Source organism: Cinclus cinclus, chromosome 1 (genome assembly GCF_963662255.1).
Source record: "Cinclus cinclus chromosome 1, bCinCin1.1, whole genome shotgun sequence".
Taxonomy (NCBI): domain Eukaryota; kingdom Metazoa; phylum Chordata; class Aves; order Passeriformes; family Cinclidae; genus Cinclus; species Cinclus cinclus.
Genome location: NC_085046.1, coordinates 67,267,271 through 67,339,359, shown reverse-complemented (window position 1 = coordinate 67,339,359; position 72,089 = coordinate 67,267,271). Strand labels below are relative to the sequence as shown.

Sequence of the window (72,089 nt, the reverse complement as noted above, 5' to 3'; positions counted from 1 at the left end):
TGTGCCTGCTGCCTCTTATCCTTCCTCTGCTACACTGAAATCTAAACTATATTTGATGGTTTGCACAGTCCAAGCTTCCTTAAGAGATGGACAAGCAAAGACATCAGCTGGCAGAACATACAGTAACCATGTCTGGTAACAAAAGTGACTAATGGGTGACACAGAGAGGTGCAGCATCTACTTTTTAAGTAAAAAAGTTAAATCTGCTATATTTACTCTTTCATGCAAAGTCTGAACTTACTTAACTCATGGCTGAAGTACTGTAAAATCATAGTGTGAAATACTGGGAAATGTCAGCTATGCTGCTGAGAAAACCTCCCCTGAACCAAAATTTAGACACTGCCTTAAATAGCAATTTCCATTGTAATTGCCCTCCCTTCACCAAGCTGCTCTAGAACTGCAATCATTCTTCTTTGTTCTCCTAGATCCTAATACAAGTTCATTAATTTGGTTTCCACTTTGGACACTAACCAAGTGTTACTAAAAATGACCATTCAGGTACAATTTCTGTCATCTGCATTTGTAACAAGTCATGTTTTGCCCGATGACTAGTTCTGTTTATTTCTGGGTTGACAGAAGTGGCAAATTCTGGCCCATAATATCTGTGTGCCTCAAAAATAGAGAATGGAAGAGAGACAGTGAGAAGAGATTAGAGTACCATGCATGCTCAGTAACCACCCACACGTGTGCACCCCCACAGAAAAGAAGTCTCACTCTACAAAAAGTTATTAACTGCATTTTAAAGATCGACAGGTTAATTGAGCTGTTTTGGAAAAACTGACTACAGAATCAGTTTCATTCTGTCATTACATTTTGTCAAATTAAAAACCCAAATATATTTTTAAAAAATCTACTAGGAAGACCAATAAAAATTATGATGGAGTCTAGGACACCCTCACATTCTTTTCCACATTGACTGCTTTCATTGCATATCATGAATATTGGCTGCAAGTTCCCAAACATCTAACTTCCAGACATTATCCTCCTTTTACAAGCTGGCTTTCACTGAATACTTTGTATTGTAGAGTATGAGCCTGAAAAAATGTGAAGAGATAAGTTAAGTTTAAAGATAATAAAACACAAACAAAAACCTTCTAAAACATACTCATAAAAAGTAGAGATGAAGCACAGAGGAGACAAAAATATTTATTTTCCCAGACATATTAGGGAAGCGTCTGGAAGAATGGTGATTAAAGTTTGCAGTCACAAAAAGTACATCCCACCTAACCCTATTTTTTCAGCAAATGCCTTCACTGTGTTTGGGCCCCTTTGAGGGGAATGAACCAAAGGGTAGCTATGACACTGTACCTAGGAGAACCAGACCTGTCTGGGGGTTCTTCCAAAAAATAGAATGCAAAAATAGAAGGCATACTGTACATCTATACATACACAAGCAGATGGGAATAGCACAGTGGTGGGCTCTCCATACTCTACAGACTTCCAGTCTCTACAGACTTCACAAAATCTTAAAAAGAACAAAAAAGAAACACTAAAGCAAAAACCCTACAGATCATTAAAATTAAACCTAGTTCCAGGTAGTTTGGTGCTGTGGGCTAGTTTATATAGGAAGAGTAGACCTCTTTGAATAGCAGAGTCTAGACAGTGTCACCAGCACAAAACTTGCTCAGACTCAAAAATTTCCCACCTCTGTTCTGCAGTGTATGGCAAGAGCTTCTCCCAAAGCAGAGCATTCAGGTTTGCAGGACCTGGCTGCTGCAGTGCAGCATCGGGTGGCCTGTTGCACAGGCACACACTGTGCCAGGCAAACTGCAGTATAGACATGTTAACATCAATATTGATATATTAAGACTGACAAGCTGAGATGAAAGAGTGAAAAGATGAGGAGTCTATCTCATTTTTCACTGAGGAATTGTGGAGCTTAGTTCCAAACTACCAACTTTTCTCCTCTGCATATGTCAAGATGACCCTCTACTTCCCACACAACTATCAAATTTTGTCTATTCACAAGGAGCTTCTCTCCTTCACTCTAGCTCAGAAGCATCAGAAAACCATCCAGCGTTAAATAAAGAGCAGGCAGATTTTGCAGCACACCCCTGGGGTCTGGGCAGCAAAGAGAGGTTTCTGAGTGTACAGGGATGGACACAGCTTCCAGGTACACATGGCCTCCCTTTCTCCTGCTGTGTCTGACACAGTCACAGTAACCTTTGTTCCTTCAGCCCCCCAGAGTCCCCACCCACAGCACCAAAGGAGAGGGCTAAAGAAGCATGGATGTTGACAGGATTATTTTCTCACTAATGAAACACAGTGCTCTACAGCCCTGGTTTTCAGTGTGAGACTTCAACCACAACGAAAGCCACATAATCCAGAAAATCCAGGAGTGCAATACTGGTTTACACTGGTTTAAACACCACCATTAAAAAGGACAACTTCCCACTGGCTTTTCCTCAGTAAGTAGGTGAGGAGGGAGGCGCTGCCACCAGCACATGTGCATCATGCAGCTGGGACATTCTGCTGCCGCTCCACCATCAACAGAGCAACATCCTCCCTCTCAGCTGCAGCGTAAACTACCTTTAAAGATCCCGCTGACAACCTTGGTACTCGATCCCAGACTCTGACTTTTTCAGTTGGTTCAGCAATAAAACACTTAATGATGCTGGTGCCTGAATCATCACTGGTCTCTGAGACAAATAGCTTGAGTATCCCTCTGCAGAACGATTGCCCCAGGCTCTTTGCAGTCTCAAGCAGGCATTAACATGAGAATGTGCCCCCTGCACACCGTGCCCTGCTTCTATTAGAATGTTTTGCAGCAAGATAAATTGGTCTCACCACCTCCTCTGCTGCAAGTGCCTATTCTAAAGAGGGAGTCTCTAACTCCAGCAGAGCCTCCTTCCCGGAGGTGTGGCACTGCGGGAAGGAAAGGAAGACTGGATACTGCACTTAGAGTGAATGGGATTAGATGGCTGCTCTCGCTATTCCGTTGGAAGAGCCCCTTCCCCAAGCAACACTGATTCCATGGATATTGAAGCAGAATCAAGGTGAGATCAAGAGTATTGTATTAATACATATATGTATTCCTCCCTCTTCCAAACGTCAGCAGTTAGCATGCCTGATGAGAGATGCTGCAAAGAAATGATTTCAGGTTGAGTGCATCACATACTGACTCACTGCCATGAAGCTCTACACTTCAACCGAATTCCTGGTGAACGATGATGAAATATTCATCAGTTCATATTTGTAAATGGCCCAGCAACATACTGAGTAAATGACCTCCGACGAAGTGCCTCACATTAAAATGGAACAGCAACCAGCTGAAATGAGGGAACTACAAACTATGCATGTATTTTGTCAGCACAAACAAGCAGCAAACACAAACAGAAAGAAATCTAGTTGGACTCATCATCATCCTGACAGCGAGAAACAAATGAGAAGATGGCCTGTTCGCTTCAGCAAGACTTGTTGGTGGTGCTGCCTGTGGCAGGATTGAGTAGGGCAACCTGAGCTAAGTATTAATTCCTGCCCTCTGTCACAAGCAGAAAGTGAACCAGGCAAGGCAGGAGGTTGAGCTGCTTGTTCTCCCTACATGCTGGCCCTGCTTGTTCATCACCTCAAGCACTGCTAGTCCTTAACTGCAGGTCTTGGTCCCTAAAGTGGAGAACACAAGCCTATACCCTCCAGAGAAACTGGGGAGCCTGCCCCCCCTCCCAAAATAGGTACGTGATGCTGGGCAGGAGCATCCCCACAGTTTCCATTTCTTGCCTAGCCTGCGTGTTTTGATGGGAGCCCCTGTAGAGAGCGGGCCATGTTTGTAAGGGGGGCAGGCTGTGGGAATGGGGGTGCCACCTAGCACTGCTCTTTGTCTGGGGTGCTGCTAGCCAGTGCTGATTTAAGAAGCAGAAGGGTGGATTTGCTGTCCTGCTTTCAGCAGTCATCATTATTCAGGATGCGTGTTTTCCAAGGAGGTTGCCAGAGCTGCACTGCACCGTTTGTGATGGTTAATCCTTGTACGGGAAAGCTCCACAATGGAAACTGTGAGGAGAATGCAAAATAAATTAGGAAAACCTAGCAAGCCATCATCAACCTTTACAAAATGCAGAGACAGCCAGGCCTGGCCTCCCCCAGACCTTTTCCAAGGTACTTTCTTGAAATTAAGCTTAAAAACCCATCTGTTGTTGCCCCAGGGCCGCACAGAGAGGTGACCTCCCACTGCCAGAGCTAGGTGGGCGATGTAACCCTTTTTATATCATTTATTTATTAATTAAACGCCCTGTGATAAGGCAGATCTACATGCAGGTCCGCACACAGCTCTGCAGGCTCGGAGAGGGTCTCGGTGGCCGGGAACTTGAACAAACAGCACCATCAGGTGGCTCTCCGGGAAATAGATGTGTGGAAGCAGCCAGGACATCTCCAGGCAGACCTGGCCATCCTTCCACCCTCCCAGAAGGGAGGGCCCACAGACCCTCCTGGCAAAATCCAAGTCCAAAATTGTTAGAGAAATCTAGAATGGCAGCAAGACACATCCAGAAATGTATTAAGGGAAAACTTTCTATCAGCTTCCTTTCCCCTTGGCATGCAAATATTTTACATCCTGTCCTTTCCATTGCTGTCAGCTGTGTGTATCCCAGCTCTAACTATATGGTTTAATTGACTCTTTAACAGGCCACCAGGCATCCAGAGCACCCGTCTGAGCATGGTACAAGGCTTAATTCCCTCCCTTAGCCTTTTCAGGTTTTGAGGGCACTGGCAGGTCAATGTTTTCACCTTGAAAATGATTCCTGGTGCACAACCACCCTTTGGGGCACTGCTGGCATCCAGCACCCCTGACCTGGATAGGGAAGAAGGAGGATGCCTCGTTCAGCCTCAGGCAGGTGCCCTTTCACCAAAGACTGCCTTTGAAATAACTTGGCTCCTTCAGCCTATTTGCTGCCTTCTCCTGCTGCTCACATATTTGATCAGCACAAAGTGGGAGCAGAAGCCTTTCCCACTAACTAGCCAGAGCAGCTTTGATCCCCTGAGAGTCACAGAGCAGATATAACACACATAAAGACAACAGTTTCAGCTTCTAGAATCCAGACATCAGCCATTTCACAAACTCTGCTCTCAGGCTCTTGCTTGTCACCATTACCTATCCCCCTAAAGGGAGGAGAGCACTAGATAAGACAATCTGAAGGAAAGCAAAATGCTGTTGCACCCACAGTGCTGCAGTGACTGCAGCCATATCCATTCTATTTCCATAATTACCAGGGGAGGGACCTATACCATCAGACTCAGCTGCTTTTCTCATACCTGGATTTTAAAAGATTTTTCTTCAGTTTGTTCTCCACTTCAGTGAATAATTAGATATTTCTAAATGTCACCTAGCAGAACAAAGGCAATTTAAATATAAATGCATATAAAGAATATGTTTAGTTGTCTGTATATTTATTTGCTTACACATACATGTCTTCTGTTAGAAAATATATGTATGCCTTACATTTATACAAGATACAGAAATCAATAGGCACATAAACACATACACAGTCACATTTACAAACCTAAAGGAAAATTATTCAAAAGTGTGGTTACTCAGCTCCTCCAGGAAACACCTCAGTTCACAGTTTCAGCCTTGAGTGCCCACAGTTAGACCTTACAGCAACTGCTCTGAAAATCAGGGCCTTCCATTGTTATGTTTGTGCTTATGCATACAGAAGGACTGATTTACATATCTAATTTCAGGCCTCTAATTTTCAAAAATTTTTGGCCTGAAGAGACAATCCAGTGTTTCCAGTTATACTGCCCCCAGGGGCACTTCTGTACCAAGCACATCATCCAGTCACCTTGAAGGGATGTCAAAGCATTGCAAGTTGTTGACAGCCCATCTCAAAAACCTCTGCCTTCTGTAATAAAGAGACCTCCCAATTCCCAAATATGCTCAATGCAATAAAATTTTTGAACATCCCATATAAAGTTGATAATACAGCACCTATCACAAAAGACAAAAAAAGAAGAGGAAATGAGATTATATTTCCCATCATGGCATCTACATTAAGCTCAATAGCTGCTTATTTCTACTATAATTGTGCCAAAGTCATTTTGAATTTCATTTTCTTTATGCACCTTGTTCTGAAGCTGAGATATTTTGGGAAAAGCAATGCACAAGACAGTACTTAAATGCAATGGCAACATCTCACCAGTTGCTACTCATGATGTCAGAGGAGGTCAGGTGGGTACAGAAGTATGAATTGTCCCTACATTTGTACACTTTTTGAGTGGCTAAATAGCACCCAGGAGAACAGAGGTCTTCCTAGGACAGTAGGAACATAGAATACTAAGACACAGGAATGCCTTTTTTCCTGCCACCTTAATTCTCTTTGCTTTCAAGATCTTCCTCAGTCCTTGCCTTTTATTTTTCTGTAAAAGGAGAATGCAGTGGTAGGGGAAGTCAGCTTGCAGCAGCACCGGATCATGGGAGAGCCTGCACAAGCCACCTCCAGGCACTTCCATAAGTACCTCTTTTCTACATTGGGCTGTCAGTTGTGCTGCTCTATTCTTGTAGAGCCATGGAGCAAGATGCTTGGGGTGGATTTGTTGGCAGATCAGTAGAAAATCATAATATTCCTGCCAAATTCATTTTCTCATGTGACCTGTGCTTGACTTAGAACATGGATTTCCTACAGAGACAAGTTTGAGCAGTGCCAGGAATTTGAAAGCCAGGTGGTCTGCAAAGCTTCTCCCCAGGGTCTGAGATCCTATTTCCTCACGTCATTCTTTCCAGACAGCATGAAGTGCAGGCTGGGGTGCTCACAGCGAACTTAGCCCTCAAAACCAAAGCAATTGCTCCTTCCCACCACCATAATCCTCTGGAAAAGACTGTGACAGAAGTGGGAGGAAAGATGAGCACGTTTTCTGCTAGGAAACAGATTCAGACAGGCTTTGACCAAGAATGCGAGTGAAACTTTTCTCTGCCAGAGGAAATTCTAAAAAAAAAATCCCACTTTCTCATCTTGGCAGCATCCAAATCTGGTCTAGCTAGTCCAAACTGTCCATGTCCTTGCTAACTCAGAAAGCCTGCATTTGCCTATTTGGAGGGTCAAGCTATCACACAAAGGCAGATAGGCTTTTCTGAAGAAAGCTATCCATAGGTTCACTGATCTCCTGGGACAAGAAGGTCCATATATTAATTTTAGATCTCTGGCAATCTGCATACTAGAAATATCTTATGGCTTGGATCCATACTGACTTCTATTAAGGAAACAAAAGCTAGAATGAGCTGGAAACTCTCCCAGATGATGATCTCGAATATCCATTAAGAAAAAGCACCTTGCCCCATCCCTAAGAAACTCTCATTAAAGAAAATAAGTTTGGCTCCCTGAAGAGGCACAATAGCAGTGTTACCATTGTAACAGGATATCAGACCAGGACCTGGACCAAATATCACAGTCACAGAATGGTTAAGGCTGGAAGGCACCACTGGAGTTTATCTAGTCCAACCTGCCTGGTCAAGCATGACTTCCTACAGCAAATTACTCCAGATTCTGTCCAGATGATTTTTAAATGTCTACAGAGAAAGAGACTCCTCAGCTCCTCTGGGCAATCTGTTCTAGTGCCAAGTCACTCAAAAAGTAAAGACGTTCTTACTCATGTTCAGGTGGAACTTCCTATACATCAGTTTCTGCCCATTGCCTCTGTCCTTGGCACCACTGAGAGAAGATACATTTCTCACTGTTTTGTCTCAGTAGGAACCGAAGTAATGCACAGATTACAGCTGTCGGCTTCTGGACTTCTTAATCTTCTTGTACAGAACAAGGAGTCGCAGCCTCATCCTAAAATGGCTCCTTGTCATTCTCTCTAGAAGCATTACAGAAGTGGCAATGGTCCATCACACATATAATCCCATAATCTATAATTGCTTCCTTGTTGGCAAATTCCCGTCACAGATTGCACTCAGTTCTATCCCACCCTCACATCAGATGCAATCCACAGCAACCTGTGCCTGCTGGAATGCCTGGCTGAAGTAGCAGGATGGAGAATAGCTCGCTGCACTGGCACTCTTGGGAGACAGAGAACTCAGACTTCAGCAAGTCTGAACCCTGTACCTCAGCTGAAGCCACCCCTGTATTACCTCTCTGTCCTGAGGGCCCAAGGAAGGGAGAGATGTAGCATGTCCTTCTCCTCCACTCTCTCTCACTCCCCCACTCCTTTCTGTCCTTCGATGCAGTTACAGCACCCAAGCTCTCTGTTCACAATTATAAAAATGCTCAACATGGAGGGAGTGATGTCTTCCATTGAAGAAGCATTTGAAACAGCAGAAGTCACTGAGAAAGCAACCTCCCTGTTGTCATTGTGCTGATGGCTGGGGAACATTCAGAAAACCTGTGTTTCTACAGTCAGAGAGTAGCAGGATAAACTCAGGAATAGCTTTGCTGAAAGCAACTGCAAACTCCCTTAAGCATACTTCTGGAGGAATGTAGCTGGGAGAGTGTCAGCAGAAGCTATGAAATTCATTTGCATCAGACTCACAACTTTCTGGCAGTAGGCTGACCAGTCTGAAATTCACTCCTTAAATCCATGAGAATCCATTTTCAACTTAGTCTTTCTTCAGCTGTAGTTCCTCTGCATCCTTTTTTAGTGTGCATACAAAAAAATCCAACATCCCCACCCATGAGTCAGAAAGGAAAGGAGAAGCATAGGGAACACTCAAGTACCAAAAGGGAACAAATGGCATAGTAGGTGAATGAAATCCCAAATTATTGTGTAATTTAAGCCCTGCTTTCTTGCTTGGAAGGGCCAATCTGCTTGTTCACAATGTCTGTTGCTGGTAACAGAATTCCACTTTCAATTGCTCTCCTTTTTACAGACCTCTCTCTCTGAACTGACACTTATTTACATCTCTCCCAGCACATGATTATGAGACCATTTTTAAAGATTTCATATCCGGCCTCTGTGGAATTGATCCTCAATTGGATCATTTTAGGGAAGGAAGACTATCAGTGCCAGGTGATCCAGCTGCACAAGGGCAGCTATTTTGGACAGTTATTCCTGCTTGCAGATTACTGTTCAACCCAAAACCCTGCTGAGTTGCCAAGTTCCCCAACATAATACTTGTGCGACTACAAAATTCCATACCACTGCACTGTGTACATTGGCTGTAGATACTTGATACCCATAGATATCACTTCCTGCCCTGTTGAGTCACCTGCAAACAGAATTAGTCTGCAGAGCTAGGAACTCTGCTCTTTAGATCAAACATTAACTAGTCCTTGGCTGAGTCTGCTCTGTCACAAGGTCCCAGGGCATATTATGAAAGGAGTGTCTGGACCCTGCTGAGCATTTCCTAGTCAGGAAACCGAGCTTATTCTACAGAGTCACTTCCCCATGAACACAGAGGATACTGCATTAGCCAAGATGGAGAAACATTTCCACCAGAAATGGAGAAACATTTCCACCAGAGTTGCAAAAATGGACGGATACCACATGACTCAAATCAACTGTCCTGGTATGCTGTCCCTTACTGCCTAATGTGCACTGATCTGCACTGATCCAAAATAATACTCCAGCATCTCAGTCTGTCCAGGAGGGCCACTGGGTTTTGACAGAGGCCATCGATCCACTGTGATCCTGATTAAACACCAATTTAAACATATTGTCTGGCTAAAGACCTGCTCACAAGCACTGTCATGAGGTAACACATGAGAGACTGACTTCTGACATAATGACATCTGCCAAGTTCATGCTAAAACAAAGGCTGTTTCCATACCTAATTGAAGGTGCCTCACCAAAGCCATGCACTGAGAGGCTGTTCATGGAAGGGAGAATACAACAGTGTGAAACCCCTTTTCTCACTCCTTTGAGGTTGAGGTTTCAAAGCTTCTCCCATTCTGAACTTCATCTGAACAAGATGCCACCTCCAAAGCAGGTCTGAGCTCTTGGCCCAGGAGAAGTGCCCACGTTTTGAGCTCCAGCTCTGAAGAAGCACAAATGTCCCTTAACCTATACAGGCTATTCTGGAAGTAGAGCTTTCTTCTAATTGCAGTGCTTGGTCCTGGTGCTGAGAAAACTCCTCTTCTGGTAAGGCACATTTCCAAAATATTGTACCAGCACTTTCATAAGAAGCTTTGAATTCAGTGAAGTGGTATTTTCTAAGGAGAACAGTATCCACTAGAAAATTCCCACCCACCTCAAAACCTAACAGCCATAGCAATAATTCTGCACAGCTACTGAGACTGGTTGGTGGAACTGAGGAGAGGAGAGGCAGAAGTAAATGAATACTTTTTTTCTTTGCACCAAAGCTGTTTTTGCCACTTTTTTCCTGACTATGATTTTAGAGACCACATGACTCCAAGGCCAGAATTCCTTTTCAGCCTTAGACCACATACATTTGCATCATGAACATGCAATGTAAACCCCAAATAAATGCATGAACGTGTCATTGTCCCTGCTCTGTGTTACTAAGTCTTCTTTCCTCCTTCCCATTCCCTTATGCAAAGTTGCACACTAAGGACAACTTGACAAACAAGACAACACTAGTCCAGGAATAACATCCCAAACTCTCAGTCAATCTCACTTTTCATGTGCATATATCACCTCAGGTGCATCAAAAGCAATGCTGTCCTCTCCAGACAGCACCAGAACAAACTTATCTTAAACTTATCTTACATTTTCTCCTTGCAAACAAATGGCAGAGGGATCATATATAGGACTCACCTCCCTGCTCTAGGATCACAGAATCATTCAGGGAAAGTTTAAAGTCATCCAGTCCACCCCCTTGCAATAAGCAGGTACATCTTCAACTGGATCAAGTTGCTCAGAGCAAGATCTAACCCAGCCTTGAATGCTTCCAGGCTCCAGTGTTTCACCAACCTCATCAGAAAAAAAAACTTCTTGCTTGCAACTTAATCCAAATGTACTCTTATAGTTTCAAAGCAGTAATTCTCATCTTATTCCTACAGACATAATTAAAAACCCTGCCCCCATATTTCTTGTAAGCCATCTTTAACTATTGAAAGGCTGCAATAAGATGTCCCTGGAACTTTGTTTTCTCCAGGTTGAACAATCCCAGCTCTGCCAGCCTTTCCTTATAGGAGAGGTGTTCTATCCCCCGATCATTTCTGTGGCCCTCCTCTGAACACAAGGAACATAGCTGTTTCATGATGGCAGCCTAATTTCACCATTTCTCCATGGCTGCCCACCAGTTTACTCCAGCAAAGACTAGTTTTTAACAAGAGGGAAAGGCTTTACACTGCACACATCTATTACAGCTGCACAGCCTAAGGTGTGTATGTTGGTGCAAGCACACACCCTCTCCACTTGGCAGCAGATAAGCCAGGAAACTTTAGTCTGTCACACAGGCTGCAGACTCCAGATGGAGTCCTGAAAAGCTGTAACAACACGCAAACCTAGTTTTCTGAACATTTAATATAAATGATAAAGATAATAAAGTTTTTTCCTTTTCTCCATACTACTGACTACTCTATTTTCCTGAAAGCTTTAATTTAAAAATGAGCTGTTAAAATTAAAACAATAGCTAACAGAGTAGTCTACTACTATATAAGGTGTCCAAGTGAAATTAAAACCTGTCTTGTATTAAATCATGTAGTCTTATTCTACATATTCCAAACAGCACCAGTGTTCCATGAAGAGCAGACAATTCTAAAAAGCAGTTCAGCCCCAGGTAGCCACTAAGAGCTCGTGCTGAGAGCATGTCAGGACTCAGCAAAGCTCAGCTTTACAATGGTTACAAAAATCACAGAACATCAGCCCCATCTGCAAGTCCTGCTTGCATCAAATTTTCTCATTTTGCAATTCTCTCAGCCCCTTGGTTAGGTCTTGGAGCACTTGGAAAGACAAGAGGTGAGTGAAGTAGCTGGGTTCCCACCTAGGTGCTGGGTTGGCAGCAAAGGGCTGGTGGATCCCAGAAACTTTCATGCCCTATGGAAGGAAGAAGCCTTTAGGGCATCAGGCTCCACTGGTCTCTGCTCCTGGCAGGGCTCACAAAGGTGCATGAGCCCCCATCAGGCATAGCACCTCAAGCATCCTCAGTACTGGAAATCTCAGAAAACAAAACTCATCTTCTCTCAGGTACAGCTGAAAAGGGGGGGGGGGGGGGACGGACACATCAGCTTGTATTGCCTTTCTGAGTCATGTTTTTTTTAACTAAAATATTAAATACACTATTACAGGCACAGTAGGACAATTTTACTTCTATGGAGAGAAAAGGTATCACCTTTGGAAAGTCTTGTCTGTTTGCTGAGAAATTTTCATCCATTGTCTTTGACTAGAAGGAGACCCACGGTGAGAAATATGAGGCAGAAAGCTTTTGTTCAGAGCAAATTGCAAGAGAAGGGAATATAAATCAGCAAAGATTTCAATATGAGGTTTTCCCTCTGGCAACATTTCATTGTATGATACAGGCATGCAGAGATGCCAAAGGCAAGAAAAAAAGATTTTGACTTGAAAGAAAGAACTTAAACTTTGGCTAGAACTCACCAGATACTGGACTTGCTCAATAGAAAACAAAACAAAACAAAACAAAACAAACAAAAAAAATAAACACACACTCTAGGGGAAACCCCATTGCTGAGGTTGAAGCACTATCCAGGTCTACATTTGAAAAAGTTTTGCAAACACAAGTACTTGGCTGGGAGGATATGGAAAACAACATAATTATAACTATCTTGGCAAAAGTCACAGTGTAGGTGCAGCTGTATGAGCGCAAGCAAGAGGCCCCTCTAGACCACCAAGCCCCATGACTAGCTAAAGCTCTGCAGGGAACTCAGAGAGTAATTAAACAATTCAAGGACAAGGATACTGTGTGAGCACAAACCACCCTTTTTTGGGGGAGGGGGGAGAGGGGGAGGTGGTGATTTGCTATATCAGCAATCTTGTTTAAGACAATCCAGGAAGTTACAGACATTAATGTAACATTATCTGTTTACCAGTGTGTCTTGCATCTCTTTATTCTTCCCAGTTACATTACAGATTTAATAATCTTCTTGATAGGGAACAAGAGATTTTTTCACTCTTTAATATGTCAAAAACATCTGATCAAGGTCAAGGGTCCTCTAGATATGTGAAGCCACTGCCCCTCTAGGTAAATAACTTTCTCTGAAGACATTTTTGAGCTGTTTATCTCCGTGGTCAAAATCTTCAGTCAGGCAGATAAACACACTTGTTGCCCAGATAAGCAATGTGCCAAAACAGAATTCCCTCCGCCAGAACTGATACCACTTCATTTAGATTTAGTTTCTCATCCCACAGGCTTCGGCTGTTTGAAGGGAAAGTAGTTCTCAGAACATATGGAGTTGGTAATAAAGCTCTTTCTAGGAGATACAAGGATTACACAGGGAATGAAATGGTGAAACACTGTCTGCAGTACACGCTGTAAAACCTGAACCACTCCAAGTAAAATTCCCTTCTCACTGAGAAAGAACAACATGGTGGGACAAAGTGGAAGCGACAGCATGGCTTTCCAAAACATTAGCCATATCGTGGCTGTTTCCCCTCAGAATATTGGCTACCCAAAACCTGCTTGAGACACACATCCAACCTCGCACTCACAAAAAAAAAAATCTTGTGACTTGTCATTTTGAGTCAGTGTCAGGAGTACTGCCAAAAAAAAAAAAGGAATGAAAAAGCTGTCTTAAAAGAGCAAGAGAGAGTCTATGCACCAGACGGGGAAACAGCGCCTGTGTATATCAGAGTTCCAAAGCTCAGCTACAAAGTCATGTTTGGTTTCTGCTAGATCTACCCCTGGCATCCTACTTCCAGTGAAGCAGGAAGACTTGTATCCCACAAGTCCAGCGCTGTTCCATGTTCCCAGGCTGTCTACTTGTTCTTAGACCAAAATCTCTACAAGGCAAGGCAAAGACACTGAGATATCTGCAGAGAAGCAGCCTTCTGCCAAGAGGACTGCTTGAGTCAGACTACAAAAGCCACAACCCCTGGCAACATTGTTCCAATCGGATGGGGTGGGCAGAGGGAAGGCTGGTAAAGAAAAGCCCATTGTCCTGGAAAACCATTCTAGTCCAGGTCAAAGTTCCATCTAACCCAGTAACTTGTTCCTAGCAGTATGGCCAAGCAGGCATGCAGAGAAGAGTAAAAGCAGGCCAAGCAAGTTTGCTTTTTCCCATGTATTTTTGCAACTTCCAATTGTTTTCATCTCAAGAAAAGTCCTGATCCTGATTCGGTTTGTTTATTGAATGATCCCCAGTGGGTCTCTCTTTGAAGTATTTATCCTATCTTTTCATTTGCTTTGTTCATTGCTATTGAACATTAGCATAACATTTTAAGTGAAAGACTAATGATGATGTCCTTCCTAAAAAAAAAACCAAAAAAACTGGAAGTTATGTTCTCAAGGTCCTGATCTGAAGTAATTTGTGTTTTGTAATAAATTTCTATATACAATTTTCACTATCTTTTTAGAGCTTTGTGGGAAGAGATTTTTATTTTATGTGATTTTAGGTTAAATGTATTACACTCATCCTAGACATTATCTCTCCCTACCATTCCCTTTTCAATTGTTCTTGCTTTTGTCAACTATCTGCAGGGTACAACCCAAACCAGATCTGTAATTCAGATCTCATTATGTGACTCATATATGTTCCATGCCTAAGGACAGTTGCCTGGATTCTCACTCTGGCCCTGGACATAAAATTTGCCATTATGATAGCATCCAAAAATATGAAGCAAGCTTGACCCTCATTATTTCAGGCAAGGTCTCTTGGATTGCACTGAATTGGGTTTTAAATTTAATACATTGTGGTTGAAATCTTGGCTGCCTCTTTAATCTGTGGGATTACTTTTATTACCTTCATTGATGCCAGGATTTTGCCTGAAGGATAGCTCTAGCCTTTAGCATTATTTCATAATTATCTTGTTAGGTGTTTCCCTGTTTACTAAACAACATAAGTTTTCCCCTGTTCAGCTTTACTGAGTGGCACAGCAAATGATACTTTCAGCCTTCACAGCAAGAAAGACTGAGATGGCTAAAGTGATCTTTTATGTGACTCTGCTATGCTACAGAGTCAACTTCTCCTGGTCTTGAGCTCAGAGAAGACTATTGCAGACATTTGCTTTAGGGTTGAATTCAGCTTGTAGCATTTTTCCAGTTGGTGCTCTGTCCAGAAAAAGACCTTTCTGGCAGCTGCAGTTTGAAATTCTATTCCAGCCCTGGATTTTAAACTGAATCAGAGAATTTTACTGGAGATGAAGGAACACTCCCTCCTTCCCTTACTGATCAATCCCTGCCATCTGCACCAGCCACTAATTTCTGCATAAAGCACAGCTTTAAAAGAGCTAGTGCAAATAGCAAATGCACATTTTCACTAGAAGGCCATTAAGTAACCAGGAAGACAGGAGGAAAAAAATTGAGTCTAGGTTTACCCGACTGGGTATTCTGCTAAATTGTATATTCCCAAAAACCACTGAACAAAATCAATGTAAATGGAGGATTTAGCATAGTCAAGCAGAAAGAATTCATTCCCAAAAGTTTCAAGACTTCCTTATGTGGTGTCGTCTTCATCAGACACACCTCCTTTCCCTCCAGACGACAGATTTGTTACTAGGAAAAACACAGAGACCAAACTGTTCATCTTCCAAAATTTGGGCTGACTTTGTGTGATTAAGATGGGGCAATTTGGACTGCAACTTTTTTTTCCAGTCAGAAGGCTGCAAAATAAGCCTGTCTGAAGTCTTGTCCCAAATGCTTTGACTTCAAGAGAAGAAACTGGCAGCAAGAGGAGAAATAAACACGTTGCTGCATTATTCCAGCAGGCACCAAGGCAGGACTATGCTGGGCAGTGAGTAGGTGTGATTAGCTCATTTGTCATTAGTTTAACACCAAGCAGAAAGCAGAAGTCTAAGTACACGGAAATAACACCCTCCAATTCTGATTAGCCTCTTGTTTATACCACATTGTGGGAAGCTGGGGCTGCCCTGGCTCACTTAACCCTTATGCAGGCACGAATGTTGTAAGTCCTGTGTCCCTTGGAGAAAGGAAGGAGCACCTCCCTCCAGAGTATTAGCAAGAGACAGAAGTGATCCTACAAACTACCACTACCACCATGAAGACATCAAATGCTCTTCTTTTCATCTTAGTCCTGCTTTACATCAATGCCAGCACAGAATGGCCTACGCACACAGTCTGCAAAGAGGACAACTTGGAAATATATTACAAAAGCTGTGGTGAGACTTTTTTACATTTCCATTTTCCTTTTAGCTGCTCAACAGAGTTGTTGTTATGCAGTGAGTGATGCTTATAAGCCAGGCAGTGAACAGAAGGGTAACACTCCCAAACCTGCACTGGGTTTCACATCTAAAATATTTTTCTTGTTTCAAGTGCAGCTGGTTTTGGTTCACACACACAAATCTAACTGTATTTAGAAGACAATAAAGAGGAAATAATGTAACTTAATTCAGAATAATAAACTGCTGTGGAAAACCCAGTTTAGCATGAAAGAGACTGCTAAGATTTTTATCTTGAAGTTAGGTTAAAAAAAAAAAAAGGAAGGAAGACCCTAGGTTTTTAACTTTTTTACCCCTGGGATGAAACAGGCTCTTCAATGCACTGTTCTGCTGCTTTCCTAATGTGCGATGAGACTGTGGTGATGTGCTTTCTGTCCTCCCACTTGGAATGACCAGGGACCCAGTGCGACAGTGGGAAGGATTCGTGTTCTCTGCCGTTGCCACTGTGCTTAGCGAGACTTCAGCAGCAGCCCTTAGCAGAGGCATTTCCCAGGCATCACAGGGCTTTGTTTGTTCTTTAAATGTGTAGAGAAGAAAAGGAGCAAGCGACACTGGAATTGACTGAAAATGAATTCACTGAATGGTGCCTGCTTTCCACCTCTTGCTTTGCTGGCCGTGTGCCTCGCCTATTGTGCTGATCTACTTTACAACCGGGACAAAGGGAATTAGATCCACAGACGCCTCATTCATTTTCCGCACGTGATTTGAAAAGGGATTCATGGCAAATGAGCACCCTAGAGTTTGTTTTTCCAATTCATCCAGTTACAAAAGGTTTTCCTGGGGGCTTTTCCTTGCCTGTAGCTTTCATGCGTTTTTGCACACCCATTAAAATAAAGCCAGTGAGGGACAAGGGAAGTAAATAAATATTTGTAATGCCATTCTTTACTGGCCTGCTCCCATGGGACTAAAGTCAGGCTTCACATTATTTAAATGTGTATAAATCATTAAGAAAATATTTAATTAGATATTGAATACAGACTTTGGTATTGTCTTCATTTTAGTAAGAATTTATTGCATAAGTGAATTCTGTTCCCTCAACAGGTCTCAGTCAGCATGAGATGCCTTGACAAAGAGGCACAGGCTACAGTCTGAGTGAATTCAAAGTATGATGAATTTGTCTGCTGGCATGTGCCAGTTATATGTTGCTTCTTACTGTGCACATCGCTGGCCTCACTAACAATATGCATTTCTTTAGAGTAATTTGTTTCTGTCACTTCCTTTGGTTTGCCATGAACAGAAAGATCAGAGGTATATTCATTCAGGAGGAATTCACAGCTTGAGAAGCACGAGCCAGAGATCATAAAGGTCAGGTCCCACCACTTAGTGTTCTTCTGTTCTCCTGGGCACAGCTATGGAGATGAAAAGATTACACAGATGTGGAAACAATGCAAGAATTAAATAAGATTCCATGTTTGAAGTCAGTTTCCTTTCTCCCTTACTGCTCTGTCAGATTAACGTTGAGGCAACTCACAACTGCCACCACAATGTCCCGCCTTGCCTTTTTCCAGAGACTACCACAAGTGTAGCATCAGCACAGGATATACCATCAGCATTGCTGCTGATGCTGTTCATAATCCGGCAGTTTGCAAAAGGGAGAAGAATTTAAGTGTTTGGGGTTGAGCCCCAAAATCTATAGGTCAGGAGGATCAATCCAAGTACACTAATCCACATCTGCTTCAGAGAAGACACTGTCCTTACTGAGCAAGCTCACAGTGGTGCCCAAGGTGCTGATCACCTTTTCAGAAGGGGAGCTTTGTCCCTAATTCATTTCACTGTAAACCATAACTAGATGGGTAAAACATAACTCCATTTTTCATCTGTGTCCTGCCAACTGTTCTCACCCAGGAGGACACAGACTTGTTAGTGTTTGACAAGACCCCTTCCCACCAAACCTTCTCATTACAAATTTATAATGGCAGCAAACACAGAGTTGATATTAGGCAACTGCCCATACTCTTCAGCTGTTTCAGAGGAATACTGCCCCATATGTCCCTCCAGTCTGAGAAATCCCTTTGGTATTTCCTGCTCCACTGAAGATACCAGATGATGTTCCATTTGGGAGATAACAGGAGCCACAGTGAAGTAACAAGTACAAAACCTTGGGTAAAGGATTGCCTGTTGACTTCAAGAGGGTAAGGATTTCACCTCTAATGTTGTTACTATAGACTTTAGGATGTTATCAGTGAATTAGGACTGAATCAAGTAAAATATAAGGATGTTAACGAATTGTAACCAAGTACCTCACGACTTGTTTCTGGAGCTTAATGTCCTCTCTCAACAAATTATTAGAATTCAGTTTGAGCATTTAAAGAGAAGCCAAGTATCCATTTTTGCTTTGCTGTTTATCAGATCCTCTCCTATAATGCAGTAAAAATCTGACTAAAGTAAAATTATGGGGTAATACAACTGTGATTAATGCAACAGAGAAGTTTAGGTGGATAACTGAGAAAGTGTAGCCATCTCCTGTACCCAGGAGTAAGTTGCAGTTGTTGGTCACAAGCAATTGTTCTTGATGCATCCTGCTCCTATAGCACATAAGATACAGGCATGCATCAGGCCCCCAGACTCAGCCCAAACTCTGGATCTTATAGAAAGCATCCCCATTCTCATTCAGCCACATCAGAGTAAATATTCTGTAACCAGGACTCCAAGCCATGCATCAAAAGAAAGGGCTAGACAGGATCCTAGTGATCAGTATAATGCAACTGTAAAAAAGTAATCTAAAAGAAATCAGACAAAAATTGTCAGCAGTGAGTCCATGGTAAGAAAATCAAGCTGAGAGACAGGTGGTCTAAAAGTAGAGTAAATAGACAGTGTGCTGCCTCCTTTATGTAACCGCAGGAGACATAACACCGAGACAGTCTATAAAAAGCAAGACATTTCCTATTAGGGCCACTCTTCCTTCCAGGAACAAGTGACAGAAATGAAGGAAGATCTCAAATGACCACAAATCACTTTAGAAACTTGCATAGAGGTCCTAAGATAAAAGCAGCACAGGTTAACATCTCTGGCTGAGAAGAGAGAACTGTAATTGGCAAGTCTATGCACAGACATGAAAAGAACCTGCTACATAAATGGTCAATTTCTACCCCTTTTAATTTCACTGTAATAATGCTTTTGATCTTTCCAGCTACATTTTAAAAGGCAATTGTGTGGGAAGGGAAGGGCAGGTAGGCAATGGTAAGAAAGTGCCCTGGGCAGATTCCAGTGTTATTTGAGTAATAGGCATCCACTTGAAAGTGCAAAGTGCAATGCAGTCAGAGACTACACAACATAATTCCCAAACACATCTACCAGCACCTGCTTCTAGATCATTCATGTAAAGCCTAATTGTCTTAATTAGGCATGAAAACATTCTTACCATGCAGTGTTCAAATGGAACCCCCTTTACAGGGGAAAGTAGGTGATTGCTCCCTGCAGACACATGAAAAATATTTTCCAACTATTTTTACAGCTCTTTCTTCAAATGTTAGGTGGACTTCTATTAACACTTTAGTGCTTCAGATTGCCTGTTCTTGTTTCAACCAGCAAGCTTGCTGATTATTTAATTAAATTATGTAGATCAGGACCTGAGAGATTTCAGAGCTCCCCACAGCCTGTGTAGGTTTCTTCACAGTGCAGAAACACTGATAAGGCAGAAGGTTCTAAAAAAGGGTATGGCCACCATCAACCACTAAGGACTTTGTTATTTGTACACTGGAGTAAATAATGGGGAATTTCAGGTAGATCTTCAGAGGAGTCAAAGATGATATCTTCAGAAATACTCCCAAGACTATATAAAACACTGCTCAGACCACATGAGATTTTTAAATATAGAGAAACATATTTTCCCAATTTATATCTGATTTTGTTTTATTTTTCTTCTGTTTTTCATCTGAAGCAAGGTTAATAACCATTAAAGTTTTAGAAGAAGGAGCAAACAATCAGTATTCATTTCAACCTTCTGAATTAAATGTGAAATTGGCTGCACCCTTCATAAGTTTTATATCTGTATATCTACAAATTTTAAAATAATAAAACATATATAGGGCTATGGGCAAACATTTGCTATAATTCATGTCCTCTGCTAGACAAAGAACCAGGGCAATCTGGTCATCTAGAAAATTATTTTTACATGACAATACCTCTTCCAAAACAGAGGAAAGTCATGCTGAACTTATGTCCAATGAGTTCCATGTTTGCTTGCATAGTTCTATGTCACACATGAAGGAGTGTCATTTCTATAAACCTTTTTCCTGGCCTCCAGTGGCACAATAGGAGAGAGTAGCACTGCCCAATTCAATACACAGTTGCATTAAATTGTATTCATAGATAGATAAACTCTCATTTGTAAGGCTTTTCTTTAAAAGTGTGAGCTCAGGTTTGGATCTCTGTTAAAATGGCCCCTTGGACTCAACAGGGTATGGAATCCACTCTGGTCAGATAGTGCACTATAGACATGCTCCTGTTAAACAGTATTGAGGGAACTTTTAGTGCTTACAATACAAGTGGAGACAGAGACCAGTTAGCTCATAATTTTGTGATGATTTGTCTGTTGTTTCTGAAGATTTTCAGGCTTACTGGGTCCCCCTCACACACTCATAATACTTTCTCCTGCATACTGAGAGATCAAATATACTATTTTCCTTAAATTCCACTTGTTCCCTTATTTGAAATACACCTGTAGCATGCAGCCCTGCTCCATCAGCAATACCAACTTGTAAACAGTGCTGTTAAACTGGCATCACTGCAGCACTAATTTTACAGCATACCACCTTCTGTTCTCTATGTCAACCAGTGTAACTAGTCCTTTTCCCTCCCTGACCACACACTTGTGTTCTTTACTTAAAGGATATAAGTAATCTGATATCTTCAGCTGGGAAAGAAAGGCCTGTGAGAAAGTTCTCACTCATGCCTCTTCAGGGCAAAAATTCTTCTAGACATTTGGTAAAAAGAGGTTCTTTTACCATTATTATTTGGGTTTTTGGCAGACAGACTGAGCCAGATGCTTCTCTTGGACTTACATCTTTATTTCCTTCAAAGAGTCTCCAGCAATTGCTTCTGCTTCTAAATTATTTAAAGCCACAGGACACCAAGTCCCCTCTGATCTTTTGTTGCATAGATTGCTAATGGGCAAACAACCAAAGAACTTAAGAATTCCACTTGAAAACATTTTTTTTGTTTGTTTACTCTGTCCAAGCCATCTTACTGTCATAGCTTTGCTGTTGTACTCATCTGGTATAACTTATTTATTCCAAGGGGAAGACCAGATGTGTACATGTATATCTCTGGCATCAGATCCTAAAAATCTGAAACTATCATCAGAATCAAGGTAACACAGTTATGAGTGCACATGCAAATTTTCTTTTTAAATTTTGCTCCCTCTGTGCATTAAAACTATCCCATCTATTTCATTCTCCACATCTCATTAGAGGATTTAAACTTTCTTTTTTCTGTGTGAACTCTTGAGGCGATTCTGAATATCAGTTTACCTTTCTTTTCTGGGGGGCGGGGGGGAAGTACTTAGTAGTTTTAAAATGTAAATGACATAGAGAAGCAGGAGACAATTTCATACCTCCAAGGTACTCTGGCAAAAACATTAGATTTGGTACCTAGACTTTAAATCTTTCAGTAAAATCAATATTAATGCTTTCAGTGAGACTAGTAGTGGAGAGAATTAACCTCAGCTGAACTTCTCCCACCAGGCTTTAAATTTTCCCATCTAATTTAGTTCTCAGTGGTTTCCTCACAGAGCCAAATTCTTCACCAAATCAATTAAAGTCATGCACCATGGACTGCAAAAGAGGGTTGTTTGTGTGACAGCCTCTCTTGCTTCTCTCCAGCTGATAAATCTAAACTGTTTGGCATGTTTTTCACCTACTCACTTTTGCCACATCTTTGGTAGCTGTAGCTACTGAGTCACTAAGGTAAAAGTAAGGATGAGTGGTAACAGTTCAGAAGGCAAACCATAGAAAAATATGTTCTCCCCTTTGGAAACATATAGAAGAGGTATACCTAAAAATGGTACATTACAGTACAGTCAAGAAATACTGTAGGCGAGGCAATACTGCCATTTGCTATTGGATACTGAATCTGAGCCTATGGAGAGAGCACTCTTATACACTAAACAGGTGAGTCACAGTCATTTTAACAATTTGCTAAAAATTTGATATTAGCTTCTGTATTACATAAAGCAGAAATTATTAAAAGGCATATTAACTGCATGAAGTCAGGAGTAAGAACAAACCACAGTTGATGATAAGTGCTCCTATGCAAAGTTTTCTCTGTAAGCATCTAAGCAATAAAGCATTGCTACACTTTCTTGACATTGCCACATCATCTCATCTAGAGCTCTCATCAAGGCCTCAGAATATCTTTGGACCCTACTGTGCTTACAGTTCAGCAAAGAAAAGAGAGGCAGGAGATCAGATGCTCACAGCAATTTAAAATCCATTGGGAAAAACAACCAAAGTATTTTAAGAAAAATTAACACCTCAAAATGAAAAAAACTACAGCATTATTGTGTGTTGATGTCACTGAACCAACTTTAAGGAGGCAACCTAAACCTAGGGAGAAACAGTGGACATCAGGGACAAGATGTTCAAATGCCCTTTACAGATTCAGAACGTACCGAATCAAAACCCTTTGATCTGCTCCAGATGCTGCTTTTTTAGACTCAGGAGAGCTTCTAGCTGCCACAAGCTAGCATTTTGAAAACTACAAGAATTTAATTCAATGCTTCAGTTTCCTCTTCACCTGAAGATGGATGGCTCCTGTCAAATGATCCAGCAGTGATCAGGCAGGTGGGAACCCAGCTAGTTTTCTCAGCAGAGGGAGAATGCCATTTCAACTGTAGCTTACTGCCATGCTCCTGTCATGGATTTAAACCCATCATGGGAAAATAGGAACATTTAGCCCATTTATATGCTGCTGACTACTATTCTGTATAATCAGTGGTATAGCTGCTACCCCAGAGCATGGCATGTGTCTGACAGCAAGGCAGTTTCCAGCAACATTTGGTTCTATTTCTGACACAAGTCTGAAAGTCTGTTGTGAATCCCCAGCCATTCTGGCAAGCACTGATGTCCAGAGATCTCAGTCTCAAGTAGGGCACTATGAAGAAATTATTTAAAAAACAAAACAAAGCAACAAAAACAAAAACACATTGAAGACGGAAGAGACAGCTCTGATTAGGAATACAGGCAGTTACTGTATGCATCTTATTCATCCAGTGCATGGTGTTTTCTTACCAACAGAAGAACAAAGACTTTTTCTCTCTAATTCATTCCCTGCTGGGCCCAAATTAATGCAGTATTTTCTTGTTACACTGCTGTAGTTGAAGCCTGCCCTGTTTCCCTTTCTCTCTCAAGCTAACTAGGAAAAATCAGAATTATCAAGTACAAATCTATATGTGCTATCTCTCAAAACATGCATCTTTCAGTTTTGTCCTCTTAAACAGGATTGAATAAAGCTTTGTCATGCCACACAGAGCACAGAAATCCCCCCTTTCCAAATACCACCTCTGGCAAAAGCAAGGAAAGGCTCCAAACAGCTCTAACAAGCCTGCTCTTAGGAAAGGTGGTTCAGGCAGGAAAAGGCAGAGAGACTCAAGGCATGTCTTTGACAAGGCTGCTTTATGCATGCTAGTGACACCCCCATACCCAAATACAGCCCTGCAGCTGCAGAAAGCCCCTCACACCTTCTGTCTTCATAGGGGCTTCCCTCCACCTCATCACATCAGGCTGGTGCCAGAAAAACGCTTCCTCTCTTCTCCACCTAACATTTGGGGAAGCTTTCTGAGTTACTGTTTCTTAGTATTTGCACATTTGGACATAAGTTATACTCCGCAATGAGCTTTATTTGAAATAGCATGAGACAAAATATTTGTCTTTTATTTAAATTAATTTTGTAAGACACTGAAATCATCTTGCTCCAAAACCAAGGCCATATGCACCACCAGTAATGACTGTGCCTTAGTCTAACCAGGAAATATATAATTGCTCTATGCATTACTGGTGTTCAGTATTCTTGGGAGAGGACTGGAGGTATTTAACTTGCATAAACCTTTATTTTTTATTATTTTTTTAAAGTCACATTTTAAGTTTCTTTTGCTATATGTCCTGGGCTTTTTTAGTTTACAGATTATACTGAAACCAAATCTTCAGGCTTTCTTCTACAGCCATGTAAGTTTTATCAGAAAGGAAGCAGAGTTATTCACTCCATAGGTGTGAATAACTATGGAGGTTTGGGTTTGAACAACCTCAGAGACCACAAGTTGACAGCGCTCTTTTCAAAGGGGAACTCCAACAGTCTCTAGCCCCAGGACATTAAGGATACACAAATTCTAATCTTCCCTATTCCTTCTCCTCTATGTTGCCTAAGCAAGCCAGAAAAGTTCAGGTGATAAAACATACAGTGACTTCTGCAAATGAGGCCAGAGTGATTGAACTAGGCCAGAGTTCCAGTCCAAATCAGGCAAAAGCCTGGAGCTGGTCATGGCTAAGGCAAATGTCTCGGGATGAAGCATTCTCACAATAAAGTAGACATAGCCAGTGTGAGACCCACAATTTATTCTGCTGTCCTTTGAACAGAGGGTCACTCTATCCCTCCCAGACACGTCTGGATGTGGCAGTGGCACGCAGTGAAGGCAGGCCCAAAGGGAAGTTTGTTCAACTGAAGGAGCTCAGGGAAATGCAGATGCATAACCGGAGAGCTGCTAATTCACCTGATGCTTCTTCCTCAGTAGCTTATAAGTAGATTCCAGTGTCAAATATAACCTTGAGCATTCAGGTTAATTTATTTAAATAGACATTAAAGGGAAATTGTTGAACGAACATATAAAGTCTGAAATCCCAAACAGTTCCTCATTCTTTCCCTCTCCTTTCATCACCTTGAGTGTTGTAAAGACTAATGATTTAATTTTATTAAAAGCTTTGAAGGTGAGGAGTTTTGGGTAATTGCTAAATGTTTCTTCCTTGTGCTAATTTCCATCTCCTCTAGCACCAGCTTGTCCTTATATGACCCCAGCCAAGTGCAGTTGTGCCATTATATTCCATTCTGCGGCTTATCTGCTCCTAAAAGTGTTATTTTGAAACACCCAAAACTTACCATTTTGGAGGGTCTTCTTACCACTCCAAGACTTACAGATGCGGACCTTTACAAGCAAAGCTCATCTGCTTGCTGCTGTTATTCACTCATACCACTGATTTTCATGCTCATATGGAAGCAATGAAATTTTAGAGCAGATTCAGAAGAGAGGGAAGCCAGTACCAGAGAGTTAAAAAGACTGGAGGGAGAGGGAAGGAGGAAGGGAAGGAAGGGAGGGAGGGAGGGAGGGAGGGAGGGAGGGAGAGAGGGTGGAGAGAGAGGGGGGGGGAGAACAATAAAAGACAGAGGCTGTTGTACACCAGCACAGCAAAATTCCTTGAACAGGTGCTTCCCATCTGGCCATGAAGTTTCTATAATGCCCACTTAGTCATCTAGCAGCTCAGGCTCTGAGGGACATTGCCACAGTGGGTTAGCACATTATCATTCCCAGCTGTCTACTTCATCCTGGGCTCTGGAGATCCCCTCCCAGGAGGCTGTAAAGGCAGCCCCAGCTCACAGTCCTGTGCCTTTGTGCGCACCCATGTTCAGCAGGGACAGGAGCCACTGGCCCCACAACTGCAGTAACCAGGGCACAAAAGGGAGTTCCTGTCTGTTGTCCTTGTCACTGAGGCTACAGTGCTGTAAATACATATGAGCTAATTTACCTATGAGCCTTCAGCCAAGAACAAAAGCAGGAGAAAAAAACTCTAGAAAGAAAAGTTCAGGAACTTATTTGAGCTTCTAGGCTGTACTACACACACCTGCTCAGTCTTCTAAAGAAAACCCAGCCAAACCCATCACTGTGAACACCTCAAAATCATAAGTCAGGCTGAAATTTTGCTCTGTAGTGCCAGTGCCCATGGCAAACCACATCCCAAGTCAATATAGGAACAAATCTCCACAAATCTCAAGGGTACTTGAGTAAGGGTGAAATGGGCAGTGAGGATGCATGGGCTCAGCTGACACTAAGCCATGTAAGGGGTGGTTGGTAGCAAGATGCCTGGTACATACGAAATTCACTTCTCACAAAGCAGGATTGTGCTACAGAAGCCAGTCTTCAGTGAAAGCTGGACATGCAGTGCTAGATACAGTTGAGAGCTCGGCATCAGCCACAGCATCAGGTTCAAATAACAAGTCTGAAAGATCTTGGAGTGCATTGACTGTTTACAAAAGCCGAAGACATTCCCATTTCCCAGAGCGGTTGCCCAAAATTTAGTACTGCCTGGAGAGAAACTTCAGTTGAAATTCTGCTTCCAGACACCTTTCATGCTAGCTGTAAATATGTTGCAGCCCAAGTCCTACTCACTAGATACACAAAAAATGCCCTTTTCCCCTTCAGTAAGCAGATTTTTGCTGATAAACTTCAATGTGTTTGCAAAATTTCCAATAACATTATGAGTGTTGGTGGTATATCAAAGCTGAACTGGAAAAGCAAAATTCTGCAACCAGTTAAAGAGTTTCTAGCTTTAATTATGGGAGAGGGAGCAGATTGAAGGGAGTAGGTGGAGGGAAGTCTGGGAACATACAGTACTGTGCACCATGAAATGTTGCAGGGAAGTAGAAGGCTGAAGGGCAGCCCCACGTATTTTAGAGATCTAACAGTAAATGTTATTGCTTTGCACATGTGAAAGACATAACGTATTTTTTTCAGTCTAACTAGCTCACTTCAGATTGAGGCAAACAAGGAAGAATAAGTATTAAACCTCCATAGGAGACACACAGTGACTCACAGTTGTACATCTGAGATGAAAAACAAAAATGGTAATTGCCTTGAGTTGCCTTGGCCACAGGAGGGACTCCTCATGATTTAAGGGAAGAGGGGTATGGCACAATCCCTCAGTGCATACTGCCCAGCTGAATTTACAGACTCCTTCACTTATCATGAGGTTAAACCCCACTAGTTTCATTAATTTCATTATAGTAGCAACATTTCTCCCTACATGTTTGGGAATCCAGACTCCTGGGCACCATAGCTTTAGCAACACAGTCATTCTTTCAATTAATTTCAGCAGGAGGCCCCCATATATTCCACAGTATCTAAGACTGAAAAGTGGGATTGCTAAATCTGAGCAGGAATTTCCACTGGGATGGTCAGATAATTAATTGGGGTGCTTTTGGCAGTGGAAAATTTTACATTTCTCAGCAACAGAGTAGCAACAAAAACTCCAGCTGCTCCAATTCACTTTTTTTTCTGGAATTGTTCATGTGAGTGCTTCCACACTCTTCTTCTCTGAGGACCAGACAACACCTCCTGAGGACCAGACAACACCTCCTGAGGACCAGACAACACCTCCTGAATATGTCAGGATCCTATGCTGCATCACAAGCACTGCAGTAGAAGACATCCATGGCTACAGTGCATTATAAAATGTATTATCTGTCAAAGGAGGTCAACCCATAGAAATATACAGACATCCAAACTAAAATAACCGTGAGATCAGGGTCACTGTAAGAAGCTCCAAGCTTTCCAAAAAAACTCAGTTTCATGAACATACCCTTTCTACTCAGTTAACTATGAGAAATTTTAAACTAGAAGTTCAAATTCTAGCCCAAACACCACAATTTAATTTGTTCATTGAAGTACAGCCTAGTCTCTTTTAAAAGAGAAGACCATCATATATGTTCTACTGCCATGTTTGACCATAACTCTCTCTTGAAATTGCAGAACCAACAATTTTAGTAACTTGACAACCAGCACTATTTGTAGGCATCAATGCCCAAATTGCTCTGAATCTGAGCAGCCGTTTCCTGAACCTGATCATCACATCATACACAAAACAGAAACAAGAGCGGCTCTAGCAGAAGTCCAGAAAAAAGAGGAAACCAAGCCCTGAGAGGGGGTAGAAACCAGAGGGGAAGCAGGAGTAACGGTCCTGGAGAAAAGAGAAGTTTGACATGCTTTCCAGCTGGAGCAGGAAACTACTCTCCTAACCGATTCCAACAGCTTCTGAAGCTGCAAAAACAAAGCTGGAACTGACAGGAATAAGAAAAAAGGGGAAAGACAACCCTCTTACTGTGGTCACACTTGATAAACAACTCCAGGCACTAACGTTTTGTCCCAAGCAGATTATGCAACTGCAGAGACTTCTTTAGTGGAGTGGAAGACAAAATCCAGCACAGGGACACAGAGGTTTGGACATCCCAGTGCTTTTTATTTCCCTCCTTTGAGTAGTCAATTTACCAGAATTTAGGGCTCAGGTACTCCTGTTAGAGCACACTGATAATCTGTAGGATCACAAAACCCAGCTTAGTTAAAGTCCTCCAGGTCCTCTCAACACTTTTATTCATTCTGTGATCCCTGCTAAGAATCAGGGTTTGGTCACAAAGGCTTGCTGATTGCCAGCTGCTACAGCTGTGGGGCACTGCTTCAAAAACAGGGTTAGACTGTGGGGATGCTGGCTTAGCCTCACAGAGGACACTTGCGACTCAAGTTTCACCACATCATCAAAGGAAAATTCTCCCAACCTGTTATTTTCAACTCGGTCAGATTAGCTCAAGCAACAATAATTAGAACTCAGTTCCCAAATCTATATTTGTCACTCCCAGATCCGTGTAAACGAAGGAGCCTATGCCTGCTTCTGCACATGACAGAGTTGCTTCTCTTTTTTTCTACAGAGAACAATGTTGGATGTACAGGCTGGCTGGAAAGCCATAATGAGGGACAAAACTATGCCTAAAGCAAGTTTGAGGCTCGAGGTGTTTTTCCAAATTGGCCAGATCTTTCCCCTCCTGCCACAGCTTTGGAAATAAATTCTATTGGCTGTGGCAGCTGAGCTGTCAGTGGTTGTTGCTGCTGTCTGTCACCAGAGAGTGACATGGCCAGCCTTCAGGCACACCATCGAGTCTCATGGAGGCTAGCAAGGAACAAGGTGGAAGTGGTAGGAAAAACAATCATGTCCTTTATAAGAGTTTTAGAACTTTTTGCAGAGAAAGAGATACTACAGGAATTGGAAAGAATCACATTCATGACAATTATCAGTCAAAGGGCTCCCCTTTGTCCCCACAGTTCTGCTAAAGTCTCCCAGAAAAGGAAAAATGTAGAATATTTCCTGGCTTAGAAATATCACAGGATGGTGGACCCAGAAAAAAGTGCTACAGTATCACAGTTAACATAATTTATTTTCAGTTTTGGGCTTTCCATCCCACTACAGAATTCAGTTTCCTAATCAGCTTCACCAAGCCATCTTGTGATAAAAATTAATTAACAAGCATCTTCATAAACAATTCCTCATCAGTGCTGAGGAATAAATGGCAATGTGAAGAGCTCTTTGGGAAGAGCAGTTGTGCTGAGACTTCACCATTGAATAAGTATTGGCTACCCAACATTGTAGGGAACTTGCTTTCTTTGAACTTGGTTAATTTTCCTACACAGTAGATTCTATCCTCACACAGGTTACCATCTGAGTGTGCCTCAGACCAAAGGGGCAGGAAGGACAGAAGTAATTACTGAAGGCAGGGTATAGGAGCTTTGAGCACTTCTTGGACAGCTTTTAAAGAATATGTAATTTGTTTTTTATAACACATTATATTTTATTTACTTCTATACAGTCAGTATCTCATTAAAAATACAACTTGTAACCCACTGCTTTGTGTCTTCAAACAGATCCCCAGCAAGATTTTGCTCTCAGTATCGACCACTGTTCTGATATTGCAACCCACACCTTTAACATCAGAGCTGCAATGGTCCTAAGTAAGTGAATTGTTATTTTCTCACACCATACACAGGTAATTCATGTTAAGTGCAGGTATTAAGAAGTAAGCGGGTGACAATCTCCTATAAAACATGAGTGGGCTTAATTTCTTAGAAATCTCAGAACCTGTGCAGGGTTACAAAAATGTCAGTTCTGTTATCAGCTCAGCCTCAGACTACATATGTCACCCTAAACACGTCTTGTCAGCCTTCAGCCCCTATTCTGCTGCTACTCTTCATTTGTACACATGGAGAGCCAAGGGGGAAGGGGGGGCTGTTCTAGAGTTCATCATCTTCACAGCTAAGTCTTCTGGGAAGAGTCTTGTTGAACAAGACAGCTACAGCACCCACACTCTTGAGTCAGTACCTCACCAAATTTCCAAGGCTGCGACCCTTGCAGGTAGGGGACTGAATGGACTCCCATGGAGCAACGTCGGGACACCTTTTTGTCCCTCATGGTTGTACAGAGAAGTATGCTGGGAAAGTGCTGGCCTGAGGCAGCAGCCACGCCACCAATTTGCCACCTGCACTAGATGAAATTATACCCTTCAGCACTTGACTGTTCAGTAATAAAAGGTAAAAACTGGGTGCAAAATTTCATATCAGCTATAGCTTGCTTTGTGATTCTTTCACAGGAAAGCCACCTCTTGCAAACCTGAGCCTGAAGCTCATCTAGATCCTGTACTACCAGAGCATAAATATGAAAGTGCCTCTGTATGCTCTTGTTGCTGAAAATAAATTTGTATGCCAAGTGTCTTTTAGCACCTCAGAATGGTTCCTTGCATTCAAAAGGTCTCCCTTCCTGTGAGACATGCAGCCTATTTGCCCAGGGAGTATCAGTTTTCAGGTGGCTGCAAAGGTAAACAAGCCTGAAAAAATCACACTACAGACATTTGCAAATACTTTTTCCACAAGTCAGAGTACAGGACCTCTGTCTAAATCCAGTAGCCTCACTGGCTCTGCTTGTGTCAGGCATAAGCAGGCAATCTCCTAGCACTGTCAAGCTGCTGCGCTGGTCCCTGGCACATGTTTGGCCCAGGCAGCAGTTACAGGTCACAGTGGCCCCCAGGGACCCGCTGGATATGATCCCTCTGCTTAGAACACAAGAAAAGTTTAGATGTAAGGAAAACAGTCATGGGCATAGTTTATTTAACCATCAAGATAACTGCTATTATGTTCCCTGTCATATACCTTGAAGGGCCTATGAAGGACCTGTTCCTGAAGCACGGATTTCTATGTATCAGGAGTTCTCCATGAAGAGAAAGAATATAATGGCTCAAACAGCAGGGAGGAAAACACTGAATATTTTTTAAAATAAAGTAATGAACCTGTTTATCCTTCTACTTTCTCTGAGCTCTCTTTCTGATTTGTGTGTAGGACACAGCATCAAGGAACTCTATGTCAAGCTGGACATGATCATAAATGGAAAGACTGTCTTAACCTACTCAGAAACACTTTGCGGACCGGGTCATTCCAAGCTTGTTTTCTGTGGAAAGAAGAAAGGAGGTAATTTAGATAGCACTCAAAGTGTTTGATGGCTACTGAATACTCCAAGCAGGATGCACCTGCTGTGCTGTTGACTGCACCAATACATCGCAATGTTCTGTTTACTTCACCAGCATGTTAATGGGTGACAGGAACACAGTAGGACAGAGACATTTTAATTTAAGGGCCTGCTTTTCCCCCCAACCTGTTTGTTTGCTTTACTTTTAATCACAGAATATTGCACGCACATGGGATTTCAAGTCCATTAAAAATAACTGTGGTTATGTGACCCCCATCCACCAGCAGAGAGGTTCATAAGCCCTATTTAGAGGCACATGCTTGTCATGTGAGCAAGAAGTATGATAAAAATAAAGGCTAGTTCTGTAAAAGAAATGGCTGAGCAAACAAACAACCATTCCGAAAATGTTCTTCACTATTATGCAAGTCACACCTTCTGTCCTTAAAGGCAATTCTTTAATCACTTTATGAGGAAATATGCTTGAATAAGGATATTTGGAACAAGATATTATTTGCCAGCATCTGTGGTTTGCATCTTGTTCCTGTTCAACGTGTGCCTGTGCAGCAGACAAATTCAGCTCATGGCAGTCATACTGCCAACTGATGAAGACTTGCTCTATTGCTTGCTATTACTGGCCCCCAGAATACAGGCATCTTTGGGCCCAGGTGAGCTTGGGCACCTCAAGGCCCCTTCTGCCACAGCCCAGGCCAGGTAGTGCCAAATTAGCTGGGCCATGTTTGGAAGAGCTATGGTCATGCTTCTGGACTGCAGTAACCATGCATCCAGTAATTTTTAAATCCCTCTTACATCATGATCATCTCTTTAGGCTGATTTTACTAAAAAACAGGTAAAGCCACAGAGGAGTTTGAGTTGTCAGAGCACCAGTTAGTTCCAGAAGTCTGCTTTCCTTCCATTCATTCGCATCTTCAAGCTGATAACACTGCAATAACTCATGTGCAAGGGCCATGAGTTTAAAGACCATGCACAGCACTACTACTAAGACAGCCCCTGGAAAATTGCTAATACATTTCACACTGCATGAAACTATCACAAAGAATAATAGAGAAACGCTGCATGAGCAACCAATTATGTAAATCCTGTAAGCCAGATAGACAAAAAATTTAATTCAGAAGTTTCTTCAATTGTGTATTGAATTACAGGAGGAGAAAACCCACCCACAGACCTACTGAAAAACTATATTATTCTGATGAAGTACTCAATAACATCCTTTAGTGAATACATTAAGGAGAAGTAGAGTCAGTCCTGAGCTGAGCACAAACTGCTATTCTCACACTAAGCTACAAAGCCAAAACCTCCTGGGGTTTCCAAGTCTCTTAATCTTAAACTGTCAAGGAGATTGTTTCTTCTAATTGAAGTACATTATGATATAAACACATAGTTAGTTGTTTAAATAATACTAGATATCTTCATTTAGAAGTATCCTTACTTTAGTGTGGAGACATCTGCTATGCACTTTTAAATTCACACTCTCTCATTCAGTAGCTGTTTTTACTTAATAATTAAGTCACAGTAGGAAAGAAGTGAACTTTCTCAGACAGGTTCAAACTGAAAATGGGGTATTTCTTAATTAGTTGACAGTTGAATCTACCCCATGTTTTAGGACAGAGAATTGAGCTGAAGACCAATTTAAGGCAGTTCAGGCATAATTTACCATATTAGCACAGCTGTAAATCTGACCTAATGCCTGGGCAGGAAGGACAACTTGTGAATGGCCAAGTATGAAGACTACTAAGACACAGGAGAGCAGAGAGCCCTTTCAGCTTTTTCAACTAAAGCTCTTAATGGAGAGCCTCTTCTTCCCTGTTGTGTGGGCAACATTTCCAACATCTGGCCAGACCTGGCCTGAGTATCAATATAGTTTCACACAGAATTTGCTTGCCTTTCACAAGGAGGTCAAAAATTGCCTGCTCCTCCCTCTCCCAAAATTAGACAGAACTTCTACAGGTTTTGTTGATCCACTTACTTGTGGGGAAAAGCAGAGCCGAAGGTACAAGAAAAAGAGACTTTTAATAGCCAGACAAGGTGTAAAGTCTTAGTTATTTGAGGGAAGTCTCCTTTCTTTTTTATTTATATTTGCTCTCCTATAATGCTACAGTTTCTTCATGACTGGAAATACTCTCTGTGCTGGAAAGACTTAATATAGCTAGAGATTTCATGTTCATCATAATCACGTAGTATTTACTAGTTTTGTTAACCAAAGGTCATGTCTGGCACTGCTCACTCAGACTCATAAATAGGATTCCAAGATCTTTTTCTTTGAGCTATATGAATGTTGTGAAGTTGTTAGCTCCAAGTTTGCAAGGAAATTTGCCACTGCCTACTTAAGAACAATAGCAACAAAATTGCTAAATTCTTTGTGGCATAACATGAACTCAGGCCTTCCTCTTTTTTAGTAGAAAGTGGTGGTTATTCCCCATTTCCTCCAAAGAAAACAGTTACATAAGATTTAACAGATTTCCCAATGCAATCACTAAAATCAGAGTGGAAGATCTTCCAGGGTAGTATTAAGCAATGTGCTGACCACAGCTTGCAGGCTTAAGCAAAGCTACTTGACAAAAAGAGAGCTGCATCCTCTGCAAGTTTTCTTTTGGGCTCAACTGACAGAGGCAGCATCAGAGCACTTGCACAATTCCTGGTGCACACTCCCCAAACCATAGAGTAATCCCCACCTTGCTTCAAAAGTCCATTCTTTTATATTATTGCCCCTTTCAGTAGGTGTTACAGTGAGCAAGTTTCTAAAATAGTATTTGTGAATAAAAGTGGAGAACATAACAAGAATTAAAAGACTGACTATCACATTGAGAATACAGGTAGCTGTTTCTGAGAAAGCAGCAATACCAAAAAGCTAGGTCTTTGAGCTGACACACAATGCCACCTTGCTTAGCCCCTACATCTCACCTTTTAGCAAAAGGTAAAACACACAAAACTTTCTCATCTGGCCATGTATTTACATGTGTTTTTTCCCACTCAACTCTATAGCTGGCAGTTTTTCACATTGTTCCTACATCCATAGCACCCACAGAAGCTGTGTGTCAGTTGCATGGGTGCAAGATTGTGTCCTAGAAGAACTCCAACATGTAGCATTGAAGTACTAAAAATATTTAAAACATAGAGAAAGGAAGAGGTGGGTGCAGATGTACAGGGCCTTTATATAGTACAAGAGTGTGAGAACGCATAAAGATTTTCAGTGAAAGGAAGATTTGAGAAAGAGGAGTGAGAACTTCATTATAGGTGTTTAGTCAGGAAGGAGAGGCATCTTCATGACAAACGATAACTAGTAATTTGAAGTAACCCTCAGGAAGTTCTTACGCATTTGAAAGCTCTGCTCAGACTGGAAGCTACTAAAGGCATGCTCACTAGCAATAAAAAGGACTAAGTCACTTTTGGTAGAAACAACACTGAGAAGCTGCTACAAAAATACAGTAGTATCACCTTGATGCAGTGGTACATTAGAAATATTTTCTAAGCAGCTCTACTATCAGAAATCACTTTCAGATAAATCTATAAGAAAAAGGACTAAAAGCACATCACGGATGACAGCATGCTTGACAGGTACCATAAATTACTAGCAGACCAAAAAAGAAAAAAGGGAATATTTAATTGGAAAAATGCACTCATGGTTTATGCTCTTCCAAACGCATGAGCATTTTTTGCCAGCACAACTGGGCTTTTCTCTAGAAAGACCACAGAATTCTTTCACAAGATGAGGCTCAGTGTATGTGACATTTACACTTACTGCAGCAGATGCGTTCATCCTCTTCCAATGGAGGAATGTAAAAAACATATGAATATGTGGAGAAAAAAAATGCATATTAAGGATGCTGTGATAAACTGCAGTCCTCCAAGCTTTGGAGGATGTTTACACTTCTGGAATTATAGCAGAAATCCCCATGCAAGTGAATGGTCTTTGAAAAGCCTGATCCACTGAGGAGGTTTCAATGGTCCAAAGCAAATATGAATGATAAAATTCAGCAAATTTATGAATCCATAGTATTTTGACAGGTCTCAACTAGCTGAAAATGAAAGCTGCCCTTGCTTTCCTATAAGGATATACTTTCCAAGCAGCATAGTTTTCCCCTCCCCATTAAAGCAAGGAAGGTCACAGGAGTTTTCCAAAGGACTGGTTACAGAACCACAGAATTGATGAGGTTGGAAAGGGCATTTGAAGATCATTTAATCCGGTTCCACCTACATCAAACAGGGCCATCTGACAGCCAGCTGCCCATGACTGTGTCCAGGGCAAGGTTTTTAGATATATCCAAGGATGGATGCTCACTGAGTAACCCCTGCCAGTGCTCAGTCACCCTCACAGTAAAAAAAAAGTCTTTTCTGATGTTCTTGTGTTTTAGTTTGCACCCATTGCCTCTTTGCCCTGCCCCTAGCACCAGTGGAGAGCCTGGCTCTATCCTCTTTTACAACCCCACTTCAGGTATTTGTACATATTGATATGCTGTCTCCTAATGTTTTTGTTCTCCATGCTGAACAGTCCCAGCTCCTTCAGTCTCTTCATTGCAGAGATGTTCTAGTCCCTTAATTATATCAATGGCCTTTACCTAGGCTCTCTCCAGTAGCTCCATATGTTTCAGCTGTGAACCACAGCAAGATCCCTGGTTAAAAATCTGAAGCATAAAGCAGTAAATGTGGACCTTAAACTGAACAAGCAGCCCCTGCTGCTCCACATTTGAAGGCTCCCTAAAATATAATATAGCCCATGATGGTAATTTCTTTGATAACTGAGCAAAGGCATAGCTACAACACATCAGAGCAATCAAGGCAAACTTCTCAGAGTGGGCTGAGGCAGAGCCTTGAGACTGCATTCATCTAGTTACTTTATCACAGTGAAGTGTGTGGGGAAAAATAGCTTCTACCTACACTAGATGAGAGATTAGCATTGCCATAATTTCAGAGGCAAATTTATGCCCTCATGATACCTACTTCATTTTAAAATACAGGCTTTGCAGAGCCTGAATGCTGCATCTATGTTTTTAGATTCTGGATGGCTTTCTGAGAGCCTAGATGAGCTCCTAACAAGACACATGATGCAAGAGAAGCTTCTGTGTCCCTGTGCAGAAGGACTTTGGGTGATTGCTTGCTGCCCAGTTTCCTCTTCACTCTCCTGTGCTGTCATCCAAGATTTGCTAGGCTGTGAGTTGAAGGAAGGTAGTACTACAAGGCTCTCTACTGAACAAAAGGACACACAAAGCTCAAGCCCCACCACTGCATGGTCCACATTACCCTGAGTGGGCAGCTCCCAATATGCCTTAGGATCACACCAACACACGCAGCTCAGGTCTCAGGGGAGTCACTCATCACCTAAGTTATGCAGACTTCAGTGCCTTTAATTCCCATTTAGAGTCTATTAAAGTTGTGAACCAGGAGGTGGGCTGTACTGTATTTTTAAAATTTTTGAGTCACCGCTCTCTGCAGTGGAGATGTGTCAGACTCCTGGGCTCTTGCTTTGTGCACAGAAGGGAACAGCAGTGGTGACTGTTGTCTGAAAACAACAAGACTTCTTGCTGTCCATGTGCATTAGTCAGAGATGCAGAGGGGAATGAGTACAGTACAATTGCTGTAGCATAGTTGATCAGTTTGAGATTGACAAGCTAAGACATACTTATTCTGTTCTCTATTTTAGGATTAGGTTTTACAGGGCATCTTGTTTTGTTTTGCATCTTTTCCACCCCCCAGGATCATCAGAGCATTACATTATACAAACTTCTCATAAATGCAAAGGTGTAGAACATTGGTGATACCTCAGGTTTCTCCTTTTCCTAGTTTATCTTATTGTCATGATTCTTTCATATAATTTTGTTACAAGACTTACATTTCATATCATGTGTGGGAAGAGCTTTTGTGGACTGTTTTCAAAGTCCATGCATGGTGAGATGGACCATACAATCTAAAGATGTTACAAAGCTTTTATCCAACCTTTCACAAGAAACAGTTTAAACCAACAGTGAGACTAGACTAAAACAACTCTCTAGAAGTGACAAGCATCAAAATGCCAGCACATACTCATATAAACATGATTAAACACTTACTCCTCTGTCACTGTCAAAGTAAGGACTATTTCATGACACTTACAAAAGAGTCCTTAAACAGTTCTTAGACTTGTGTGTGGGGCACGTTGTACAAGAAATTCTGAAATACTGAAACATCTACAAGTTTTATTTTCAGTCAAGTCTGCACAGTTTGGCCCAGCAAGCTAAGAAAAAGTAGGAGGAACTGCAGAACAGCTTGCTAATTCTCTCCATTAATGCCGAAGTTGCCCTTTCTTCAACAGCCAAGAGCAGGCATGCCTCGTATGTTTAGGGGGATGAGGATTGGAAGGTGGAACTCCCAGTCTCTATTCCAGTCACCAACACAGCTACCATGACTTTAATACCTCATGTAACTTCTTGATGAACACTCCCTCAGCAGAGAGACAGACACGTTCTTATTACTTTAAAGTCATGTTCAGCAAGCAGTCAGAAGTCCACACCTACACAAACAGCTCAGATTGGTTTTTCTAAAAGTTACCAAAACAGTACAGTTCAATTACTGCAGCTGCAGGTGTTTAATAGTTCATGCTAAAGAACTTGAGTCTGGCAGTCCCCCCTCCCATTTCATTTCCAGGATGTGTCATGGCATAGGAACAGTCACCTGGTTGTGCAAAGACATGCCCACCTTTTCCATTCACAAGGGCTGCAGATACTCCTTGAGCCCAAGCTCTGCCTTTCTTACCCCATAAGGCAGTGTACATTCTGATAATTCCCTCAAGAGGGTTGTTGCGGGACTGTGTATGGAGCATTTTGCAGTTCCGTTATACTTGTCACTGGAGGCTTTGAAATGTCATTACAAAAGAAGCATCTATAATCACCTGACTTTTTCCTTCACGTGCTGCATGCCTAACCATCCATCACCATTGTTGCTTTCCAGAACATCTCTATTATGAAGGACCAGTCACATTGGGAATCAAAGAAATCCCTCAGGTAAGTTGGTCACAGCTGTGTTCCCAAGCAGATGAGGTATGGTCAGAGGGCTACCAGCAATCACATCAGCACATCCCAGGCTTCCCCAGCTGGCACACTCTATCTGACAGTGTTTTATATGAATAATGCTTTTCAGTATGAAATTAAGAGTTAGAGGCACTGCTATCCAGAGACAAAGTTATTTTTCAGGATAGCAGATCTCTGAACCAGTAGCATTAAGTCAGAGAGACATGGAGCTCTTTAATCAGCTCCCCCTCTCTTACTCTTAAAATAGCAAGAAAAAAAGCAGTTCCAGAGGACTCCCAAGAGACCAAGGCTGCAATTTTGCTCAGTCCTTAGTGAACTGAACAATTTGGAGAAGCTCATTGCTATAAAGGCAATTCAGATAGCTATTGGAATTAAATGTGTTCCACTGTACGTACATGGTGTCAGGCACAGACCAAGGTCTTCTAGGTGGCAACAGAAGGTACAAGTTATTAGGCCAAGAACACTTTCTATGGATTTATGCAGCCTTAAAATAAGAAAATAATTTCTTAGGAAGGTGAGAAAAAAGGCAGTACTCTAGGCACTGTTGTGAATCTCCTGGTCATCCACTACAGATACTTTTACTGGCAGCCTTCTCCACACACAGCTAAGTCTCCTCCTCAAAGTGCAACCGAGTCACACTACAAGAAAAGACAGATCTCAAATGCTGTATGCAACTGTCTCTTAACTGGGCACAGCATGAAGATATATTTGATCAGTACATCACAAAGGATTTTTTAGACATATAACTAAGAGATTGGATTGAAGGGAAGAAGGCAAAGTTTTTGATTATCAGTGTTGAGAACATGGCAAAGAAAGGATCACAGTCACCACTACAAAAGCATAGAGTTCAGGTGGTCAGTCAAATACTCCTTAGGTTTGCTCAGAGAGTCACAGCACGAGCTCTCAGTTCTTCAGCAGCAGACATAAAACATATGTCAGAGGCTCAAAGATGAGGTCTGGGATCTGCTCAGCACTGGATTGCTCTAGGCAGGGAAAAAAAAAAAAAACCAGGATCAGAACAGGGATACAGAACAAAGACATGAGTCCCAAAGAACCAGGCTTGCTTGCCAAGACCTGCAGAGATGATAACAAGAATAGCTGGCTTCTGGGAGGATCAAGCCTCCGTAAGCGCTACCATCTCATATGTCTCAACCTTTCTTTGGTCATGTCATAGTGGCAACCAGGACCTTCATTTTCCCAAGGATTTCACACAGGGAGCTGGACTCCCTTTATGCAGACTGTTATCCCACCCTAACCAGCCTGCTTCTCTAAAGGCTATACCTACAGAGGCCGTGTTGAGCATTGCTTTTTGATATCTCACACAGGCGTGCCTGAGATCACATCGATCAGCATCCTGCTCCAGGAGCAGCTTTACTAACATACTTAGGTAGTAAAGCCTCAAGACAAACTGAAGAATAGGTCTTTAAACCAAGAAGAAGCCATAGAAACATGCACACAGACCAGTAAAACTCCAGTTCTGGGCAAACTAGCCAGAAACTCCAAGATTTGTCGCAAGACTCTTTTAATAACAATTTTTACGACAAGCAAAAAATTATTCTGAAGGAGAAAAAAGAAATCTATTTGCGAATAAGAAATGGAAATTAGTTATTAAGAAGTCTCTTTTATGAATTAAACTATCAGCTTTTAGAGACTTAATGTGCTTGTGAGAAAAGGAACAGGAAGCCTCTTTTTGTTAATTAATCAATCAGGCAAATAACACCATCCTCCCATGCTGACAAAAAGGAATGATTCCATACAGCAATTGTCTTTTGCTCATTGCAAAGAACAGCCTCATCTGAGAAGCCTGAGGGATGTTTGCATGCTCCACCCAGGAATTACAACCAGGCTCTATTCTCAAGAGCATGTTGCCATTGGGCCTCTCTCTAAATTTAGATTTTACTCTTAACTTGAACCTCTTTGTGAGGACGCAATCCACATATTGCTTTAAAAATCCCATTGCAAAAGGCAAAGACTCATTCTAGTCATGCCTCCTTCTACTCCACAACCAGAAGGGCTCTAAACAGGGCAAGAGCATTCTGTGGTTTAAAGTGAGAAGGTCACTGCAGCCAACCTCTCCTACCCCACCATTTTGCCCCCTACATGCTCCAGAAAAAAAAAACAAACAAACAAACAAACAAACAAACAAAAAAAAAAAACCCAGAAATAATTACTGCAGTGCTAGCAATACACAGTGAATAAAATCTAGTTCACCTCTTCTTCCAAATCTGTTAAAGCCACCTTGGTCACTTCCCTGTACAGTCCTTCTCCAAGTGTCTGAAAAGAGCCATTTTGATCAATACAAGATAGCCATGGCTTCTTTAAGGTTCAGTTTATGTTTTTTGGTTTTTTTTGTTTTTTTGCACTGTAATGATATAAGTTCTCCCCAAAGCCTGAATTCATAACTTCAACTACACAATTGGAAATTAGACTACTTCTGGCTTTATTACATAGGAATTCATTATAGATTGAGTCATCTATACACATACTTCCCCCAGTGTGCTCTGTTATAAAAATTCATATCAATAAGAGTGAACAACAAGTTCCATGTAAGAGAAGCACCAGAGAATTAAGCACCTATTTTTCCAGTTACTAAACAGCACAGGCCATATTGTGCTTGCTTATATAAATAATGAGAATTTACACAGATATGAAGGGATTTTTTTATGCAGCAAACCATTTCATTCCCCTAGCACTGTTTAATTTTCAATTTGTGCTGTCAGCATTGATATCCCTGAGGACAGTATTTTGGCAGAAAATATAGGCACATCCTTTACCACCTCTGAAACATTTGGTCCAGGAAGGTTTTGGAGGAACTTGATGGGAAAAGCATTGTTATCTTTTCTAGAAAGAGGAGTCAGAAACTTAAGAAGTTATATAGTACTGATGGGCTAATCTCTTGCTTTGCATTTGTCTCACACAGGGAGATTACACTCTTTCAGCAAAGCTGACTAATCAAGATCACGTCACTGTCGCTTGTGCCGATTTTACTGTGAAAAATAATTTAGACTATTATTAGCAATTTCACGAAAGCTACAGACTACCAAAACTATTCAAGTCAAGTAGGCTGCCTGCATGCTGCCATGATTCTGAAGAAAATAATCCTCACATGGTGATTCTGATGCTGTTCCTCTTCATGATTTGCTATTTTCAAGAAGTTACTAGATCTTCTAGTGGTAATTTTATCTCTAAATGCACACTGTAGCCTACTTTTTTCTTCTAATATATACAGCTGTAAGAAGAAAGTATCCAATACCAACACTCTCATTTTAGGATGAAAATAGCATGAGGCAGAACAGGCGAGAGCCTAAACACTTTTTTGCAGTAAGTTATGGAGGTATCCATTTCTAACACAGGCTAGAAGATGACTTTCACATATATCACATATTACGCAGTTACAGAACTCAACATCTTAAATCTTCTCTGGAGCCTGTCTGGAGATTCCACAAGCACAGCTTTTGTTATAACCACAGAACTAAAGCAAATAGGATGAACATGCCTTTTTTCCAATGATCGATGTCCTGCCACTGGACTCATATCATTCTAGTCTTCTAGAGTCTACCTGGAATTTTTTGTTCTGTAATGTCTTTTAGGTGATCTGTGAATCACTCTGTACCTAGGCTATGTGCTCTTCTTGCTTCTCAATAAATTCATAATTAAAGACTATTTTTTCTCATTTTTGTCATGATTCTAGGATCTCTCCAAAGTTTAAGGGGGGAAGGGGTTGATGAGGGAAACAAGTTCAAAGAGCACATTTTAAATATGAAGTATCAGTCATGTTTACACATATTTTTTATTCAGAGGACAAGCTGTTCCTTGCTTTGAAGCCCCAGGAGAAGTAACACAAATTATATTCCAAATGCAGCACATCCCCAAACCATCACATTCCAAGAGCCTTTGTAGCTGGCATAGCGGATGGATGGATGGATGGATAGATAGATAGATAACCAAGCACAGGGCAGCACACGGGATTAGGAGCTTGGGTTAGAGAGTGTAGAAATCTGTTTGGGATCCTGCCTGGGGTAGGGCTGAGTTATGATTTGAAAAAGTATGTGCAGGAATCAGAGACACAGGAGGCTCCTGGAGCTGAGCACAAGCTTACAAAGGTTGGTCACAAGCACTGGGATGCATGCCTCACGTTGGAGAGGTTCAACATATACAGTTAGGGCAGCTGTGGCTCACATCTGGCCACCCAGAAGCTCTGACATATGGCCTCCATCCTACACACCCACATTCTGCAGCTCAAACAAATTCCTGAGCAGCCAAAGAATCCCTGGTGCACAGATGACCAACACCTCAGAGCAGCCAAGAGCTAGCAGCAAAGGAGAGTCTCTTGCTTTCTTCTTGTGCAGCAAAACTCTCACCTCTTATCCCAACAATGGAGTGCAAATCTGAGACCTGCTCACACAGGGAGGCTTACCACAGCTGAACATGAACCAGCAAGCACACAAGATGGGATAGAACACATTTCCACACTGCACTTTCAGCCCATTTCTATTGCACCGTGGTTTGGAGATGGGGGGAAAAGAAGAGAAGAGAGAAGGTCAAGGTGTTCATCACAGCTTTGACCTTCACTCCCCAAATCAGGTTTCAGATTATGCTGCTTTAGAAACACTTCATCCAAGACACCATCATTGCTGCATTTTAGATCCACATAAACAATAAAATAGTATCACTATACAGACACAGGAACTTTTTATTCTCCTCACACCAGCAGCTCTTCAAATTCATCAGACCCCCATGATACCCCTAAGATCAGAAGACCCATACTTTGAGGCAAACCTAACAAAATCCTATTCAGCAGTAGCATTCACAAAAAAGTCCACTTGCTCAGCTCTGTTTTACTGCAATCACACAACAAAAGCATGACTAAAATCCAAAGTCCTGCCACCAAGCCTCCTGGTCTGTTATCTGATGAAAGACACAGTGCTAGTTCAAGTACTTGTATTTGACACTGACCCCATAATAGCCAAGATCCTCTTAACCAAATTCCCCAGGCTCCTTATAGCCTTGGGCACATCTGAAAGCCGCCCCCCCCCCCCCCAGTACCACCATAGCAAACAAGTCAGCCTTTGCCTCCACACAGCACAGAGGTTCCCCCAGAGCATCTGTAGCAGAATCTTCTGTAAGAGGTCTCAGCTGACCAAAAAAAAAAGTAATTCAATCTCTAAATCATGAGACTTCTGGCCCTTGAGATCTTCTGACCCTTTACTGTCCACCTCACGCATGAACATTGCAAAGCCTCACTCCCAGCAGCAGCTGAACAGCATTTGGTTTCCTATCACAAATCCACTTGCCCTTTTTCTATGGGAATTAAACTGAAAACACAAGCCTACATCTTAAAACCACATTCCACCTCTTAACCTGGAGCTTTCTCCATAGCAGGAGAAAGGTATGTTTGTCATACCACAGAGAATGGGAGATTTGCTGTCTAAAGATCATTCAGGGGTTGGCAGCTTAAGATCTCTGCTGTCCTCAAAATTAAAAAGAGCTTTACTCGTTCAGCCTAAGAATTGCCTTAGTTTCTTCCTTAAATTCCTGTTTCTAATCAGGCATCATATTGGCATTGTCAAGCAAAAAAAACCAGAGTTCATCTTCACTGATCCCAGCACAGCAATAGAATCCCTTGCTGTCCCATAAGATCTGCAGTATATTCATGCTATCACACCTGAATTCTAGTACATCTGGCAGCTACTGCAGTTATCTTTCTGAAGGAGCCTCAAAAAGCTTAGTAAGGGCTCTGTAGCAACAACCAGGCTCTGAACACAGCTCAGCTGTGCACAGGTAAGAGCAATATCCTCCAGGGATGTGCAGCCTGAGCAAGAAGGTGGTAGGGTTTTGCTAAAACAAAAATCTGCACATTTCCACACAGATCTCCTTGAAGTGGGGGGTATGACACACAAGTGAACCCCATGGTCAGATTCTGGGCCAGATTCTCAGCCCTTTCTGGCAAGATTGCCTGAATTGGAAGTATCTTTATGCTGTTACTTCTGTTATATTGAAAGACGCTACTCTTTCCATAAAGATCCATTGCTAAAATTTCTCATATACCATCTCCTATGCTCTCCAGTGCAGCCCTAAAATAATCCCAGTGTGGTTGCATTTTGTTATTTTGATGGTGTTCTGCAGGATGAGAAAAGAGTAGAGGGAGAAGGAACATGTAAATGGTGTTATTCCAACTGAAATCAAGTTTTTGTCCCAAAAGACACAGGGAAGCTAAAGTATGAACTTATCTTTACCCTCAACTCTCATGTAATGGACCATGATGAAGAATCCACCTAGAGCACAAATGCCAATCTCTTTCAGGATCATTCTAAAGTAACCTTTCTGGGACTGACAAATGCTTCAGTGAGACAGATGGGATAGGAGTCTGCTCCCCAGGAGCTCCCATAGGACTCGGGCAAACACAATGATCAGTGTGCTACAAATACACTCACTGATCAGCTAAAGCTGAGATGAAACAGCTACTACAATGCTTCTACCAAGTCATGCACATCCCAGTCACAGGGACTTCTGTGTCCCAGCAGGCAAAATCCCAGACTGCCAGACATGAACACATCTCCTACCACTCCTTCATACCAGCACATCTGTGCTTCAGTGTGAAGGTGCACCCACAAATCCAGCTCTCATCCAGCCTCCTTACAGGGCTGTAACTGCTGAGACCCTCATTTCTGTGCAGCAATAGGATGGGGCATATGCTACAGGGATCAACCAGCCAAGAACAGGAAAGCCTTCCCAGACCTCACATATAGATGCAGGACCTTCGTCATGCAGTGCAAGAATGCTGACTGTGGCAGATATGAGGGCAGAAGGTCACACATATTACCCTGGAAGAGCAAGGGGGAAGTCTTGCTTGAATTGCTCTGTCAGCCTTACAGATTGCTTCCGTTTCCCTTCAACGCCTACACCTCCAGGAGGCCTCAAAAACAAGTACTCTGGCCTAGCATTGGCTGGACAACATGGAGCTATTTAAAAAAAAAGAAGTGTAAAAGAATATATTATGGAGCAATCCTTTGCAGTCTAACACCCGGAAAATTAACCTGCTGCTGCCTGCTCTCTTCCCTTGCTGCTCAGCACAGTCTCGCCTTGGAAGCAGGGACTCTGGTGCTTCAGCACTGCCCTGACCCAGGAAGGAGAGCCATTCATATCACGAGAGTAACATTCCAGCCCAGCTTCCCTCTCGCCTCTCTAGTGCAAGCACATTATGAGTTGGCCTTAAAATTAATCTGAACTCAAGCACACAGGTTTCTACAACAGTCCCCCCAACAGAGTACAATATAAATAAAAGAAATACAGAATGGATGAAACAGGCAGGGAGAAAAAAAAACATGGAAAGTCAGAAGTAAAGCTGCCTTTGTTCTGCCCTAAACACATAAAGTGAGATGCAAGATGTTTGCATAGAAAGATTCCATTCCTGAGGACATAAAAAAACCTTCTCCTACCTCTGGTTCTCTCACGAGACTACTCTGTTCCTCACCCATGTAACTTTATGTATTACTCCAGCCAGCAAGACTGAACAAGAACACCACATTCACCAGGTGAGCCCCCCCTCCATTAGACATCAACCATGAAGCCTGAAAGGGTCAGAGAGGAGATGTTTGTTTCAGCCAAGAGACTTGTTGGCAAGAGGGATTCAAGCAACTCTTGTGGGAGGAGAAAGGAGGAACCCTGAACAAAGAGATCAGTCACAGAAAAGGCTCCTGAAGGGAAGAGCCTGGGGCTCAAGGTGATTTCTGCCAGCGGGCTATTTTGTTGATAAGGATTACAAAGCTCCTCAGTCTACCAGACATGAGCCTGCAAATGGTAAAGCATTCCCTGTTGGGCATGTGATAATACCTATACCATCTAGTTATACAAAAAGCCTAAGGTTGTTTTCCTAAACCAGGCGGTTGCTGGCAAAGGTAAAATAAGCCTCTGCTGTCTCACACTGCAGTAAAGCAGCCTCACGAAATTTCCCTGTCCCTCCTAATACATTCTCTTTTCCACACAGCTGCACAGATACTGACACCATCAATGCAAGATCAGGGCACTCCCAGTCCAAGCAGGGAAAAACTTAAAAGAGGTTCAAACTCCAACCTCTTTGATCAGGGGAGTGGCTCCACCAGAGCCAAAATAAATGTTTGCTGATAATCCCATGCCCTCTGTTTGCTTGTGTGGCTCCCATTTTATTAGCCTTCCTATGGTAAATTTTACAGCTGGGTTTAGCAGAGTGATAAAATGCATAGATATATTCTTCACTGTTGCTGGTCTGTTTCCCCCCAATTTAATGCAGCTTTACCTTGAAAAAACAAACACTTTGATCCAGGATGCTCTCCTGCCTCTTGCAAACCTTCACCTCCTTCTACTACCTGACAGTCATCAGTTCGGAGAACAACGACCTGCTCCAGGGTGCGAGGAGAGCAAGTCACAGTCAGATTTCCCTGCTGAATGCTTGAGATGCTCTTTACAAAAGCACTCAAATCAGAGATCCTCCTCAATCACTGCACCACTGACAGCAACTTACCCCTCCCTCCCTGCAATGTTCTGCCTGCGCCCCAACAGGACCCCTCACATGCTGAAATACAAATAAATGCAGGATCCAGACCACAGAAAATTATTGGTGTCCTATGATTTGATTTCTCACACCGTCATCACTGAAGCAGAAACTTCAGTGTCTACGCAGTAAGTTTTAATTCAGCCCCAAACAGAATACCATAACTTTCATCACCTCCTTCTTCTTGATTTATTCAAGTTATGGCCTGGCTATTTCTCATTCTGAAAGCCAAGAGAGAAGCCAGGAGAACAAAGGGACTTGCTTTGCCTTTATTTCTCCAAGTTCAAACTCCTCAGATTGAAAACTACACTAATCTGCATCACTTAGCTGGAGACACCTTTGTTCTATCTACATAAAAATCAAAGATGAACCAATTCATTAACTGTGGCACAGCAAAAGCTGAAGAAGCTGTCAGTAGTTCTCTAGTCCAACACGGAATTCCTATTGCTTTGCAGCAGGCTAAGAAATTACTGTTCGGTCTTTAATGTTGAATTTTATGAATGGAAAATTGTTTTGCCCCAGAGCTTGTATTTATTATTCATAGTTTGGTCTGCTCCCTAAAAAAAGGAAAGTAACATCAAAATCAAGGCCTCCCTGGGTTTCTAGGGAACTACAGACCCAGATCAGGAACACAATATTTTTCCATTCCTAACTCTTTTGTCAGCATCTCCAAGGGTAAACACATAACAAGAAGCATAAGAGTTCAGAAAAACATTGGTACCTTGTGGATGATAAGTACAAACAAAAAGGCCTAGAGCCACTACTACAGTGAGCTTTGGTACTGCAATTGCAGAAGGTGGGAAGCAAATAACACTACAGGATTCTTTCACCTCCAAGTCACTGCTGCTTGCTCACACAGTCCTCTTCTATAGTGTTGTCTACAACAGCAAACTGCTCCTGCTCATCAACAAAAAAAAAAGTAATATGAACAAAAACCCCAACTACAGCCAAGCTAAGAAAAAGACTCAAGTAGACTCTTGGCTATCTCTGGATTCAGCCACATCAGAGTATTCTGTAGGGGGGGAAACGAAATTTTAAAGAGATAAATCTTAGTCCAATTGTGATAACAATTCTGGGAAATTTTTTATGTTGGCATGACTGAAATAAACTCTCTGTGCAGACCTTCATATAACTGATATCAGCCTCAGTATTGAGAAGTAGTTTCTCTGCTAATTTTCTGGGGTTTACCTTAGCCTTAGGATGAAACCCCAAACACAGGTGAGACTGAGCTAACAGACAAATATTAAATTTTGAAGACTTTCTGCTTTAAATCAGAGGGTGCAGCCAGATCAAGCAAAGCACTTTTATGTGGAAAGAGCAGTGGCTAAATAGCAGATGAAATGGAGGAACCCTCCCAACACAGACTGAGACCACACAGCAGAGAGGACTGGTACGACAAAGACTCACCACAAGCTATTTGAAAGAAAGTCCAAAACTACAAAGTTGTACCTTGACAATATGGGGACATCAGCAAAATTGGCTGAAGGAATTCCTGGTTGTGTCACGACACTGGACTTGTGGTGTAGTTTCATTTACTTATTTTAGGCTCAGAAAATTCTCTGGCCTGGCTCATGCCACAAAATCTTCAGCTGGGCTGAAGGATCGAGGTCCCAGGGTACAGCATTGCTCACATCAAAAGCACTGCTAAAGTTTCTGCATTGCCCCACTGCAATGCTACTCAGGAGGCACTACCACACTACCAGCTTTTTCTACCACAGCAATTTCAAGATGTTCCTGCCTCCTCTCCTTCTTCATTAGTAACTACACTGACAGGGAACACCACAAAATGAGATGAAAGAGGGGAGGATGAGGAACACTGTGAAATACAGACATAAATCCAAAGAAGTTGCCAAAGTGGTACATCAGAGGGAAGATTAGAAAGCCAGTGAGTTGTACTGCATAAGTGATTAAATTTTGTACCATCTAGAGAAAATAAAACCCAACACCCATGCTGTTACTGGAATGTCTGCAAAAGATAAATTGTTTCCTTAGAGATGGAAAAGCTGCCTGTACCTATAAGATCCTGTACATCTCTAAGTGCTCCTGAGACCACAGTGAAGCAGCTGATGTGACTCAGGAAGTGCACCCTGCTGAAGGCCTGCCCCAGCTGCATTGGGAGCCATCACAAATACAGCATCCACAGCACAGCAGAGCTGAGGCCCCTGACGTGGTGCTCATGCCCATGCCACCTCAGCTGTGAACTCCCCTTCCCTCCCTTGCACCCAACATGAGGTTCATTCTGCTCTGCTGCACACCTGCTTACAAACCACACCAGCAGAAAGCTGCTCACCTCTGCCTTGGGCTTTCTTCTTGGACTGGCTCTGCAAGAGTCATAGAAGTTCTGTAGCCACGAGTGAGGAAACAAAGTGGGAGGTTAAGAGATGCCTAAACTGCTGTGGGACTGCTGCTCACGTGCAGGGGAGTCCTGAATCCTCCTCAGCTTCATGGAAAATCAAGTGCAACAGCAAAAATAATTTTGTGAATCCAGCCCTCTAGGGAAACCAAGGTGCCCTCCAAAGGTGAGACCCTGTTCTACTGGCATCCCTAAGGGCACCTTTTTCCACAGTACCATGAGCTACAGCTCGTCGTTCCCAGGCATGTCCTAACTCTACAGCTGATCCCCTCCCCCTCTCAAGGAGGAGCAGAGCCATGCCATCCTCACATCATCCTGGCTCAGGAGGTATTTGCAGCAGTACCCAGTGTAGTTCCAGCAGGGCTGCCTGCCTACATCCATGCTGCCTTGTGCAGCGGCCCAGGTTCTGTGCTAATTGGTGCTAATAGATCAGAAGCCAAGAGGATGGGACAATGGCTATCCCCTAAAACCAGGAAAATCTGGCCCGTTCTAAAGAGAAATCTTTACAAGATTGACCTAGAAAAGGTGATTTAATTTCAAAGTACCTTCTTAATTTTTTTCCCTTTAATTATCATGAAGTTTAAATACCAGCATTTAGACAAGTGATCTCACCTTACCAAAGGGGATCTTTCCTGTCGTTCCCACCCCACTGTGAACCAAAACATTTTATGTTCTGAGCACCCCCACCCCTGGGGGAGGAGACAAGATCAAGGCTTCTTTTCATCCAGTGCAACCAAAAAAAACCAAACCAGACTAACAAAAAGGTGTTTTGAGGTGCTTGCAGGAAATGGAAAAATCCTGTTTGGGTCAGCCTTTGCACACCAAAGACCTGTCCCGGCTGCTGCACTGACCATGCCTAAAGCTGCAGCCGATTTTTCCCTTTGCAACCCCGCAGCGTCCATTGCTTGGCGAGAAATCCCTGCGTGGGGTCCCCGGCTGCTGCTGGTAGCGAGTAGGTGTGGGACACGTCAGTGGGAAGCTGGGACACCCCTCCCTGCCGGGGCCAGCCAGGAGGTGGCACTGTTAAACTGCCGAGCCTTCCCGCTACGCTGGATTCTTGTCGCGTGTTCTTTTTCCTCCGCTCCTACCTCCCTCCAGTAATCTGTTTTCCTGCCTTGAGGATGGTGATACACCATAGCAAAAACTCAGCTGGAAAAGAAAGAAAGAAGAAGAAAAAAAGAAAGAAAAAGAAAAAAGAAGAGCTCGTTAAACAGGCGATGGCTTTGTGATTTCACGACTGTTTCCCTCCAGCATACAGAACTGGCCAGCTCAGAGGAAGAGGTTTACTCGGTGTAAGGTGATGTTATACAACTTTCTCCCTCTAGCAAGTGCCGGAACTGTTCTGGTTTAGCCCTCTGATACCTTGACCCAGCCCATTCAAAGTCCCTTTTTAAATTTCTTTTAAGCGGCCTACACCCTTAACGCCCAGTAATGCAGAGCACCTACCGAGCCCTGACCCAGCAGGCGAACAACAAAAGCGCTTTATCTCGAGGGACGCGTTATCGCCCAGCTCCCGCTCCCTGAGCAAACAGCAGCGGTGGCCGGGGACAGCCAGGCTCCTCTGCCCACTGCCCGGGCTGCCGGACACTGGGACAGTACCCCAGAGACAGCGGCTTGTACCAGGATTTCCTGAGCTGGGGGGACGGTCTTTCCTCATAGGACTCAACAAGTCCCTAATCCCCAGGGAGGAGGAGGCAGCGGTGCCGCAAGGTTTTCCAGAGTGCGTGTCGGCACTTTCATGTCCCAGCAAGGCCCCGCGGGAGCATGGCTTGTTCACTGAAGGGAAGTGACTGAACAAGCTGCTGCAGTTCGCAGCAGTGCTTTGACTCTCTGTGAATCTGTAATAAAGCTCCAAGTGGGAAAAACATTGTCAAAACATCCTGAAATTATCTCCACTTACACTTTGGTAAGGCAGACACCAGCTTTCTTTATAGACACCCCTCCCCATCAGCAACACTCACTACAGAGCAAAGCCCCGTCATCCAGGAATTAATGATATTCCTGCAACTATTTCATCATCTGTTTTTAAGAGAAAGATGAGAATGAGAACATATCTGCTGGATTTTTACTTCTCAAACTTGTTCAGCAGCAGTGGAAACAACAGGTGGGAAGTAACTAGCCAGCTGTGACCTGCTAGCTCTCCCTAAGCTGCATCTGGCCGTGGTTGGAGGGAAATCAGTGGTCGGAGGCTCAGCATGGGAACTGCTCACCTATACCATTTCTACTTTCAGGGCTTCAGGGAGTTCACAAATGAGTGCTGCTCCCTTGAGTAAGGAGGTCCTCAACTGCTCAGCCTGCCTTTTTCAAGTAACAGCCCAGATGAGTCATAGCAAAGACTGCAGTGTCTGTGTCTTTTTTTAGTGAGTTAGAAGTTCTCATGGCCACTTTTTTGCTCCCTGAAACTCGGCCCTTCTCTACCACAACTGCAGAAATTGCAGAAGTAAATAGGGCTTTGCAAGCCAGGTATTCCGGGACAGCCATGCCCCAGTTGCTGGCTAGACAGGCCACAGGTTCTCCTTGCCACATGAATACTACATACCTCACCTTTCCTGAACATCACACGTCACACACATGGAGGAGCCAGCCTATGTACATGCAGACAGCTCAACACTTCTGAGAAACACTGCCTTTGCTGTAGGCACTCAGACAAGACTGTGCCCACCCCGCTTTCCATTAAGGCCATCAGAAGGATGATGCTGAGCTGCTGGTACCAGAGAAAATAATTTTCCAAGAGCTCCTGGGATTCATAATAGAAACTACCCACAAGCACTGATTTTATGGAAACCAAGCCAATTGCCAGCTTTCCTGAGGGCCTGGCAACCTCTCCTCTCCCATTGAAAGAGCTCACACCTGGCCTCCTGATACAGAAAAGACCCTCCTGAAATACAGATGGGGCTGCAGCGCCTCAGCTCCAAGAGCCCTGCCAGGACCAGCATTTAAGAGCAGTACACTGCCTGCTTTGAAGGGCTCTCTAAACAGGCCACAAGGACCAAGCCAGAAGCCTTAGAAATTACCCTACTGGGACCTTACTTGTCAGAGCAAATCTAATGTCATACACCAACACGGTCCAAGTGCCTTGAAAATAGAAAGTTTCCAATTAGATGATTATCTTGATTTTTATCAAAGCCACTTTTCTAGGACTTTACCACATGAGGAGATATTTATCACTGAAATGTTAATGGTTTAAATATAATTTGTGTCCCTAATAAGAGATTATTTCAGCCTACATTGACAAGACAAAGTTTTCTCCTCAGAACCAGAGCAACACTACACCCAGCACAATACTACTGTTATCCCTTCTGACCTCTGCAGCCAGCCAAAAATGTAGGGAGTGGTAAGTTTCCATTACAAGCAGATTTGGTAGCTGAATGGGGTGTTCCCTCCATTCCTTGCAAAGAATGCACAAATTCCTTTCCCCCCCCCCCCCCCCCCAAGATGAACACGGGAGAGATCAAACAAGTATTTGCTCACATTCTCATGTCACCTTTTGAAATTCATTTAGACTCTGTTTAGAAGCCTCTTCAAACTTTTGACAGTGGCCCTGGCTATTCCTGCTGCAGGACTCAAGGACGCTGCCAGCTGTGAGCCACTGACCCTTTCTGTGCCAGAAATTACTGCCCTGCAGAGTGAACAGCTGAGCACAGCCTATATTGCTCCCAGGCCACCTCCAGTAACAGGCTGGTGTGCTAACAAGGCTGACAATACCAAGCGTTAATAGATGTGCTTAGCAGATACACAGCCCCTTCATTAACAGCTTCAGCTGCCCACACAAGAGTCAGCAGATTTTGTTTTCCTGAGAATCACCCTCAGATCACTGGCTCTTATATCCTCACAAACCCTGTCTGCAGTTGAGCTTCTCCCTCAGGCCAGCATGACCATCCCTACCATCCCCCAGCAAGCTGATTCTACTGGGGGTGGGGGGGGAGAGCAGAAAGAAAGGCGAGAAAAGGAAGGGAAAGAGCGAAAAAGAGGGGGAAAACAGAAATGGGCAAAAAAGGGAAAAGGAGAGGGGGGAAAAGAAAAGAGGGGAGAAAAAGGGGACAAGGGGGGTGGGGGGAAGAGGGGGGAGATATAGGATACTAAGTTTGTGTCTCCTTAGCAGCTCACTTCATAGTTGGGGAGGAACAGAGAAAAGGGAATAGCTGGAAAATGTTCAGTAGCACCTAGCCATTAGGACAGGCTTCCTCAATCATTACAAGAACACCATCTTTTTCGTTCTCTCAATCCTTTCACACTTGAAAAAGTCAACAGCCAACTGAAGTCCCTGCTGCCCATCATTTTTGAGGGAGGGGTTCCAGTATTTCCACCTTCAGGTAGCATTAGGGGTCTTAACTCTTTCTTATGTCTGCCTCTAAAAGGGAGCAGTGTGTGCAGATTCTCCCTCCACCACCAGTTTCAGTGAGGTATAGTCTGTTTGCAGTTTGACCTCAGTCCATTCATGTCTGCAGCAGCCCTTGCTGAAATCGAACAGAAAGTATCCTCAGTTAAGGTAGGAATTAAATTCCTTCTCTTTCCAAGCAGCCTTGGAATATTTCTTTCTGTTCTTTAACACTGCTGTGTCCTTCATGCAAGGAGAGGGCTGAAATGGCCCCGTCTACTCCCTTTCACCAAAGAGAAAATAGGGGAGGATGAGCCTGATCTGAAAATTATACTCCAATCTGTGTTGCCCCAAATAAGACCAAGAGATGTTTTCAAGAAGTTTAATTCTGTCTTGTTTTGTTGGGACTTTAAGGCTGCTCACAAAAGTATCATTATTACATTGGGTTTTTGGTTTTTTACAGGGTAGACGCTTGTGGCTTGAGAAATACTTGATCTTTTCCCATGAAGGGGAGAAATTAGGTGTGCTTCCTTCAGGTGGACCAGGGGATGGGATTTCCCCCCTTGCTGGCCCAGCTCTAGGTATACAAAATAATCATGGCCTTATCTGGTTTTTCAGAGATCAAGATGTTTTCAAGGCTGAGTACCATGTGCTCTCATGACTTTTGTGGAAAAGCAGAGTACTGAATGCTTAGGAAAGCAATGCTGCTAAATACTACTAAACACTTGGACACAAAAGTACTTACTGCATTAGTTTCTTCGTTACCATGATGCCTTTTAGGCTGGTGAAAATCTCAGTGTTAAGATATAATAATAAGGACTTGTTTGGTGCACTCTAAGAAAAAAGGAAACTCCCTCTTCTTTTTTTTCCTACATTACAGAACTTTTTAAAAAAGTCTTAATCATGTTTGCTCTCACACTGCACTAACAACTGACTCAGAAGACCCTGAACTATTTTGCCTGGGCTCAGTAAAGGAAAAAGCAAACAGCTACATTATGAAGAGTCTGTTACATATCCAGATTATTGTCATTTTAAGTGCTAGTGTTGCTAATAAAAACACAAAAATGATAGGCCCAAGAATACTCCCTTAAGTAATGCTCAATATTCCAGAGCCTGAAATCCATGACAGGGTAATTATTATCTCTGTTTTGTTTCCCAGGGAAGCTGAGGCCAGTAGCGCAGCTGGGAGTCTCCTACACTTCCAGATTGCCAGCCCAGCATCCCCACTAGAAACTAACTGTCCCTTTCCTGTCTCTGACATGCCTCTGGATCCTCAGGCAAGAGGCTGCCCCAAGAGGAAACAAGGAGCCAGCTCATGACTAACCTGTTCCCAGACTAGTTTCAGCCATCGCTCCTCCAGCAGGGAGGGAGAGGGGCTGTGCCAGCTCCCCACCAGCACAGGCTAGGGCAGTGCGAGACCTCAAAGCTTAGTGAGTGCACAGGGCTGGTTCAGCTGCAGCCGGGATCAGCCACAGGCACGGTGCGGAGGGGCTATGCCAGCACACACCAGTGCCTTTCCCAACCCCTGCTGAAGCGGACAGCACCAGGTGTGCTGCTGAACCAGACCAGGCGTGGCTCTCGCCCATTACAAGCCAGTCTCCAAGATCCTTCACCTTGAGTCAGCCGCTGGCAGGGTTCCCAGAAAGGCAGTCTGCTTTGCATCTTCCATCCCAGGGCAGCCCTGGCAGTTGGGAGAGAATGGGCACACAGTGCTGCACTCCTGTTCTAGGAGAGCATTACAGATTCTTTTGGCTAATGTACACTTCTGTAGGAGAGAATAAACAGTGTCCAGAAACAAAACAAGGTTTAAACTGCTGGGATAAATATGCACCAACCCATACGACTGCAGTGCTATGAGTTGACAACCGGTTTTTATCTGGTAAGTCTGCACTGATCAATTAATTAGAGACCAGCATGTACACACCATGGTTTCTCTGTGATTTAGTCAAGTCAATTTTCCAAAACACTTTTAACTAATCCAGTCACAACCTAGTATGTAAGAACATATTTCATGATCAGGGACAGCAGAGTACAGTCAAGACTCTCAGGCACATAGCACACATAAACGCAGCCCTTCCAAACGCATTATGGAAACTCGCTGGGGCTGCTTACACTACCCCTGCCCACCCTAACCCTCTCACAGGGCCTACTACACTCCCCAGTGATGCTGGGGAAAAGGGCTACATGCCTGGGTCTTATTTGCCTTATGTTAAAAAGTGTAACTTCAACACTTTTACACTTAAACTGCTGAGGAAAGTTTGTGTTCGGCTCCCAGCCTGCAAAAGGAAGGTAACAAACAGCTGAGGAGCAGTAGCATCTTAAACAGCTGCAGCTGTTTCCCCAGTGAACGTGATTCAGAGCCACAGTGTTCAAGAGCTGAAGCTCAGAACATAGCAACGATTCTTGCAAAATATTTTGCTTCTTGTCTTTTCTTTTCTTTTTCTTTTTTTTTTTTTATTTATCCCCCACACAGCTTTTTAACCTCTTGGTGCCTTTGCCGAGTTCCTCCCAAAAATAGGTTTCAGGGTGGAACATACTTGCCACTTGATCCATGGCTTGCTAAATTTAGCCAAACACAGACTGCCTGTATAAGATGGATCTCTTGAAATGTCAGTAGCCACAAGTAAAGTTGCCAATGTCATCCAGGAAGTGGAAGACCACGGCAGTTATATTTTTTACTTAAAATAATAATAAAAAGAAGCTTTCATACTCTGTGGAGATGCAACCATAAATTTGATTCCAAAAAGTAGAGTGAATAAAGAAAAGACAGACTTTAACAAAGCAGCACTTGAGCCAGAAGAAAACCTTTGTTTTAACATATGTAGAAGAGATTAATTCTTTGTATTTGACTAGAATCACTAAAAGCTGGAAAAGAGAACAACCCATCTCAGCTTGCTTTTGGTATTGCAGAGTTAAAGTAAAAAACACACTGATAGTCTAGAGGAAGGAAGGACTTGGAAGGAAGAGAATACACCAGCATAACACACAATTCCACCTTCTTAAGTTAAGTGTTTGTTGTCAACTTCTAACCTTGTAAATACATGACTTCTGAAAAAAATATCAAATACCCAACTGGTCCTCCATTCAACAAGGCACTGTGGTCCATGAAAACAGTTTTCGCAGGAGAAACATGGAATACTTAGCAGGTGTGACAACACAGGCTGCTAAAGAGCCTTTTTTTGAAGTCCCTAGGCAGTTTTTCTCCCTGTACTCCTTGCAGGATCTCAAAGAGCTAAGTTCTGACACTCAGCATCAGCCCAGCTGTAAGTATTCCCAAAGTAGCTTTAAAAAAAAAGAAATATATATATATATATATATGGACAGTTATCTATGAACTTAAGCCCAAGTTTAAAGAATTAAAAATAAGCAATATACTTCTTTAAACATTATATGGCAACAGTACCTTTAGAACCAGAGAAGCTCCTGTAGATGGAGTATCAGATCAGTTTATCTCTCCATGAAGGAGAAGGCAGGAACCTGAACTAGGAATAATGCTTCCACCTTCCTCTTCTCCCACTTCCATCCTTCCTAAAGGGAAAGTCAGAGCTACTGGTAAGGCCAAGTCAGTCAGGGGTCAGACCTTAAGGCAAGCAAGTTCTGAATAAACTCCCTCAGCTCCACTTTGCAAATTCCCCCCTGCATCCACAGACAACTCTGCCAGGCTCTGTTAGGTCTTACAGTTTGGAAATGACCGCAGTTGTAAATAAGCCCTTCTCTGTCAGCATGTAAGGCCAGTCACTTGCTACACGTTCAGGAGCATGAACCACTTGAGCTGGAAGCTGAGCTCAGCTACGGGGAGGAGGAATCTAAACATGGGTGTAATTAAGGATTTGTTAGCGTGCAAAATCATCATGGTTCACACCCAAAGTATATAGAAGAGCTAAGCAAAAGCAGAGCTCAGCTGTCCCAGGGCTGCCGAGGCTCCCATCCTAGATGTACAAACAAATGAAGGCCTAAAACCTGGAGGAGGTTAGGAAGCATGTGTGAATGTGGGGTTCTGAGACAAGGCTTGGGTATGGGTACACCTGGGCTCAAGAACTGTCATGTAGTGTTGGCAGAAGTGATGTCTCATGTCAGCCAGTAAAATGTGATATTGCACCCTCCTGGCAAACAGAGACCCTAGCCTTTAAGATGCCTTTGGAGAATAAACTGCTTCATCTCGAATTTAGCTAACTGTCTGGGCAACGCAGGGCTATTTTCAAGATGGAGATGCCTGAACTTATCCTCCCAGAGACTGAGGCAAAGGAATGAGAGATTAACTGTAGAAAATGTATGCATATGGAGAAATAGAGCTGTTATTCAATATCATGCAACATTTTCCCATTTGAAGAGCTGCTTGACTCTTCAGATAGATAAGCTTCTGGCTGTGATGGGATGGTTGTGGGAAGGGATAATGCAGGGTTCTGGACAGCTGTGGGACAAGAAAGTGTTCACTATGAAACCAGTGGTAGAGATGCTGCAGTGTTTTGTCATCAGTATTTTGCAGAAACTCTCCATAAACTGTTGACCGACTTGCCCAAAGTCACAGGTGATTATCTTCATATCCAATATAAGTTTGTAAGATGTGACTGTCACTGACTGAGACAGTGTAACTTGGATCCTTTCTGGTATTCAATGATCAGTAAAATAATCCTAACTATGTGCAGAGAAAGATTATGGCAGGAAAAGGGAAAGATGAATTATTAAAACTGGTGGGTGGAGCCAATAGCATCAAAATTGTGCTGATTCATCTTCCCCATCTTTTTTTTCCCTCTGCTAAATATCTCTAGGGTCAACCGAAGATCCAGCAGATATATAGTTTCACAGTCCCCAAGGTAGTGACATAAAAATATTCACATTTTTTTCAGCTTGCTTAGAACTTTTGGAGTCCTGATGACTGCAGCACAAATCAGAAAACTCAGCAGAGTTCCTTGGGAATGTTCCCTAGTATAAAAGCTGCAAGCTAAAGGGGAAGCAGAGTCTTTATTCCTAAATAATTCTTATTTAATTCTAGTATCTAGCAATCAGTTGGATGAAAATCTCTCTTTGTTTAACATTCAACAGCTGCTGTTCTATTAATGCCTCCACAAGCTACTAATCTGGGTTCCCCAAGGAAGACCTCCAGCAAGAAAACTCTGAAAGAAATATCAGATCTTAAAAACTCTGTGACTTTTTTCTGTAAGAGATGGGAGGGAGGGCTGGAGCAGTGGGTTCGGAAGCCCTTTCCAGAGTTTTCAGAGGCTTTGCACAGTTGCACACTCTCTTTAGTTTCAGAGTTTCTGGTTGGCAGCTTCCACTTTTCACAGCCTACTGCAGCTACAAGCTGTGCAAATGCATAAACCCTCCAGCCAGCATGAGGAGGGCAAGCCCAGCAGGGAAATGCAAGGCATAGTCTGAGCAGATACTGTCATATTTGTACACCTGCAAACTTCCAAAGATAAGAAACAGACCTGAAGCATCATACTGGGCCAGAGCTCCTCTGGGTGCTAATAGTTTCAGAACCTGAGGCAGAGCCTTTGACTGCAAAGGCTCTTCCTGTTTATGGTGTAAATGTCACTGTCTATTAAGAAGAGAGAGAACTGCCCAAGCCATGGCAGCATCACTCAGGTTACACTGCTGTCTTGGCCAGCAGTGGGGTAAAACAGCCATCATTTAGTCCAGTGCAAATGTTATTCTCATTTAGCTTGTGCCAAGTGATTTGCTAGTTCAGCTAATCTGAATTGGCTGTGGGTACCCGAATGCCAAATAAGCACTTTCCCCTCTTTAATTATAGTCTTTATGTTTTATGATTTAGGTTGTTCCTGTCATTGTTTGCAAGGAGGATGGGGTTGCATAACTGTGTAACACGATACAGCTGCAGACGGGGCTGCTCAACCAGCACAAGCCCAAAGAGAGAACAGCTTCTTCTGTTAACCAGCAGCTGAACAACAGCAGGGAAATCTCACCCATCCCTTTTCCACTGCAAGGGAGAAAGGGAAAGCCTGTGGGCTGTCCCTTTAGTCTGTTTATGTCCAGCTCATTACAGCCACAAGCATATCAGTGAGATTCAACAAAATTCTCTCTGGTGAGTTCTGCCTAGAAGAAGAACCCAAACTGGTTCTGTGTGAAGAGTTGCTTTCAGTGAGAGTTTTATCATCTTTATTTGAAGAAAATGGTATAGTCACCCCAACAATTTAATTTTTCACTCACCAAGTGTCAAAGCTAGTAGATCTCCCTCCAGCAAAAATCCAACCTGTGTCAGCATGACTGTTGAGTTTGTTTTGTTTTGTTTTGTTTTGTACAAGGTCTGTAGGATCCAGTCCAGCAACTCTTCAGCCATCATGTTTGGGTCCAGGATTAGTCCTAGCTTGACCAAATCTTTGTACTTCTGAGGGAAATTCTGTGGGAAGAAAGGACAGTATTGCTTTACACTTTTCTGTGGCCTACAGGAGGATCTGAGATCAGAGCCTGGGACCAAATTTTTTCCTTGCATTCTTCAGCGTAGTCCCTCTGAAGTCACTGTGACCAGATAAGCTATGGAGCATAGCACAGCCTTATGTGGACGCTTGGATGGAGTGACTTATTTTTAGCTCTAAGCTCTACCTTAAGGTTTGTCTGTTTTAACAATCCAGAATAGCCCTTGCTGGTACCTGAGAAAATAAATGAGTTTGAAATAATCCAGCCACTTTAGAGTGTTGCAGATGTGTGTGGATGTTCATGTTAGTTTGTAAGGCATCTTGCATCCCAGTGTTTTAACAGAGGAAGCTGCACAGATGTTGCCATTTTTAAAATCAGTGCAGTTTCTGAGATAAAAACTACACTGCAACTTAGTGGTTTCACTGTTCTACCCAAAATAGAAATTTTAAGTATGTTCACTGTGATTCTGGAACATGAGGTGTAGGATTTTTCAAATGAAATGAACAGCTGCACATGCTCTTTGCTGTACAGACACAGACTGAGGAATTTAGAAGCTGATGAGTGCTACTAGATATAGAATGACCACCTGAAAACCTCAGGGGTGCAAATGCTCAGCAACAGAGATGTGACCTAGAAATCCTTTTCACACATGGCTCCTAGTTCAGTGTGCTGCACTGACCTATAATGGCAGCTTAGGAAAAGCAACTCATGTAACAGAGCAGTTTTTTAACTTGGTGCATGCCCAAACCTGATCCAAGCACATCCCATAGCACTTTGGCTACCGAGTGCGGATTGCTATTAAACAGACTGCTGCCTACATTAGTCAGGAACATTGCTTACTAAGTATGTTCAGACTTCTGGTTGTCTTGCACCAGCCTATTATCTGATCTTAAAAAGCTACCCGGCATTCCCCTGATGGTGAAGGCTTTGCAGATGGCTACGTGTCAGAACTGCAGCCATCTGCAGATCAGGTTGGTCTGCAGCTCATCATTCGCAGTTCAGGCAGGGAGAGAGGAGAAGGAGAGCACAACAAAAGCATCCAAAACACGGCCAGCTAAACATGATTTCTATGCCAGCTCAATTTCCTTGGGACTTTCCCAGCATTCTTACCCCAACTGTTCACAGCAGTGTTAAGATTCAAGATTTCTTTTTCTGGCCCAGGCATCCTATAAGTTCTTCATCCTGGCTGCAAAACTATATAAACAAGAATGAAATTCTGGCCCATGTAAATCATGGCAAAACTCCCACTGATATCAGTGAAGCCAGGCTTTCTCTCCACCACCCCACTCCACCTTCCAGAATGTATGAACCCAGATTTTAAATATATTTTATAAATAGAGCACTAAAATTGTACTTTCCAGGCTGAATAGAAGAGGGAATATCAAAGATTGTAGCCTTGCTGTTTTCATTAAACTTTCACTGAGGCTGGTTAACTGTGGTGGAACAACTGTTGTGATCCTGGGTTCTCACTGAGATTATTATCAAAATTAGCAAAAGTAGTTAAGAGAGAGAATGCTATGAACAAAGTCAGGCCCCAGCTCCTGAAACTTTCTTCCAAGTGTTTTCAGAGTGCCTGTTTGTGTGCTTAACTGTAATTCATCTTTCATTCTCCCCTGTTGCTTATGGACTCCAGTCCCCAGTAGGATGCTAGATTCCTTGGCAAAGAGATGTAGGCTGTGTCGGTACCATTCTTCAAACTTCATTGATCATTAACTCATCTGCAAAATTCCTTCCAGATATCTTACTGCTTCCCCAGTGCTGCTCCAATACATCAGCGTATCTCCAGACAGTCAAAGATTTTGGTTTTGAGGAAAAAAGTGGAACTTCACAACACTCAGTGAGCACCAAGCTTTTCAGAGAGCCTGTGTTGATACAGGGAATGCTCCCAAGGGAACAACATGCTGTACCTTGCCCACTGATAAGCAGCAGCAAGCCATTCAGCAGGGAACTGCATGGTCCCACTTCCCAAGAACTGTAATCCCTCTAAGTCAACAAGGCAGGCAGGGCACCGGCAATTTTCACTGAACAGAGTAGACATTATTACAGGTCTGGAAGTGAGCAAGCATAAGTTGACACTATGTGTCTTCATTACTACAGAAAAACTTTTCACAAACAGAGCTGTCTGAACTCTCTCCAACTGTTTGGGCAAGTCCAGTGCAGGGTCTTTCTGGCCAGGTCTCCTGGGATCTGCAGAAAGCTGATGGAATTCAAGGGCTACGCTGTTGCTAATCTTTGTCCATGCTCTAAATAACATCTAAAGCTGTTACGAAAGGCAAGTACTTCCCTAACAGGAATCAAAGCTGGATGGGATGTGGCAGAAGCAAGGAGCAAATGATGGGGTTTGCACCAAGTGCAGGGAAGAGGCATACTAAACCATGAAGAGTAGTGAAGAGATCTCACCACACTTTCTCTCCAGAGATTTGTCCCATGCTACAAAAACACTGGGTAAAGTTCTGAGCTAAGCAGATTTCTTTCACTGAATGCACAAAACCCGTTTTGTCCCAAGGCTCGCAGGGACCGACAGCCATTAGAGGGCAGCAGGTATCTACCACATGCATTGATGGCTCCCTTTCTGATACAGGATGTCCCAGCCTGCAGAACTCACTGAGCAAAACAAGAGAAAAGACATTTACTTAGGGGAAGAAAAAAAAGTCTTTAAAGAAGCATTGTCAGCCAAGCACCTTGCCACAGGCAGTACAGCCACATGCCATCCTGTGCCAGGAATAAAAGTGTTGTAACGTCTAATCCTCAATGAGCCATCCACCATCCTACCCAGCTATTATCCTGGAGATATAAGAAAGAATTGCTTTTCTGGCAAACATCCTGACTTAACAGCTGAATGGAAGTCTGGAGTGAACTATTCATCCCATGGGCTGCACTCAGCTTCCAGCAATGAAAATAGAAAGGGGAGGAGGGGGAAAGACACGAAATACTTGAGCTGGGGTACTTGTAACTTCAGCAGAGATACCTGTGACTCTGACATTATTTGTTCTGCAAGGAGCAGCAAAAGCTGACCCCGCCACATAGGTACAGTCCCCATTGCTTTATGTCACCTGGTCCTCAGGTGAGCAGCCTGGCCACTGAAGGTGGGATGTGCTCAGAGCACTCGAACAGCAGATCCTCCCAAAGCAAGCAGCATTACCTCCCTGGGAAGGAGAGGCAGGGCTCTGCCCCTTGCTGAGCACTCTTCGCAGGAGGCACAGTTTCACTGGCAGCTCCTCTCCATTCCACTGATCCAAAGGTGGAGCCTCTCAGCAAGCATATGGTGTAGAGTGGAAATAAAACCGGCCTGGCAAGCCAGCAGCCACTCAGCTCCCATCACTGAGAGCAGATCACTCATCTGCTCTCATAGCCAACACTGAGGCAGCAAGGACTTCAGCCCAAGTCAGAGACTTGAAGCACAACATGATGCCAGTGATTTCAAGTGACAGACACACCCAGAGAACTCCTTGGCCATGGACTAACTCCAGCAGCCAGCCATGCACAGGCACAAAATGGCTGCAGGTCTCTGGGGAGGCCCGAGATGCTGCAGCAGCGCCCTGGAGGAGCTGACCCCGCACTCCCAGCCCCACAGCCAGCAGCCAGCCTGGGAGCTGCCTCCTTACATACCCGACATTACCCTGGTTTTAACAGGGGAAACTTCTGCTCCCCTGGCCACGAAACAAAATGAGTGCCCTCAGTGGGTCTTCCTTGCTCTCCAGGCAGGCAAACTGAGACTGCCATGGCTGCTGTAACCTGCGGGCTGGCGAGCGTCCTGCACAGAGATCGGGACAGCCCTGCCAGCAGGGCTAACATGGCTCATGGGGGATCTGCCCACCACAGCTGTGCCAGCCTCAGGCATGTCCCGTAGGGCAGGCAGGACAGGGCTGCGGGGAGATGCAGATGGACCCTGCTGCCATGGTGTTTGGGCCAGACATGGGGTCCCGGCTGTGATGGAGCCCTGGTCAGCCAAGCAGGACCTCAGCCTGGCACTGCCCTCAGGGTCCAAGAGGAACTTTGGATCTGCTGGGGCTCCTGCCCAGCACAGCACAGAACAGGCTTGGGCAGATGTCTCGTGCGGGGTCTGGCAAGCCATGGCTGCTGTGCCCTGTCTGCTTGCACAGGCAGTGACAGCCATGCACTCTTCCCACGAGCTGCCCGAGCCCCCTGCCCTCAGCCTGCCAGCAGCAATGCCTGACATCAACCTCACTTCCCATCTTGGTTTCTGCATGCCAGGTTTATGATGGCCATTTGCTTTTGTGTCAGCATTGTCCTTTAACTGAAATAGCTCCTCTTCCTCCTTAGCATTAACCTCCAGGATGTATTTATAGAGAGCGATCATATCCCTCTCTCAGCCTTTGTGGTGCTGGACTAAATAAGCCAAGCTCTTTTAGTCTACTTTTATAACCTCATCTCTCCAACACCCTAATCCTCCTGCTGCCTTTCTTTGCACCTGTTCCAGCATGAATCAATCTTTTTGAACATGAATGACCATAACTGCCCCTGATTGTGCACATGGCATGTCACATTGCTTTCTACAACAGAATTAGTATTTCCCTCTCTTGAGCATTGGAGCTCTGCATCAGGCAGCTGGGGACCTTGTCTTCTTTCCTTCCTTATGGATGCAGAGTCATCCTGCATAACAAACTAAGTTCTGAGAAGATCACGATATGCTGGGGCAAAATATCACTGGGTAACAATGATATGGAGAAACGCATGATATAAACCCAGGAGCATCCTATTTTAACAACTAGAAAAAAATTGGAGCAATTTGGAGCAATGCTGTGGACAAGATTTTTTATAAGTTCAGGAGATGGAAAAATCCAAAACTCTTTTTCTGTGACAATCTCACACTCTAAAAGCATATCAAGTTTAATATGGAACAAAATATTGTGAAAGGGCTGTGTGGAACAGGACTGTCATAAAAACCATTCACAGGTGGTAAAATTATCCTTACAACAGAAGGACTTACCAAGTAAAATATCTCATATAGAGCAAATGGTGACTACTGTCCCACCTGTCTTTTGCAGCATCTCTGAGTGTCTGTATTACTGTTCCTGTGTGGCTGCTGTGCTCCTGTATCTCCCAGCATCCCTTTTGACATCCATGACAATCAATCCCAGTATTTCTATTTTTAATCCTTCCACACACTGACTGGTGAAAGGAGACATTTTGAGTTCTGTATGTGCAGGATTCTGAAAATCCATTACCTAGAGCAACTCCAGGTCTTTTCTGTACTTCAGTCTTCTATGGTGAACAGCTAGGGATCCCAGTCACGGCCCAGATACACCATACTGGAGCCCATATCACATCTGACCACACAGCTCTGTTCCTTTCTGAGCCCCCCAAACACCAGATGCCTGTACTGATAAAGGGGGATGACCGTTCCATGTGCTTTCAGCTGCTGTCTTTATGCTATCCATCAGGATGTTTTCAAAGTCATGCAACACATGGACTCTGTTCTCCAGCAGTCCTGGGGAGGAAATGGGGCAAGGGAACTTCTGCCTAGGCTCCTGGGGACCTCCCTGCATCAGGAAATGGTCTTAGTGTCACCAAAAGAATTTAAAGGTAAAGGAAAAAGCCACAAATCTTCAGTCTCTGCAATTGAATAATCAGCCCTTGTGTTTCACTTCTATTGGCTTTCTGTGCTAGACAGGTCACCTCCATTTACAGAAGGTGACCTTGGGGAGTGGGTGCTGACCTCCCGAGGGGAAGCCGGTGTCCTGCCATGTGGCCATGCATGCCAAACTCACTCTGCTGCTGGGCACTTGGGGCCACTCTGAGAGCTGCTGAGCACTGCCAGCAGCTGTGTCTTGTCACTGTCCTCCCCTCCTGCCCCTGCCTGCTGCCCTGATCACTGGAGCTTAGCTGGGAACTGGAGGGGAGAGTAGGGAGAGAGGCAGACACAACTGGCAGGGATGAGGAGCCAGGGTGGTACTGGCTGGGAGCAGTGGGAGGGAGGAAAGGAGATGAGCTGAGCTTGGGAGAGGAAGAAGAAAAACATGCTGCTGCAAGTCCTTCCCCCGTGGATTCTGAAGAGAAGAAAGCTGATTGCTGACAGAGATGATTAGGAAGCCCTCCTTTGCTCATGCCAGCCCATCCTTGTGAAAAACTGCCACTTGGGTCCTGTCCTGGGACTTGCTGTCAGAGCAAAGAGCTGGACCAGAGTGTGGGAATAGAGGGACCTCCAGCTTTCTTGAGACAGATGGAGCACCATCTTCATATACCCGGGATTCATCCTTCCCCAGATTCCAGCTGGAGGTAGCATCCCTTGGGCCTTGCATCACCCCACAGCTTCCTTGGTGAGGGGGGACCTGTAAGGGAGATAAAGGCAGAAGAGGATGTGCAGGGGAAGGCAGAGAGCAAGTGAGGCCAAGATGGACCCTTGCCCCTGGAGAATCCCAGCAGACAGTTCTGAGATGCTCTGCCCTTAATATAGCACCATCTGCCCAGCTATTTTCTCCTCTGGCTCGCTCACAGGGATCTCCACATTGCAATCAGTGTGTCTGGCATACTTGAGCTAGCTGCAGCCCAGCGGGGTCAAGCAGAGAGTGATCGCAGCAGGGGCACAGCAGCCAGCCCTTCAGCCTGGTTGGTCTCACAAAGGCAGCCAGTTCTCTGGTCCCTGAACTGATTTTTGCTGAAGGCCACGGTGTTCCCTCTCCCCTTCTTTGACCTGTACTGACTAGATCAGCCAGCATGTGCTGCCTTGCAACAATTTCAGAGCAGCCTGGTCCCTGAGGAGCATGGCTCCATGCAGCAGGGACTGGTATGCCAGATAAAGCAGGAGAACAGGTACACCTGGGCACTGGTCTGAGAAACAGTTTGGCAGGTCCCATGATTTTGTCACAAGTCACATTATTCCGTATTTTTTTTCATCACACCTCAGAGACAAGAGCTTAAATTTTCAACACAAACCTGACCTTGCATAAGAAGCCAGTAAGAATACCACTTTTGTACTCGCTGCTAACTTGCTTCTCTGAGCCTTGCAGTTTGGAAGGTGAATCTATTTTTCTCTGATTCAGGATGATAGTAGAAGGAATTTTAAGAGACAATAAATTTGTTCTCAAAGGATGTGCTTGCTACATCTTTATTCATCTTTTTGTGTTTTTTATGTGCACAGGCTTTGTGGTCTCTGATGTAGAGCCAGGGCTTCACCTGATTCTGTTTTTCACAAAGTTTGGGCTGCCATGCAAATAATAATTGCAATCATTTATATGGCTGAGCAAAGGCTTATTTTTCCTTTTCCCTGAAATGGGTGTGACACAGGGACAGACTGGGCAAAGTTTGCAAAACATTTTGTACTGTATGCTGATTGCTCCATCTTTTAGACCCAGTTAAGGCTCCCAAGAAGAGAGGGAGTTTGCCAGGGAAGATCCAACAAGGACCAATGACTTGCCTGGCACAGTAGAGGCCTGTGCTTTCCCTGCAAAGATAGCATGATGTCCATCTACGTACCCTGAAACCAAACCAAATGATAAATTTCCTCCCCTATGAAGCAATCCTACAGCACAAATCAAGATTAATTGACATCCCCGTGCCGTCCACAGCTGCACAAATGGTTGGTACAGCACAAGTGGGGCCTGTTCGCTAATCGTGAAGTAGCTAAGAGCAGACCTTGGATTACTGTGGTCTATAGTAATATATCACTTTCCATAAAAAGAAAAGAACATTGTGCTCTCTTTCCCAACACTCTTTCACCCCAGCTCATCAGTTGCCCAGCAATCACTCTCCTCTCCCAATACTTGCATAGCAGACAGAGTGGCTTTTAATCCTGGAGAAGTTCTGCTGTGCTAAACTAAAGCAAAAAGAGCAGGGAGAAGCAGCTGGGTGCAGAGGGAGGAGTTTTGTGTTTGGATTTTTTTTTTTTTTGTACAAGAGCAAAAAGAATGCAGTACTAGGGGAGTTTCCAGGTTAACAGAAGTCTAAAGGCCATTCTTGTATTTCCTAATGACTCCAAAGTGCCTAACTGCCACAGGCAGAGGGGGAATATCTGAGGAAGGGAGCAGACACCTCTCTCTTCAGACTAATTCCATCTCTCACTGCACACTCAAAGGTGCTGTTGAATTATGCTGTGTTTCAGTTGCAGGAGCCTTCTAAGGCACATACGTTATGTTCTCTGTTGTGAAACCTGTCATTTCGCAAACTGGCTGAAGTTTTCAGTCATTTTGCAAAATGCCAAGAGATGATAGGTATGCACATGAAATCCTCACCCTCTGGCTATTACTTACTCCCTAACTCAAAGAGAGATGCAAAACTCTTCTTATGTTCATTTCTACAACCAGGCAATCTTTTGTAATTACTTTTAAAGCCCGTCAGCAACACTCATCCCCTGACAAAGCTAACTAGTATTTTCACAACTGAGCATTGTAACATCAGCCATTATATTTCAGTCTTGCCAATAACATCTGCCTCTGACTCCCAGTGCTCTGGCACACTACAACCAGTAGCTGACCATCATCCAAGCCAGCCTCCATCAAATGAATATTGATCAACTATCTGAGTTCAATAATAAAAGTTTCTTTCCATTAACCAAAGGAAAAATAAAGAAATGGTCACAGATAGAATTTCAAGTGGCACAGCACTACGTGCTATGGGAAATACATCAGTTCCCAGATCCAGAATGGTGATACCACTGTACCAGTACACATTCTGCAGAGGAAGATCAGGGTCATATGCAGAAAGTCAGTCAACAGTGAACACCATTAGGATAAAGGCAAAAAACATTCTGGATATAAAAGCAGGAGAAAAACCCTCAAGACGAGTGAAGTAGTCCTTCCATCCAGGACTATCCAGATTGGAGCTGGACTTCTCTCTTGTTTTGGAGACAATTCTTCCACACCAACCAATTGGAAAAAGTCCAGAAGAGAGGTGTGAGATAGACAAGAGACCTAGAAAACATGATCAGTGACAAAGGACTAGAAGAACTGTGCCTCTCTGAGAGCATCACAGTCAATACAAAGTTCATGCAAGCACAGCTGCCCAGAGACTAACCAATTTCTGAAAGCTGCAATAGCTGTAGTGCACCAGGGTGCCCAGAGTGCCAATTTTAGCAAAGCAGTGCAACAGCAGTGCCAGGCAGCTTGCAAATGATCCAGTTTTCCATCACTTGGCATGTTGGTGGAGAAGAGAAATAAGGCAGTGAGGTAAAATGTCTGCAATTCTTATTCCAAAAGGACTAAACTTTTAGTCATCTTGTGAATAAAACATGTTGCAAAATAAAAAAACCTACAGTCATTCCATGAAATTATTTTGCAGGATGAGTAACTCACATATGAAAATATTTTTTTAAATCATTCTAACCAATTGGGCCACACTGTCATAATACCTGAACAGCATGCAATCTCAGGGCCCTACACAGACTACCAAGGGCTGCTCACTTCTTTTGAAAAAGGGCAGAAGGCTCCAAAACTGGTTTACATGATTTGACCACAGAAACCACAGGAGACTTTGGCTGAATCAGGATCCAAAACAAGATCTTAAAAGTCCAAGGCCATGGCCCTGTCTGTGCATTCCAAATTTTTCGTGCTGGTTTTGCTCTTGATCACCCATTAGTACATGTAGAGCTGTAACTATATATTACCTAGCACAGCAAACTACCTGAGTCCTATGGGAAGTAACACAGCTTATTCACCCAAAATTGGACTAAACCTAGTCACTTTTGATCTTTCAGGGAAATTCAGATTCAGAATCCAGGCTTGTGGCTGAAATCATCTCCTAACCTAGGCTCTGCAAGGCTGAAGTCACCTCCTACCCCACACAGACTGTATCAGATCAGGGAAACCCTTTCCCCTCTGTTAACAGATAGGCAGAAATTGAGCATGGAAATATCAAGAAATGTCAAGAAAAAGTGCCAGTTATCACTGTCCTTGTTATACAGGCAGAGAAGGCCTGGCTGCTTTCTGTTAAAATCCTTGTTTGGCTCAAGGCCTGTGTGTACACAACTTTCATTTCCTCTCTTCCATCTTTGTGTTCACCCATGCTCACATTTCCCTGGAAGAGGGCTGCCTGGCATCCCTTGTAGTTGTTTCATGATTACCACAAGCAGCCTCTCCTATATGAAAAGGATAAGACTGGAGTCAGACTTTTCCTAGCAGCTCTCCTCTGGTGCCAGCTGGACCCTCTGATTGGAGCTACTTCTCCACGGCTGCTGGCGCTACTCTGTGGTGCAGCGGTACCCAGCGGGTGCGTGAGGTGTCAGGGAGGTGTAGCTGCAGTGGCACAGGGAAGCAAGAGCTCCAAAACCCTGTCTGGAAAGTCAGATTAATGCCCTGGCAGCAAGTCCTCACCCCAGTGTTGTGCTGCCCTGACTGTGCTGGCAGGTGAGCCTGTTCTGGGGAGGATGAAGTTAACTCCGCTCCCTCAGCACAGCCTGTGGCATAGATTGATTGCAGTGCAAACACATCCCAAATTTCTAACACTGCTGGTCAGCCTCAGGACTCAGCACTGATGCATCCCCAGAGAAAGCTGAAAAAATAACTTATTCCATAAGAGTAGCCTATCAGTGTTAACTTCTCAAAGACTTTTTCCTCCAGTTTTCTCCATTTGCTGACAAATACAAAGATTCTTTCCCCTCAGCTATTGCAACAGCCTTGTGCAGTCAGGACCCTCAGCTGCTGAAGCAGAGGTGTGGATTTATAGCACTGGCTTTTGCATAGTATAACGCTGAGCCTCAGGGATCAAGGGTTATGACATTTTTATGGCTTCTCTTCTCCTCCCTCATATGAATATGAAGCAACTGTAAGGAAAAACATCTGGTTTCACTTTTCTTTTCTCCACCACTGTTCCCATCTGACAAAACCTTAAAAACTTGCCAGTGTTCTAGCAAGCTGTGTGTGCCAGCAGCCTGCAAGGAGCCAAAGATTTTTTGGTGTCATCACAAGCAAGAGTACACTGGTCTGGAAGTACTGGCTCCACCGTTGCTAGAAGGCAAGACTACCCAGACCTTGTACCACTGACAGATGCACTGGCAGCCCTCCTCCTTTTCTAGAGCTGGCTGAAGGGTTGCTAAAAACTGTCCCTTCATCTTGATCTCATTACAGGCAGCATCTCCAGGGGGAAATGTGGGCCACTGTGGAGAACACTGTGAGAGGAGCCAACCTCTGCTGAGGTCAGGGAAAACAAGATGCAAGGAGAAGTTCTGCCTCACCTCAGAGTCTTCAAAGGGATTCTTCTGGGGTAAAAAAAAAAAAAAAGTCTTGCTCTATTTCTGAACAGTGGGATGCTGAGAAAGGCTTGTGCCTGTCTCTGTGCTCAGGGCTAGTCTGCACCAGAAAAGAAAGATGAGCCCAAAAATTCCAGAAGCTCCTGGGTCCAGGTGGGAACCACACTGTCAGTCAGGAGGAGAAGAACAAAATACTACAAACTTTGATGCTAGTCTGGCAGAGGTCAATAGCTGGCCAATAGTCTGTTTCCACAGCTGGGCACTAAGAAATATAATCAGTTCCCTCATGTTATCACATTTATCCAAAGAAAGACAAAATTAAACTGTTTCCAGGAATCTGAAAGCATTTCTCCTTTATCTATAGGAAAGGAAGGCATCTCTGCAACATGCAGTGTTGTGGCTCTGGAGAACCTCGAGAAATAATCTCTTCTCAGGATCCCCCATCTTCAAACCCCCAGAGGAAACTAAGCGGACTGTTTGGACACATCTTACAAAAGAGGGACAACTGCTGAGTGCTAGCCGCAGGGACATGCTGCTGAGTACTACTGCCACGGAGGCCATGAGTTGTGAAGGTGCTTCCCAGGGATGAAGTCGCAGGACTCTGTGGCAAACAGGGTCATATGTTAGGCATCTCAAGAGAGAAGCACCCAAAGAAAGAACACTGGCCTCCAAGAAAGGTCTCTGAAGGACAGGAACCAAAAGTGCCCATGGCAAAGGATATTGAACATGAAGGCACACAAAGAAAATGTTCTGTGCTGTGGGCTGAAGAGAAGGCCCACGGTATTGTTTTCCAGTTTCTTTCTCTTTTTGACTGTCCTTGACTATGCCAATAAAATAACACCACTCCCTCCTCTTATTCTTTTTCTGTTTACTTAACTTCTTTTCCTCGTAGCAACTGCATAAAGCTGAAGC

The 72,089-nt window shown here is 43.4% G+C and overlaps 1 protein-coding gene across 1 annotated transcript; it reads left to right on the top strand.

The window, feature by feature from the left end:
- The first annotated feature begins 15,884 nt into the window (after nt 1-15,884).
- On the top strand, nt 15,885-42,109 carry LY86 (lymphocyte antigen 86). The gene is made up of 5 exons (XM_062491597.1): nt 15,885-16,119; nt 29,849-29,935; nt 31,313-31,441; nt 38,379-38,431; nt 41,379-42,109. Exons 1-5 carry the CDS (start codon nt 15,999-16,001, stop codon nt 41,472-41,474), a joined length of 486 nt encoding a protein of 161 aa, XP_062347581.1. The 5' UTR covers nt 15,885-15,998; the 3' UTR covers nt 41,475-42,109.
- The last annotated feature ends 29,980 nt before the right edge of the window (nt 42,110-72,089 follow it).

What these genes read in the sequence shown, in the direction of transcription:
- LY86 (XM_062491597.1), top strand. Translation starts at nt 15,999, where the DNA reads ATGAAGACATCAAATGCTCTTCTTTTCATCTTAGTCCTGCTTTACATC. An exon ending in AATATATTACAAAAGCTGTG is followed by an intron (nt 16,120 to 29,848) that starts GTGAGACTTTTT and finishes GTCTTCAAACAG; the next exon opens with ATCCCCAGCAAGATTTTGCT. An exon ending in CTGTGGAAAGAAGAAAGGAG is followed by an intron (nt 31,442 to 38,378) that starts GTAATTTAGATA and finishes GTTGCTTTCCAG; the next exon opens with AACATCTCTATTATGAAGGA.